Source organism: Peromyscus californicus, unplaced genomic scaffold, assembly GCF_007827085.1.
Source record: "Peromyscus californicus insignis strain IS unplaced genomic scaffold, ASM782708v3 Scaffold_12__1_contigs__length_115047231, whole genome shotgun sequence".
Lineage (NCBI taxonomy): Eukaryota > Metazoa > Chordata > Mammalia > Rodentia > Cricetidae > Peromyscus > Peromyscus californicus.
Window position 1 is genome coordinate 69,210,134 of NW_026294413.1, and position 69,206 is coordinate 69,279,339.

Below are 69,206 nucleotides of genomic sequence, written 5' to 3' on the forward strand. Positions count from 1 at the left end.
AATCTCTGTGAGTTCTAGGCCAGCCTGGTCTACAAAGAGAGTTCCAGACATCCAGGGCTGTTACACAGAGAAACCCTGTCTTGAAAAAAAAAAAAAAAAAAACCAAACAAACAAATTGGAGTTATTATTGTTGCCTCGCTGCTTTAACATGAATAGGAGGACAGTTCAGTCCAGAAACTATGCCAGCAGTGGGATAATAATTTATCATAGATATAACTGTAAACCACACAAGTACCCCTACTAAACCCAAATTAAGTGTATCCCAGCTCAGCCAATCTCAACATGCCTGGCATCCACTGCCACCTGACAGAGGGGAAGTGTGATGCAGGGGAAAGAAAGGAGGGAAACATCCATTTTTTTCTTTTGTTGTTTTTTGAGACAGGGTTTCTCTGTGTAGCCCTGGCTGTCCTGGAACTGTTTGTAGACCAGGCTGGCTTCGAACTCAGAGATCTGCCTGCCTCTGCCTCCTCAGTGCTGGGATCAAAGGTGTGAAACACCATGCCCGAGTGGGACACATCAATCTTAAGTTAACATTTCCACTATGGACATTTTCTGTTTATTTTTATTTTTCCCGGAGCTGAGGACTGAACCCAGGGCCTTATGCTTGCTAGGCAAGCGCTCTACCACTGAGCTAAATCCTCAATCCCTATTTTGTTTTTTGAGACAGGGTTTCTCTGTGTGGCCTTGGCTGTCCTGGAACTCAGCTCTGCCTGCTTCTGCCTCCTGAGTGCTGGGATTAAAGGCATGTGCCACCACCGCCCGGGGTGAGTCCCCAGTCTTAAGTACAAGTCCTGGAAGAGTTGAGGAGGATATCATCCTGCTAAAGGCAGGTTCTTTTTTATAATGTGACCCTGGATGACTGCTCATTAATTGGGTAATGTGTCTTCTAAACCTGAAGGTTAAAACCCATAAGCAAGCCTGTACTCCAGAACCAGTTTACGGGAGTTTCTTCTTTCTTTCCTCCCACCAGCCACCCTCTTGATTATTTTACTTTGAAATGTTTGAGTGTTTGGCACCACGTATGTCCATGTACCACACGCATGCGGTGCCCATGAAGAGGGCATTCCCCTGGAACTGGAGTTACAGATGGTTGTGAACCATGTGATTGCTGGGACTCAAACCCTAGTCCTCAGGAAGATCATCAAGTGCTCTTAACCAGCAAGCCATCTTCAGCCCTCTAACTCTGGGGAGTGAATGTTCGAAAAGCTCAATGTGACTCGGTTGTTATCTTTTACAATTCTAAGCTGATAATCCATGGTGCCCAAAGTAATTTACCAAACTCTCCAGTCAGGTGCTTAGTTCCCACAGACAGCCCCTCCTGTTGTTTCAGCCAAACAAGCACAGATTCTTCCCAAGCAGCCCAGTCCAATAGTTATGAGGGGATGCTGCCTTCACCCCGACCCCTGGTAACTGAGGGCTGCCCACCCACAATGCTCCATTTCCCCTTTCTTCATCACAGACCAACCAATGGGACACTGTACTGTTATCCAGAAGAATGTCTTGTAAATATCGACAGCTATGGCTCAAAGCCGGACACATCAAAGGTGTCTAACTTTAAAAAGGAAGCTGTTTTTCTTGTTTGACCACACGATGTTTTTATCGGGTGTTTAAGGACATAGATGGCTTTTAATATGGAGATTGAGTTACTAAGTGTAGTGAGGAAGGGGGATTGGAGGCAGATCACGGACTAGCCACAGAAAATACAGCTCAGCATCGAAGCAGACACATTTAAAATGTCTGTCAGCCTGCATGGAGTGCAGCCCTGAAGAACGAAGGGAGTTTTGTGCCTGGTTTCTTTCTTTCTTCCTTTTTCTTACTGATTTTTGTTTGTGTACTTTACATACCAACCAGTTTCCCCTCCCTCCTCTCCTCCTGGTACCTGGTTTCTTAGAGAGGACTTGTGGAATGCAATGCTATCCTTAGGGAATGTCCCCTTCCTGTCCCCTCCTGAATTCAAGTACATCTGTGGCTACCTGCAGGAGATCCACACAAGACTGAGCCCATTAACACTCTGTCATGGAGGGTGCTCCTGAGGTCCCACTCACACCTTACAGAAATCCCGAGTTGCTGGGGGGAGTTCACAGGTTCCGTCCATTCCCTGAGGATATATAAACTGTTAACAGTTGTTAGGAAGAGAGAGACACTTTATTGGGGCGTGGGGAGGCACAACCACTGATAAGTTGCTCCTGTTTCTGTAAATAACTCCAATTAAAGTCCGATTCACCAAGCTATACTTGGGTGGAGTCATCTCTTTGGTCTGTCTTTGGTGCCATATTTGGGGTGAGCAGGCATTTTTTTTTAATATTTATTTTTTAAAATGGGGGGCGGCGACGACACGGGGACATAAGCATGTCAGTGCAGGTGCTCACAAGGTCCTGAAGAGGGCTTCAGATCCCTCAGAATTTGTTACAGGTGGTTGTGATGTAGGTGCTGGTAACCTAACTCAGGTCCTCTGGAAGAGCAGCATGTGCTCTCTTCATCTCCGAGTCATTTTTTTTTTTCAGCCCCCATTTGTTCTTTTCAAGAAAAATCCATGCAGCAGTAGGTAAGGAAGAGTAGTGACCTAAATAGTTAAGATTGGGCCTTTTCAAACGTCCACAACAGAAGTCACTTCGGAAGTGTTGTTCCCAGGTAAGATGGGAAATCGTAAATATTCCCAATTTGGTCGGGAACTTTGTACCATAGGGGAAAATGGTTTAGTGAACAGCACATTTAGTCACACCCCAACAGCGAAAACCAGAGTATTAAATCATTGGAAACACCTGTCTGTGGCCACGTAGCCCTCAGAAGTGGCCGAAGTCTCCGGGTTCTTAAGATGCTCGTCTTTCTGGAGGCCAAAACCTCTGATCCCCGTTGAGCATGTTCTCGGCGGGTTTAAAAACGCGTTTCGTTACGCGGCCGCAACTGGCGGCGGCTGGGTTGCGGTTTAAGACCTGTGTTGGGGGTATTTTAAAAGGGCTTCCCTGTGGCGGGGGCAGGCAGATCAGAACTTAGCAGGGTGCAGAGACGCGCTGAACGCGCTGGGGCCTGGGAGACATCTTCCCTGCCCTACGCGCACACAGTGACCCGCTTAGGCCCGCGGAGCCAATCGCGGACTTGGGCCAAGGCCCGGGCAGCCAATGGCCGGTCCGGTGCGTTGTGCCGGTGCCCGCCCACCAATCCGGACCTCGGCCCCTCCTCCGCCCCCGAGCCGGGCGAGCAAGGGGCGGAGCGCCTCGCTTCGGGGGCGGGGGCAGCGGCGGTCCAGGGCTCCGCGCGGCTTGCGTGCCGGGAGGGAGCCCGTGGTCCCGCAGCCCCTCTCCCTCTTGGATACCCTGCCCTCTCCTCTTCCCCTTTCCCGCCCCGGCCCACGGTGCGAGGCTGGGAGCCGCCGCCCGGGCCGCGCCGCGGTGAGTGACCGACCCCCCAGCCCCTGGGCCTGCCTCCCGGCTGGTGCGACACCTCAACCCTCAGAGCCCCATCCTCCAGGGGGGAGGAGAATCCTCCGTTGGAAGTCGTCGGGTTCTGTCCCCTTCTCCCCTCCCTCCCCTGGACTTTCGAGTCTGTTGTAACCCGGGGAGGCTAAGGAGTGTGTGTAGGGGGATGGGAAAGAAGGGGTTGGGACGTCCTCCCCGAGGATGCAGGTTCGCCTGCCTCCTGGGGCTCACCGCTCCAGCTGCAGCAACTTTTTTGTTCTCCGACCCAGTTCCGGGCCCTTCCGACTGCCTCCCAGGTCTTCCCCATGCCCATGACTACCTCCTGGCGACCTCAACACGCATATGCAACCGGACCTTACTTCTGGGGAGCAATGCCATTTGGGAATGAAAGATTTAAAGGAAACCGGTCCCTGACTCTCGTGCCCCTCCATACTGAGACAGCCAACCAGGAAACGAAAAGTCCTCGCAGGTTCCCGGTGTTGCGCCCCCATCTCAGACTTGTAAACTGGAAGAAAACTCAAACTTGCTTGAAAATCAGTGTGGGCCTAGGTCGATGTTGTGTCCGAGCCTTTTCGTCATGTGTTTGAAGTCCATTTATAGCTATAGTTAAGCCAGAAATCTAAAAATTAATTACATGCAATAACCTAAACTTTACCATTGGAAGCAGATTTCACCAATCTTTGGTGTGTTGTTTAACTTCTTTTCTAGTATTAACTGCACCTTGAGAACTTTATAAAACTGTGAATGCCTGCGTTCCAGTCCACTAATCAGATGGGAATGGGGAGGAGGGTGGCCTTGTAAGTTTCCCAGGTAACTCTACTATGCCACTCTACATGAGAGCTACTCACTCTGATCATGGGTATGTGTTCCAGTGTGGCATTCTTCAGAGTGAATCGAGATTGGACACTGGGAACCCACCTGAACGGAGCACACTCAGTTCAGTCTACAGTTGCCCTAACTGGGCAGGGTTTGATGCATAGTCTTGAATTAGTCTCTCCAAAGCATTTAATTTTTCTGTTTATCTAGTTTTACTCTGTAACTCAGGCTGGCCTCGAATTTGTTCTTCCTGAGTTGGCTTGGCCCTTGAGGTGACTTAGTTTTCATATTTTAATAGGTTTTCATGATGTTTAATTGATAGTATACAAATACCCAGAAATGGGCAGCCACACACGGGAATAAACAGTTGAAGAAGCACACTGTTGCAAGCACCCAGACAACTGAATAAAGCCAGACTGTTGCACTAGAGAGTAGCTAACCTTGGGTACCCAGGACACAGTGGGTATTAGTCATGTCATCTGTGAACCATTTAGCACCATTACCACCCCAACTGGTGCCGCAGATACCCCCTTCCAGACAGCCTTAATTCTTGACTCCTACGCTTACATTTGTTCACATTAACTGATGGTTCATTTTTACGTAAGATACTACACTGCCTTCATTAAATTAGGAAGCCTTATAATAAGGCAGAGATTCTGAAGCTGGCCTCTTGGCAATGACCTCTGAGTGCAAATGTGAATGTTATTAGAGATATTTTAATTTTTAAGTCATAATTTTCTGAATCTGCCACTTTTAACAAAAGATTGATTTATGTGTATGTGTGTGTGTTTGTGTGCACCCTGTATGATCAGGAGCCCATGGAAGTTAGAGGGCCCTAGATCCCCTGAAACTGGAGTTAAAGATGGACAGGTGGTTATGAATCATGTCAATATGGGTGCTAGGAACTGAACCTGTGCTGAGCCATATCTCCAGCCCAAGGGTTCTGTAATTTTTATCTGATTCCCATAGAAGTTCATAATCTTAAAAAGTTCAGAAGCACGTAAGCTAAACATCACAAAAGTCCTTAAGGCCCTTAACCTTGTACTACCCAGGCACACCTTAGGCAGTACTTGAGATCTTATGTGAATAAAGACTTAGGGAAGAGCAGGATCATATCTAGTTTTCTACTTTGTCTTCTATTTTAGTACAAGCCTATGTTCAAGCAGAACATTCTAAAGTCCTGTTTTTCCCTACCAGTGAATGGGCATCTAAACTGCAAGTTTAGGCTGCTCGTCCTTTCCATCTGGCTGGGGATGTTAGAAGTCAAAGGGGGGAAGAGTGTTGAATATAGTTTTTTGTTTTTGTTTTCGAGATCAGGGTTTCTCTGTGTAGTTTTGGTGCCTTTCCTGGATCTTGCTCTGTAGACCAGGCTAGTCTCGAACTCAGAGATCTGCCTGGCTCTACCTCCCGAGTGCTGGGATTAAAGGCGTGTGCCACCATCGCCTGGCTGAGTACAGTTTTTAAATAAATGACTAAGCAGAATACTACATTTGGCATCTGTAATAAGGGTGCAGGTGTGATTATGCATAATAGATAGACCACCACCACCACCATCTCTGCCCCAGGTAGAAACCCTCTAGTTTTGATTCGCTTTCTCTGCCCAATCCAAAATGGAGGCACAAGAATATTGACAGTTGTAGTTGTGGAGTCCATCCTACTTGTCATTTTTGTTGTTGAGATGGGGTCTCTCTACATAGCCCTCGATGTCCTGGAATTCACTTTGTAGACCAGGCTGGCCACAAACTCAAGAGATCCGCCTGCCTCCCCCTTCAGTGTTGGGACTAAAGGTGTGCGCCATGCCTGGCCCCCTACTTGCCATTCTTATGAGCCATCCTGGTTACAGTATGCTCCTAATTACAAAACAGATTCTTCCAGAGGATTACCAGCTATGCAGCTATGTCTTGATATAAAACAACATTCTAGTCAGCCACAGTGATGCGTGCCTTTAATCCCAGCACTCCGGAGGCAGAGGCCAGCTTGGTCTACTACAGAAGGAGTACCAGGACAGTCAGAGCTACACAGAGAAACCCTGTCTCAAAATAATAATAATAATAATAATAAGTAAAAGCCAACATTCTATTTCAGGAATTCTACAACCTGTGTATTATGAAAACCAGATATAGACTATACAATAAGATACTGTATTAGTGTGCATTGTACTGCAGTAATCCAGTTTGTGCTGTGAGAAGCTGAAGGATAGCAGACCTCATGAATAGGATTCTGCTTGAGACATGTAGCTGCACATACCTCATAGTCTTCTGTCAGTTCTCTTCACACTGACTAGACAATTCCTTGGCTACAGCTTGTGGGAGTTGGTTCTCTCTTTCCACCATGTGTCCTAGGAATCAAACTCAGGTTGTAGGCTCTGCTGAAAGTGCCTTTATCCCTATAAGACTTGTCTGTGGCCCTGATTTTTATTTTTTTTTATTTCACATGTATGAGTATTGTCTGTACACCACATGCATGCAATGCCCACAAAAGCCAGAAGAGGGCATCAGGTCCTCTGGGACTGGCATTACAGATGGCAATAAGGTGCCCTGTGGCTGCTCGAACTGAACCTGGGTTCTCTGGAAGAGCAGCAAGGTGCTCTTAAGCATCGAGTCTTCTCTCCAGCCCCCCCTTTTTTTTCCAAAGCAGCAAAATTCATTCTGAAATTGTATCCAAATCCCAAAATGTAGAATATAAAATCATGAGGGCTAGTGCTGTATAGCTCAGTGGTAAAGCGCTTGCCTACCAGAAGACCTTGGCTTCTACCCAGTATAGACTTCCTGGGTAGGTACCACTTTTTTCTGATAAGAAACTAAGCCTTGGGTGAAATAACTTGGCTAAGGACAAACAGCGTTCTGGAGACAGGAAAGCTGCAGTAGATCTCAAGTCTGGGGTCCCCAAACCTCCCATCTCTAAAGGCTGCTGTTTCTGAGTGCATTCTGCCTGGCATACAGTAGATGTTCGGTGACAATATGTAACTTTTCTATACATGCAGCATTCTTTGCATAGGAGGCAAATGGGATGGAGGGTTATTAGGGTTTCAGTGACTTACCCAATTTCTCAGAGCTAGCCGCAAAGTAGCAGGAGCTAAGAATTCATAAGCTGCTTCCACGTAGACCTGCCTCATCTCTTGTAAAGCACCCTTCAAGTATATTGCTTTAGGGTCTGCATGGACTCGGGTCTCTTAGATTTGAATGTTAAAAGCTATGGCAAACAAGCTGGGTGGTGACGGCGGCGTACGCCTTTAATCCCAGCACTTAGGAGGCAGAGCCAGGCGGATCTCTGTGAGTTCAAGGCCAGCCTGGGCTACAGAGCAAGATCCAGGAAAGGTGCCAACACTACACAGAGAAACCGTGTCTGGGAAAACCAAACCAAACCAAACAAACAAACAAACAAAAAAGCTATGTCAAACAAACACGAAGATTGTGAAGTTTTGTAATCCTAAAGCCTCTAGGGGGTGCTGGCTCAGCAGTGAAGAGCACTTGTTGCTCTTCCAGAGGACCTGGATTCCATTCCCAGCACCCACATGGCAGCTCACAACCAACTGTAACTCCAGTTCCAGGGGAACTGATGCTTTCTTCTGACCTTTGTGGGCACCAAACCCACACGTGATACATACACACATACATACATACATACATACATACATTCAGATAAAACATTCATAAAGTAAAATCTAATTTAAATTTTTTTTAGCGATTAAAGCAAATAAACCCCTAGGTTTTGACCTTTTAGTGTTACAGCACTAGCCTGGCCTGGAGGTCCCCAAAGAAGTGAAAACAGCAACCCCTGACACACTGCCCTTTGTTTTTTTTTTTGTTTTTTTTTTTTTTTTTTTTTTAAGATTTATTTATTATGTATACAGTGTTCTGTCTGCATATACACCTGCAGGTCAGAAGAGGGCGCCAGATCTCATTATGGATAGTTGTGAGCCACCATGTGGTTGCTGGGAATTGAACTCATGACCTCTGGAAGAACAGCCAGTGCTCTTAACCTCTGAGCCATCTCTCCAGCCCACACTGCCCTTTGTGGACCTGAAATTTGTTTTCTCAATCAGTAGTAGCATTCACACGGGAATCTTTTTTTTTTTTTTAGGTTTATTTATTTATTACGTATACAGCATGTATGCCTGCAGGCCAGAAGAGGGCATCAGATCTCGCTACAGATGGTTGTGAGCCACCATGTGGTTGCTGGGAATTGAACTCAGGACCTCTGGAAGAGCAGTCAGTGCTCTTAACCTCTGAGCCATCTCTCCAGCCCAACACGGGAATCCTATCCTATCCTGAACAAACCAGAAGTAATATAAACACGAATGGGACTCTTCCAGGAATAAAGCATGATGTGTTAAAACACCTCTAATGCCTAAGGACTGAGTGGAATGAAAATGTTTACAGAATATTCTGGGAACTAGCTTCACAGGCATTGAGGAATGAATAGGTCCCCTTGTTCACAACCCCGGGAGCAGTGCTGCTGCTGGGGAGCCGCAGGAGCTAGCCTTAGTGTTTAATGAACCTGTCCACCTGGTTTTGAGGAGCAAGCTGAACTGTGCAGTGGGCTGTTAATGGGGGGCAGGGTTCATCTCTGGGCTCCCTAGAGTCTGAGATGTAAGAGGAGACTCCGAGAAGGGAAAACTTTTGTTAAGTTGACTTGAGGGAGGAAACTTCCCCCTCACAGGGGGAAGACCCAACACAGGGGGAGTAAGCTCTTTTTATCAGAAGATCCTGGCCTCAAAGTCTTCCTACTTGGGTAGGGGAGAAAATCCATCTGAGTTCAGGGCTTTAAAGTACTCTGAATGCAGCTTCCTGTTCACAGAACTCACTCCCATTTCCAAGAAAGGAGGCAAGTGAGGGTTGGGGGGGGGGCATGAGGCTAGGCACAGTACTCCCACTCTATTTCCTTGTTGGCTTTTTGTTTGTATGCTTTGAGACAGGGTTAAGTAGTTTAGGCTGGCCTTGAACTCCTGGACTCCTAGTCTTGGCTAATCTCCAAGTGCCAGTTGTAAATATACATTCCCATGCCTGACCAGCCTCCAGGTGCCAGGTTGAAGGTCTACACTTCCATGCCGACTTGATGGCTTGGTTTCCTGTCTCTGTGTTCTGGGAGTAATCCAAGATCGTTAGGCACTAAAGAGAAATCATTCTGAGATTACTGCATTACTGCATTCTGGTTTTTGTGGTTTAGTATTCAGTCTGTGAGTACTGTTCCATGAACTTCAAGGGGAGAGTGAGTGATAGCTTTCAGAAGCAAATTGAAATTGGAAAGGTAAAGGCTTTGGTGGGGGGGGGGGGGATAACGTTTTTTCCTTAGCCTCTAAAGACAGAATTACTTGGGGTCATTTTTATCCCAACTTCTGTGGACTCTGTGTTTCATATAAAGAACCAGGAATTATGGCAGGTTCTGATGACAGGATTGTGAAAATCGAGAAATGATTGAAGCATTTTAGGAGCAGTACAACATGATTCAAATAGAAAATTGTTTGGTGTCTAGCAATTTGGTAAAAATTAAAAGATGGGCCAGAAGAGCCTCGGTGATGGAGCTGTTTTTCTTCTCCTTACAGCTGTCTCTGAAGGGCACACGCCGGAGCACACCATGCCTCCTAGTAAAGATGCCGGCAGTCTTAACAGCTCGGCAGCAGGGCTCATCTGCCTCCCTCCGATCTCTGAGGAACTACAGCTTGTGTGGACTCAAGCAGCACAGACCAGTGAGCTGGATGGAAATGAACACCTGCTACAGACCTTCAGCTACTTCCCCTACCCAAGCCTGGCAGACATTGCACTCCTCTGCCTGCGGTATGGGCTGCAGATGGAGAAGGTAAAGACCTGGTTTATGGCCCAACGCCTCCGCTGTGGCATTAGCTGGTCATCTGAAGAGATAGAAGAGACTCGAGCCCGAGTGGTGTACCACCGAGATCAGCTCCATTTCAAGTCTCTTCTCTCTTTCACGCATCATACAGTGTGGCCCCCACAGGAGACACCTCCAGTGCCCTCTCCAGAGCAGGTTGCTCTTGAACTGTGTCCTCCGGCTCTTAGTGAGCCCACCCAGATGAAAGGATTGAAGGTTGAGCCTGAGGAACCCTCTCAGGTACCACAGCTGCCACAGAGTCACCAGAAAGTGAAGGAACTTCTGATGACAGGCAGCAGAGCATTCCCCCACCAATCAGACTTTTGTCAGGATCTTCAGACCAGTGGACTCTCTAAGGAGCATGCAGAAAGGGGGTCCGACCAGTCATGTGGAAGGACTGCTTCCTGGAATCAGCCCACAGCTGTCCATCAGCCACGTGCTGGGGATAAGCCGCCATCGATCTCATTACTTGTCAGTGGTTGTAAGGAGGAATCAGCACCTAGTGGGACACCTCCATCTCCCTCTTTCCAGGTACTGGCTAATGGAACCACTGCCACCCCTCAACCCCTCCAGCCTTTGGGCTATAGACCACAGTCATTCTCGCCCAGTGAGCGGGCACTGTCCCCACACGTAGAACCACCCTGGCCCCAAAGGCTACGGAATAACTCAGTAGCAGGCAGGGTTGGCCCCACAGAGTACCTTTCACCAGACATGCAGCACCAGCGAAAGACTAAGCGCAAAACCAAAGAACAGCTGGCCATCCTCAAATCCTTTTTCCTGCAGTGCCAGTGGGCACGACGGGAAGATTACCATAAACTAGAACAGATCACTGGTTTACCTCGCCCTGAGATCATTCAGTGGTTTGGTGATACCCGATATGCCTTGAAGCATGGACAACTGAAATGGTTTCGGGACAATGCAGGACTTGGTACGTCTGCTTTTCAAGATCCAGCTATTCCTATACCATCTACTCATTCCTTGAAAGAATGGGCCAAGACACCACCTCTGCCAGCCCCACCACCCCCACCAGACATACGACCTTTAGAGAGGTACTGGGCGGCCCACCAGCAGCTGCAGGAAGCCGACATCCTTAAACTGAGTCAGGCATCAAGACTTAGCACTCAGCAAGTGTTGGACTGGTTTGACTCTCGATTGCCTCAGCCAGCGGAGGTGGTAGTTTGTCTAGATGAAGAGGCTGAGGATGAAGATGAGGATGAAGAACTGCCAGAAGATGGTGAGGAAGAGGAGGAGGAAGATGATGTTGATGATGATGATGCCATACAAGACTGAGGGGGGTTGAGGAAGAAAAGGGGGGGTCTATTACTGAAAGATAAACCACCTTATTGACCGTTTAAACCTTTTTGAAACACTCGGTCTCAAAGAACTAAAAAGTTTTGTGTTCATAGTGGGCAAGACAGGATAGTAATTTGACAATAGACTGGGGAGGTGACCAGGATACAAACTAAGGAATTGGATCAACAGAAACCCAATTCTCTAGCCTCATGTGGAGAGGGCCAGGGATCTGGGCAAACAATGGCTGGAAAGGGCCCTTGCTCTCCTCTTGTTCTTTCTCGTTAGTACACTTAAGCCTTGTCTCAGCCCCACACCTCTGTGGGACCTGGAATGGAGAGTATTGTGACCAGCTTAGGATCTCAGTGTACCCCAAATCCCACCATCTGTCAGAGCATACAAGGCTGCTTTGTGCCCGTCCCTGTCTTTCTGAGCACATGGCCATGCACACTGCAGCTGGGATCTGCACTGTCCCAGCTTTGTCAGACCCTCCCTCATACCAGTCGGGTGTTTCCACTCCTTTTGTTGCTCACTCACACAAGCAGAATGCTCTTGCTTCTGATACTGGACCAATCTGCCTTCTACCATTTTATTTCTATTGTCTCAGGGTAACTCCTTACAGAATTTGTGAAAAATTTTAATAATCAGGTTGTGAATATTTGTATATTTATTGGAAGGGGGAATTAGGGGACTCGCCCTTTACAGCATGATGAGCCAGGCATGGTGCCTGTGACTACAGCACTTGGCAGGTGTGGCAGGAAATCTAGGAGTTCAAGGCCAGCCTGGACTACATATCAAGTTAAAAGCCAACCTGGACTATGTAAGAGCCTGTCTTGAAACATAACGTCACAGTGTGACAGAGGAGAAGGGTGGTGGGGATGTTACAGGTTTGGATTTACAAACTTGATACCACTTTCTGTCCAGATTGGTAAGAGACTGTTGGTTTTTTGTTTTGTTTTCTCCTTTTTTGCTACTGGTTCAATTTGTATCTAACAAGAAATGTTTCCCTCTTTATAGGATCTGTCTTGGGGACAGAAGGACCATGGTCTTCTAACTCAATGATGTTCTAGAATAAATGTCAACACTGGGGATCACTGGTAACAATGGGTTAGTTACCTGAAAATAGAGCAAAGCCCCAAATTGCTAAAATAATTAAGGCCAACAATAAAATCGTTTTTCTTCTAATTGCTTCTCTTCTCCATTTAGCCACTCCTATGGTTTAAAGATCTATATGTATATATTCACACATGTATATATATAAAGGCTTGCCTTGAACTCATGGTGAAGCCATGGCTGTTGTTGAACTTCTGATCTTCCTGCTTCCACCTCCCAAGCGGTTATTATAAGTATATGCGGGCTGGGCGGTAGTGGCGCACGCCTGTAATCCCAGCACTCGGGAGGCAGAGGCAGGTGGATCTCTGTGAGTTCAAGGCCAGCCTGGTCTACAGAGGTAGTCCAGGACAGGCTCCAAAGCTACAGAGAAACCCTGTCTCGGGGAAAAAAAAAAAAAAGTATGTGCCATCATGCCCAGTTTATGCATTATTAGGGATCAAACCCAGGCCTTTGTGTATGATAGGCACTCTGCCAATGGGCTACATCTATACCCAGCCTGAGTCTAGGGATTCAATGTAGTCAAGTCCATTAACGTCTGATTTAAGGGCTGGGTGTGTGGCTCAGTGACAGACCTCTTGCCTAGCATGTATGACACCCTAATTTCAAGCGCCAGCACACTTAAATTATTTCTGATTTAGTCTATTTTTATTCTTTAAAGATTCAGGACACATTTCGGTAAAGTAAATAAAAATAGAAAACTAGAGGACAGTCAGCATCTGTCAGCACACACTTGGTTCCCAGCAGTCAGACGACAAGATTTATTGATGCTTCAGTAGTACAGCAGGCTGTAACTCCACTTGTTCATCCCACTGTTCTGGAACCTGTAATAACAAGAGTTGCAGTGGCCATAAAAGGGTATCTCTTTTATGATTGTTTTCCTCTTTATTAATCTATATACTTTAGTAAGATGGAAATCTATTCTACCTATTGTTCTGACAAAGGAAAATCAAAATATTTCACAGCAACTGGATGTAGAATAAACAATGAGTAAAAGCATAAGCTGGGCGGTGGTGGTGCACACCTTTAATCCCAGCACTCGGGAGGCAGAGCCAGGCAGATTTCTGTGAGTTTGAGGCCAGCGTGGTCTACAGAGTGAGATCCAGGACAGGCACCAAAACTACACAGAGAAACCCTGTCTCAAAAAACAAAAAAAAAAGTATAATAAATTAGGGTTGGGGTTGAGGATTTAGTTCAGTGGTAGAGTGCTTGCCTAACAAGTGCAAGTCCCTGGGTTTGGTCCTCAGCTCTGGAAAAAAAAAAAAAAAAAAAGACAAAAATAAATAAATAAATAAATTAAGGTGTTGCTTATTAACATTGGCAACAGGAAAGCAATGTCCAAAGCTAAAAAGTGAGATTCAGAAATGAACCAGGATAAGTATATTATCCAGTCTCTCTGCCCCCATAAGGCCAAGGATTTCTGCAACTTTAGTTTCAAACTAGGTAATGAAAGGCAGTATATGAGGGAGAGAGAATGATCTTCCTGAAGCCCAGTATAAGACCTAAAAGCTTTCTTGAGCATTGCTGTAAGATAGAGCCAGTGACCTGAGTTGGGTCCTCAGGACAGACATGGTAGAAAGAACTGACTCCCACAAGTTGTCCTCTGACCCCTAACAGGTACATATACAAAATACATTTAGTAAACAATTCAAGGGTCTGAGAGATGATGGCTCAGCAGGTAAGCATGCTTTGTGCTTGTCAAGAAGGCCCAGCTGGGTTCCCCAGCACCCATGTCCGTCAGCTCACCAACTGCTGTGAAACGGGCTCTAGGGATCACACCCTCTTTTGTCCTCCAAGGGCACAGGCACCACACGCACCCATATGCAAGTGGAATACCCTCATTCACACATACACAATATTTTAAAAAGTCTTTAATGTTTTGAAGAGAAAAAGGAATATAAAGTTGTTCAAGAGAACAAGCTGCAGAATGAAACCACGAAACAGCAGGTACACATTTTGCAAGCCTATGTCCCCTAGGGTACTGCCCACTGAAGTCCATCCTTGAGCATTATGCACAGTTCAAACCTGGAAGATGGATGTCTATCTGGAAATGCTCCATCCTTCTCTCCTGGCTAGTCCCATCTGCCTCTGTTGGGAGAATGTCTGTGGCAGAGAACAGATTTGCATGTTATGACATGGAACAGAACCAACCAACCGTCATTGCTTCCCCATGACGTCTCCTCATGTGATGACTAACTTCCAAATTTGATCTTTGAGATAGGGTCTCACTGCTCCTGTTTTCCTAGAGCTTGTCTATGACTTTTCCTGTGAGCTTTCCCAGGCTGGCCTTGAACTCACAGAGATCTGCCTGCACGGTTCCCAAGTGCAGATATTAAAAGTGTGTGCCACTATACCCAGCCCAAACTAAGATTTGATACATCCTGTATGATGAGGGCTTTGTTGTTACTTAAGAAACTCTAGAATATGTCAGTACTTTGTGATAATGTCAAGTATATGAGAAACTTTGGGAAGACAGGAATATTTGACTGTCTTATCAAAAGGCAATTACCAGGAAGGTAGAGATCTTACACCTCTGGGAATGAGGCACTTTTTCAATAATTATTTTCAATTTCTTAGTGTTTTCTTTTTTAAATTTTATGTTTAAGGGTGTTTTGCTGCATGTATGTCTGTGTACCTCTGCACACAAAAGAGGGCATCAGAGATCCCTGGAGGCCGGAATTACAGAGGGTTGTGATCCACCACGTGGGTACTAGGAATCCAACCCAGATCCTTTGAAAGAGCAGCCAGTACTTTTAAATGCTGAGTCATCTCTCTCTCTCTCTCTCTCTCTCTCTCTTTTTAAATTTACTTATTTTTATTTTATGTGCATTGATGTTTTGCCATGGGTGTAAGGTCCTTTGAAACTGGAGTTACAGACAGCTGTGAGCTGCCATGTGGGTGCTGGGAATTGAACCCAGGTCCTCTGTCAGAGCAGTCAGTGCTCCTACCACTGAGCCATCTCTCCAGCCCCTGAGTCATTTCTTTAGTCCTAAAAGGTTTTGTTTTAAAGGATAGACTAGAATAAGGAACCCATCATCCAACATTAAAAAAAAAAAAAGACCAAAACAAAACAAACAACAAAAACAAAAAAACCCCAATTCATGGCCAATATTTTATTTATATATTCTATTGCCTCTTTCTACTAAACTATACTAAAGCAAAATCTAGATACCATTTAATGTGCTGTCTTAGGGTTCCTATTGCTGTGAAGAGACATGCCCATTGCAACTCTTATAAGGAAAACATTTAATTGGAGTAGCTCACTTACAGTTTTAGAATTTCAGTCCATTTTTGTCAGGGTGGGGAGCACGGAAGCATGCACACAGATGTCATGCTGGCTACATTTTTGGCTTTCAGGGAACAGGAAGTCAACTGACTGTCACACTGAGGGAAGCTTGAACAAAAGAGACCATCAAAGATCACCTCCACAGTGACATTTCCTCCAACAAGGCCACACCACCTAACAATGCCACTCCCTTTGGGGGTCATTTCCTTTCAGACTACCACATTCTACTCCCTGACCATATCACAGTTAAAAAAAAAACAAAAACCGTATTCAGTCCAACTTCAAAAGTCCCCATAGTCTGTAATACTCTCAAATTTGTCTTAAAGTCCAAAGTCTCTTCTGAGATTTATGTAATCTCTTAACTGTGATATCCCTATAAATAATCAAAATAAAAAAGATCACATACTTCCAACATATTATGACACAGGATATACGTTACCATTCCAAAATGCAGGGAATGGAGCATAGTGAGGAAATACTGGACCAAAGCAAGACCGAAAACCAACTGGGCAAACTCCAAACTCTGCAGCTCTGTGTCTGATGTCAAAATGTTCTTCATATCTCCAACTCTGTTCAGCTTTGTTGACTACAACACACTTCTTTCTCGTGGGCTTGTTCTACTCCCTATTAGCAACTCTCCTTGGCAGGTATCCCAAGACTCTGGCATCTCTAACAACTTGGGTTCTCCAACACAATCCAGGCTTCATTTTCACAGCTTCATACAACAGCCTCTTTACTAGGTCTCTATTCAGGGACTCCTCCAACACATGCCTGGCCTCAGTAGCATTATTCCATAACTCCTTTCTTCTGTCCTGAACTCTCTGCTGCTTCCTGGGGCTGGAACATGGCCTCCTTGTTCAATTACATCTTCACCAGCTTTCTGTCATTTACTGCCTAACCTTGGCTGTCCTAAAACTTGCCCTGTAGACCAGGCTGGCCTCAGACTCAGATCTGGCAGCTTCTGCCTTCCCAGTGTTGGGATTAAAGGTGTATCCCACCATGCCCAGCTCTTAAGCTTTTCTTTAGTGTCTTTCCACAAGTTGGAAACTTAGCTGGGTGGGATCTTGCCCTGAGGTCACCACTCCCTTTATTACATTTCTTAACCCATTTATCTCCTTGAACACAGGATTTAGCTCCATTCCACTTCCTGGTGCTCTTTTTCTCCTCAAAATTTACTTTTTGTAATTTACCCTGTTCAGCTTGCTTCTTTTCACTATAAATTTTCATTAGAGTTACCACTAATATCCACACAATAGTGTCTATACTAGACAGTTTTGAGATTTCTTCCAATGGAATTAATCTAAAACTCTTCACTTTAGCCTCAGGTAGACTCTTTGGACAAGGGTAAAAGGCAGCCACTTTCTTCACCAAAATATCACAAAAATGATCTCCAAGCAACATACTAAAATTCTTCTCCTCTGAAACCTCTTGAGTGAGCCCCCCCCCCCACTCTTAGCACCTTGTCTTCCATGCTCCTACTAGTTTGCCCCATTAAGCCGTGCTTACAGCATTCCACTTCTTTCATAACCCAAATTACCAAAGTCCAAATTCCTCCAAACAAATACATGGTCAGGCCTATCACAGCAATACCCCAGTCCCTGGTACCAACTTGTTTTAGTTAGGGTTTTTATTGCTGTGAAGAGACACCATGTCTACTGTTAACTCTTAGAAGGAAAACATTTAATTGGAGGGGCTTGATTACAGTTTTAGAGGTTAAATCCGTTATAATCATGGTGGGGAGTATGGTGGCATGCATGCATATGTCATGCTGGCTACATTTTGGCTTGCAAGGAATAGGAAGTCAACTGTCACACTGAGGGAAGCTTGAACAAAAAGGACCTCAAAGCCTACCCCTACAGTGATATACTTCCTCCAACAAGGCCACACCTTCTAATAGTGCCAATCCCTTTGGGGGGATCATTTCCTTTCAGACCACCACACTTCCTATCCATAAATTTTTATATTTACATATATATGTGTATGTACTTGCTCTTATATGTGGGTAAATATAGACTCATCAGACCTAAAATACTACTCGGTGTTTAAAGTTTGGGGCATAGTGTTGCACACCTTTAATTTCAGCACTCAGGAAGCAGAAGCAGGCAGATCTCTTTGAGTTTGAGGCCAGCCTGGTCTACATAGTGAGTTCTAGAACAGTCAGGGCTACAAGTGAGACCCTGTCCCAGAAAAAAATCTTTAATAGTGCCCAACAGAATAAGATTCCTCAAGTATCTCATAGATGCAGGGTTTTTTATTTTTGAGATAGGGTTTCACATAGCTCAGGTTAGCCTCCAAACTTGTTATGTAGCCTAGGATGATCTTGAACTCCTGATCCTCCAGCCTTGACCTCTCAAGTGCTCAGATGATAGGTGTGTACCACTACACCCAGTTATAAATGTGTTTCTAACAGGATTCAACTTGGGGCCACATATTTGTAGGTCTCTTGTATTTCTTTGTAGGTTAATCTCTGTTTGTAAGGTTCTATGAGAGGGATGCTGTTTCTTCAGTGTTGCTTCTTACAGCTCAAACCTCAGGTTTTTTGGGTGTTTTTTGTTGTTGTTGTTGTTGGTGGTGGTGGTTTTGAGACAGTTTCAGGTATCTCAGTCTGGCCTTGAGCTCCTAATCTTCCTACTTCTACCTCCTAAATGCTGGGATCACAGGTGTGCTGTCACTATGCTGGGCTCCTAATATCTAAAAAAGAAAAGAAAAACAGCAGCAGCAATAAAAAACTTCTTTTCCTGTCCCTTCTTCTTCTCTCCATTGAGACATGAGCCTTGAGCTTGATATGTGGGCAAGGATGCCTTTGATTTTTCTGGTCCATCTCCTGAGTGCATGCACCTAGTTTTATGAAGAGCAGGGCATTGAACCAGGGCTTTGTGTATGTTGGGCATGCACTCTATCAACAGAGCTACATGCCTAGACTTTTTTTTTTTTTTGGTTTTTCAAGACAGGGGTTTCTCTGTGTGGTTTTGGAGCCTGTCCTGGATCTCGATCTGTAAACCAGGCTGGCCTTGAACTCACAGAGATCCACCTGGCTCTGCCTCTCGAGTGCTGGGATTAAAGGCATGTGCCAGCGCAGCCTGCAGCCTGGCCTGACCTTTTTTTTTTAAACTTAAAAAACATTTCATTTACATACAAAGAAACTGGTTTCATTATTAGACCTTAATTTCTTTTTATTCTCTTGTTTGTTTTTTTATTTTATAATTTAACTTAATTTTACATATCAGCCACGGATTCCCTTGCTCTTTCCCCAACCCTTCCCCCCTTCCCCCCAGCCCACCCCCCATTGCCATCTCCTCCAGGGCAAAGACTTCCCTGAGGATCGAGTTCAACCTGGTAGATTCAGTCCATTTATTCTCTTGTTTTTTTTTTTAAAAACACCAGTTTTTTTTTTTTAAAGATTTATTTATTTATTATGTATACAGTGTTCTGTCTGCATATACACCTGCAGGTCAGAAGAGGGCGCCAGATCTCATTATGGATGGTTGTGAGCCACCATGTGGTTGCTGGGAATTGAACTCATGACCTCTGGAAGAACAGCCAGTGCTCTTAACCTCTGAGCCATCTCTCCAGCCCTATTCTCTTGTTTTAAGGATATCATCTAAGGCCTTGTATATGCCAAGCAAGCACACTTATCATTGACCTATATCTCTAGTTTGTCTATTCTTTTTATCTAAGACAGGTCTCTGGCCAACCTGACCTGGAACTTCCTGTGTAACTCAAGATGGCCTCAAACTTGTGATCTTCCTATTTCACCTGGAAACCTAGGATTGTAAGTACCTGGCTAATTTTCATTTTTCAGATGGGGTTTTACTAAGGCCTGAAACTCATACTATAGCACAGGCTTAGCTTTGAACTTGTGGTCCTCCTTTGCCCCAGTTTCTGAGTAGCTGAGATTTCTGAGTAGCTGAGGGCTTTAGCCACTAAGCCCTACTTAAATTTTGATTTTTTACTGATAAAATAAAGGGCATCCACGCAACCTAAGTCAGAAGCTCATTTTTTAGTAAAAGGGGGACCTGTAGGGTCCTGGCCCCCGTTTTAGGTAACTGTTGCCTTGCTTGCTGACCTTGACCTTGATATCTTCCCTATGCTAATTCCCTGCCGGGTTCCACCCTCCTGAATGCTTAAGGAAAAATCCTTGTCTGTGTATCCTGCATAATGGGCGTTTACAGCTTAGATGCAAGATTGTAAAACATCGATAGCGAACTTCTGCCCTCCGGGGTTCTCCCATTGTGCTGTAAGCCTGTATTTAAGACCTCTTCCCTCCTTCAGTAAACAGCATTTGGCATTAAAATAAATAAATAAATAAATAAATAAATAAATAAATGTTCTTTCTTTTCCAAAATAAAGTATTCCTCAACAAAAAAACAAACAAAAAAAATAAAGGGCATCTTAGGGGCACTGGAGAGATGGCTCAGTGATTAAGAGCACTGGCTGCTCTTCCAGAGGTCCTGAGTTCAATTCCCAGCAACCACATGGTGGTTCACAACCATCTATAGTGGATCTGATGCCCTCTTCTGGTATAAAGACATACATGCAGATAGAGTACTTATATACATAAATAAATTTTAAAAAATTAATTTTTTAAAAGGGTATCTTGGATTATGGAAATAAATATATCCCAATTTTACTATGCAGGAACTGTTTCTTGGTTCCTGAGAAACTTTCAGTGAAAATAGCCTCAAAAAAAATCTCGCCGGGCGGTGGTGGCGCACGCCTTTAATCCCAGCACTTGGGAGGCAGAGCCAGGCGGATCTCTGTGAGTTCGAGGCCAGCCTGGTCTCCAAAGCGAGTTCCAGGAAAGGCGCAAAGCTACACAGAGAAACCCTGTCTCGAAAAAACCAAAAAAAAAAAAAAAAAAAAAAAAAAAAAAAATCTCAAAACTCAAGACACAAAATTGGAATTAAAAGGCAAGACTGAAATTTTCACTTACTGGATCTCCTTACAGACTTCCACTACACCTTTTCCTTTTGTTGTTTGAATTAGAATTAGTCCCATAAATTCACCTCGAGAAATAAATGCTCTTCCTTGTTCATCCAAAAGATACATTCCATTGAAAAGGACTTTTCATTGCCTGGCTGATAGTGCAGGCCTGTAATCACAGCTGTCTGGGAGACTGATGCATGGCTAGCCTGGTCAACTCACGAAGATCTGACTTAAAAATGGAAAATGGGGCTGGAGAGATGGCTCAGCAGTTAAGAGCACTGACTACTCTTCGGGAGGTCCTGAGTTCAATTCCCAGCAACCACATGGTGGCTCACAACCATCTGTAATGAGATCTGGTGCCCTCTTCTGGCCTGCAGGGACACATGCAGGCAGAACACTGTATACACAATAAATAAATCTTAAAAAAAAAAAATGGAAAATGTCTGGGGATACAGACGACTGGGAGAGTACTTACTTACCATGCACAAGGTACCCAGTACCCAAGACAAAACAAAAACTTTGTTGTGGAACTACTGGAAATGTCTGTGTGCTTTTGGCCAAGACTAATTACTGTTATGTGACTTAATTTTAGAAAACACCAAACCAGCAAACTAGTCTGTCAGTAAGACAGACTCATGAAACTGCGAGCATCCGAAAGCACTTGTGTGTCACGGTGACACCTGTGTCACTTGCCACTGGTTACCTTTTACCACCCTAGGCCTCAGCCTTTAGTGTGAAGACCTAACTTCAACAGTTCTACACACATACAAGTTAGGCCTCCAGACATCACCTGTAGGACTGGAAGTTGGAAACCAGGAAGATTCTCTGGTGTGGCTCTGCTCTCCCTCTGACCTGAAGGATAGGACAGAATTGTGACAGATAATGTACTTGGGCAGTTTCTCAGTCATGTTACTAGATATCGTGGGCCACGATATCTAGTGAGCTCTTAAATAAAGAATACTACTTGGAAAGGGAAAGACTATTAAGTAGCTTGGCACAGTGGTATATGCCTGTAATTTCAGTATCTGTAAAATCAAGGCAAAAGAATCATGAGTTTGAGACCAACATGGCCACAGACAGTTCAAGGCCAGCCTGGACTACATGGGAAGACATGTATGTATGTATGTATGTATGTATGTATATATATATATGTATGTGTAATATGTATATATTTTTTAAAGTACATACCTGTAATCCTGTAATCCCAGCCCTTGGGAGACTAGCCTCAGTTACAATGGGAATTCCAGGCCAGCCTGGGCTAATAAAAGAAACCATGTCTGAAAACAATTAGCTAAGCACTTTGAGAAATGGGCCATCATATCAATTTTCTTTCTCATGCCAACACAGCTCTCTACGGTGGCATGTGGACAGAACAGTCTGAGGCTAGAGTTTAACTGGAGTGGAAAGAGGCAGTGTAAAAATGTGGAGCAAGGCTGGGAACATCAGGTCTTTAAAAACAGACACTGGATTTTACAGCCTTTGGAAATGAACTCCCAACATGTTCAATTGGGATCTAAAAATCCAGAGTTCAGTTTTTTACATTTATTATGTATGTGTGTACACATGCACCAGCACACACACACACAGGAGCCATGATGCACAGATGGATGTCAGAGGACAACTTTGAGGAATTGGTTTTCTTGCCTTCCATCATACAATTTCCACACCCATGGGTCCTAGGGATCAAACTCATATCACCAGACTTGGCAGAAAGCCTTTACCTGATGAGCCCTCTTACCAAACCTCAACTGGGATGTAAAAAAGCCAAACCTGGTGGTCTGTGCCCATAGTTAAAACACTTGGGAGGCAGATGCAGGGCAATCACAGTTTTGATAAACCTGGACCTCACTGATGGTCGAGGCTATCTGACCTGCACAAGACCCTGTCTCAGGAAGTCTAATTTGTAATTAGGACACATAGGAAGGCCCTAGTCCTGGGTTTCATCCCTAGTTTGAGGACAACATGAAAGAAGGATCCAGCCTAATCCTCCAAACTGTACATAATAGAATTCAACTGGTGACAGGTTTGAACTATTCAGGCAAAATTCAGACCTTCCCCTCACTGTAAAGGAAACTTGAGAACATTAACTTACCAGAATTGTTGGGAGTAAGGACTCTTGTGTGGCCTGAGTCCCCACTGAGGAATGGTCTAAAAGAAACCCCCTGTCCAGAGGAGGCAGATGAAGGTCTAAGGAATGGAAATAAAAGCATCAATAAAGCTAGAATTGCACCATCCCAACTTTAATCCCAGGGGTCTGGATCCACAGAGGCAGGAGGATTGAAACAAGTTCAAGTCCAGGCAGGTCCACATAGTGAGTTCCAGGATAGCCAGGGTTATAGACCAAGACACTGTCTCAAAAACTAATCAACTAACAACAATAACAAAGGTAAACTCAATGGAGGAAAGAGAAAGGTAGAAGTGTATATAAAAAGTGAGCTTTTAGGCCAGAGAGGAGAGAAAACCCTGCCTACAACTGAGAAGACAATTACTTGAATGAATATTATACACAGTACTCTTCATCTTCTCATAAACTACAGATTATGAATGCCAGTAGAATAAGCCAATAAGGAACTCTAGGAATGCTGGCAGAATCACTGTGAACACATCCCTAGAAAAGGAAACAAGGCAACTATGTATGGTTGTGCTTGCCTGTGATCCCAGAACTTGGAGGCAGAGGCAGGAGGATCAGGAGTTCAAGGGCAGTCTCAGCTACATAGTGAGTTTGAGGCCAGCCTGAACTACATGAGACCCTGCCTCAAAAACAAACACACACAAAAAAGGAAGTGCAATATTACTTACCTGTAAGAGAGGCTACGAGTTGACGCTGGTGAAGGGGTTTCTGGAAAGCATAAATACGAGCCAGTGAGATCATCCAGAAGGGATTTGGGGTCAGTGTGAAGGAAATGACATCAAAGGTTTTTGTATATATTTTAGGGTTGGGCTAATGGTAAGTGAAAAAGCTCCTAAGTCACTTAGCAGCACCTCATAAAGGTACTCTTTTCCCTTTCTTGAGTGTGGAGGTCAGGGGCCATCTCTGCCTTGAAGTGCTTTAATGTGGATGTGCTTTCTTTGGCTTTCCCTTTAAGATGGCACTGAAAGTGTAGTTAGAGACAAGAGTCATGAAACTGTCTAGGAGAGACATCAGTTAAAAGAGAGTGACACAGAGCTCCAAAAATGATCCCCAACATCCAAGACAAGGAGAAAGTTTGCAAAACCAGTCAGAATATCATTTCAGAACTCCTTAAATTTTAAAGATTTGGTGGCAATCTGGAAAATGTACATTAATAAAAACAAAAAACTGTGAATGTGAGTAAAAGCAGTTAACATTGTAACCTTTCAACTGTATTCATGTCTCATCAAGCTCCATGGATATCTTTGAAAACCAACAGGCCATAATCATGATGAAAAACAGGTTTGATAGTCACTAAAGTGAAGGAATGGGACTGGAGTTTTTCCAAGCTACCACCTCTATTTATGTGTTATATAGCACAGGTGTGCATATGTGCATGTATATGCACATGTGTGTGGGGGCCAGAGGTTGATATCAGGTGCCTTTTTTATTTTTTCACTATTTTATTTTATTTCGGTTTTTTTGAAACAGGGTTTCTCTGTGCAGCCTGGAACTCTATGAGTTCCTGGCACTCTCTCTGTAGACCAGGCTGGCCTCGAACTCAGAGATCTGCCCGCCTCTGCCTCGTGACACTTTTTTTTTTTTTTTAAGTTTTTGAGACAGGGTTTTCCTGTGTAGCCTGGATGATCTAGTGCTCATGGGGATCCACCTCTTCTGCCTGCCAAGTGCTGGTATTAAAAGTATATGCCACCACACCTAGCCATTACCTTTTTTTTTTTAAGGTCTATTTTAAATTATGTATATATGTGCATGTGAGTACAGTTGCCCAAGGCATAAGATCTCCCAGAGCTGGAGTTATAGGCAGTTGTAAGCTGCCCAGTGTGGGTGCTAGGAATAGAACTCAGGTCCTCTGCAAGAGCAATATGAGCTTTTAACCATTGAGCCACCTTTCCAGCCCTAGTACCTTATTTTTTGAGATCAGTCTCTCCTACAGAATCTGAGCTCATTAGTTCTGTTTGTCTGGATAGCCAACCAGCACTCCAGGAAATCCCCTTGTCTCCACCTCCCCAGTACTAAGGTTATAGACATGCCACCGTACCTGGATTCTACATGGGTGCTGGAGATTCAAAGTCAAGTACTCATGCTTGCCCAGCAGGCAACTGAGCCATCTCCTCAGGCCCTCAAAGTGCATTTTAGACAGCTGTCATTATGTGAACTGTTTGGTTCCCTGGAAGACCTCACACATGGGACTGTGGTTTGATGCGACTTAGAACTAAAGGTCATCATGGTTTTGAGATCAGAGCTCACCACACACCAGCCTGTGTTCCTTGAAAACAATAAGGCACTTGCTTTGGCTGCTTGAGAAGATAATTGTTAGTTGGGGCAAATAACAGACTTAAAGACATAAAGGAAAATGGAGGAATGTGACGTCTGTGGGGACTCTGAGACGTTCCAACACATGCCCAGTGTCTAGGCCCAGGACTCTGCACAATGCAGGAAGCATCTGGAAAGGCCTAAACTCTTACCTTGAACTAACCTCAAGGGTATAAAAAAGGAAGGTCTCAAGGAACAGTTGTCAGTTAGATGACTGAATGCTGAACGTGTGCAAACTATGTGACATACAAAGAAAAGATTATGGCCTGTATAAAGAAAAGTAAATAGCTGGGCAGTTGTGGCACACACCTTTAATCCCAGCACTTGGGAGGCAGGTGGATCTCTGTGAGTTCAAGGCCAGTTTGGCCTATAGAGCGAGTTCCAGAACAGCAAGGGATACACAGAGAAAGCCTGTCTCGGAATTTTTTTTTTTTTTTTTTTTTATAATATTTGCTTTGCTACACAAACCTGAGGGCCTGAATGCCTGGTTTGATCCAGAGAACCCATGGGAGAAGGAGAGAACTGACTCCCAACACTGTCCTCTGGCTGCCACGTGTGTGTTCTAGAGCTCCTGACCCCCGCCCCTCCCTTATACAATAATAATAGTAACATGCTAAAAGAAAGGATGAGAATGGGGCTTCAGCAAATCAAGAAAGAAAACCATAATAAAAAAAACAGTAGGAGTGGGTGTGTGTGTGCGTTTGTGCGTGTGTGCGTTTGTGCGTGTGTGTGTTTGTGTGTGTGTGTGCGGATTGCTCAGGTGGTAAAGAACTTGCTGTGTAAACGTGAGGACCTACATCTGACCTGTAAAACTGGGTATGGCATTGCAGTGTGAGCCTGAAACACCAGCACTGGACGGGGTCAGAGAGAGTTGGATCCCTAGGATTCTGGAGCCAGCCAGTCTAGCAGAAATTGCAAGCTCAAGTGAGAGACCTTGTCTAACAAATTAAAATAATGGTCCTCACAAAGCTCAGGGGACACTAAGGAAGATGGGACGGTAAAATGTAAGAGCTGGGGAATGAGGAGGAACACTGTGAAATGCTGTCTTTTGGGCATGCCACGAGCCCCTGCACTCACGAATTCCCAACAGCTATGGTTTACCTGCACAAGATAAAGCCAGCAAACAATTCCACTATGGATAGGGGAGGGCTATGAAACTTCACCTCAGCTGAGGAGTTATTGGCAATTGAAGGGGTGTCATTTTTCTTTGGGGGTGTAGTTGGTACATTGTCTTATGTTCATGTAGGCAGAAACTGGTAGATTATTTAAAAAAAAGAGGGGAGCGGGGGTGGGAGGGAGGAGTGGGGTGATCTGGTGTGGGTATGGTAAAATTTTTTTTAAAAGCTGGGCATGGTAGTACATACTTTGATCACAGTACTGGGGAGGCAGAGGCAGGTGGATCTTTGGACTCTGAGGCCAGTCTGTTCTACAGAGTAAGTTCCAGAATATACAGTGAAACTGTGTCTCAGAAAAAAAAAAAGAAAAGAGAAAGAATAAAGAAAGACTGAAATTATGGAACTAAGGTGGATGGGTTGGGTTGGTGAGATGGCTCAGTGGATAAGGCATTTGGATGCCAACCCTGATGATTTAAGTTAGATCCCCAGAACCCACATGGGGGAAGGAGAGACCCTGTTTCAAAAGTAGTCCTCTGATCTATATGTACACTTTGGCACGTTTGTACCCACATACATATGCATACCCTAAATGAATTAGTAAATACAATCTAAACATTTTTCTTGGGAGGGGGTATTGAAACAGAGTCTCTCTATGTAGCCCTGGCTCTCCTGGAACTCTATGTAGACCAGGCTTACCTCAAACTCAGAGAGATCTGCCGGTCTCTGCTTCCCAAGTGCTGGGATAAAGATGTCCGCTAACACACCCAGCTAATAAAGCATGTTTTAAAATGAGGTGGGTAGTGATTGAGGAAGACACCTAAAGTCAACTTCTGGCCTAAATAAATAACAAAAACCCTGTTGTTCTTCATTTTAAAAATATCTCTAGGATGGAGGCCCTTTGTATGGAAGACCCAAACATTTGAGAGGTGCTGTTTTACACTTGGGTAGAGGAGGAACCAGCAAAGGAGAAGTCAGGGAAGTCAAAGAGAAATGTAAAGTTTAGAATAAGAAAGAAACAAAAAGTGAGAACGATCAACATTGGAAAACTGCCGAAAGTCTTGTGGAAGCAGACTGAAAACTTCTCAGTGAATCCCGTGGTTTGAAGTGAAGTAATGTTGAAGAATGAAGGACAAATGAACAAGTTAAATGATACTGGAAAATTTTAAGAAGAAGCTAGACATGGTGGCAAATGCCCAGAATTCTAGCACTTGGGAGGATGAGGCAGAATCATTTTGAATTCGAGGCCTGCCTGGTCCATATGGTGAGACCCTATCTCAAAAAAAAAAAAAAAAAAAAAGAAAGTGGCCAGTTGTGGTGGCATAAGCCTTCAATCCCAGCACTCAGGAGGCAGAGGCAGGTGGATCTGTGTGAGGACAGTACATTCCAGGATAGCCAGAGCTATGTAGAGAAATCCTGTCTCAAAAACAAACAAACAAACAAACAAACAAAAACAAAGACAAAACAAATAAACAAAACCCAAAAAGCTGGCAGGGTGTTCAATACTTACATTTAACTTAATACATTTAATTTAAAAAAAAAAAAGAGTATTCTCTGAGAGTTCCCTATATTTTGCTTCTTGTCGTAACACCCAATGATTAAATGAACTTGATTTTTTGAGACAGGGTCTCAAGTAGCACAGAATCCAGCCAAAGATGACCTTGAACTCCTAATCCTCCAGCCTCAGTTTCCAGTGCTGTAATTATAGGTATGTGCCACTACTTTAGACATGGCTAGGGATCAAGTCAGGGCTTCATGCATCCTATGCAAGCATTCTACCAACTGAACTACATGCCCTCTCTCTGGCAAAGGATCTTAAAATTAGCAAGAAGAAGCCACTCACCACAAATAATATTCAGCAAGATTAGCATTGACTTTGTCATCAGGCATACTACTGACCAGAGAGCACTCAAAGTTCCCAAAGATTATCAAAGAGAAATTTATATGCAATAATACTATCTTTCAAAACTGAAGGAGGAATTAAGATATTCCTACATAAACAAAAAATTTAGACTGTGAATTTATCACTCTCAAACTTGCCTTATAAGAAATACTAAATGGAGTCTTTCAGGCTGAAATGAAAGGACACTAATTAGTAACTCAAATGCAGAAAGATAATTATATAGGTAAATACAACAAAAGACAGTTTAAGTGCAATTTTCTTGCTAACCCCCCATCAGATTTAAAAGACAACTGTATAAGGCAATAATTAAAATTTTTTGTTGCTAGTATTTTAATTCATCAGAACTATGACATTTTAGTATAGTATCGATGTTAAATGTTGTATTAATTTAAACCAGATTTTAAAATTTGTTAGTTGTAATCTCAGAACAGTTTTGAATACAGTAAAAGAAATAACCAGGGAACTAAAGGGCTACACTAGAATTTATTAGTGCTATACTAGAATAAATTTAAGACAAGGGAAGGCAGTAACAAAGGAATTAACGACAAAAAAGGGTCTGACATATATAAAAGAAATAGCAAAATGGCAGTTCATGCTTATCAGCAATTACATTGAACATAAACGTATTAAAGTTTCCAATTAAAAGATAGAAAATCAGGACCAATGCTACTCAAGGCTGGCGACCTAAATTCAATCCCCAGAACCCACCTAAAGTGGAAGGAAAGAACCAACCCCACAAAGCTGTTTTCTGATATCCACACGTGTGTCATGGTTTGGTATGCATGCATATGTACATACACCAAGTTAAAAAAAATTTTACAGAAAATCAAAACAGGCTGGGATACAACTCAGTGGTAGAATATTTGTCTAGTATATATTTGATCTCCAGCACTGATTTAAAAGAAGGAAAGAAATGAAGGAAAGAAGGAAGCAAGCAAGGAAAGAAAGAAGGAAAAGAATGTGGATGTATCTCAGTGGGGTTTGCTTGAAGCCCCAGATTCAACCCCAGCACCACATACACGCAAGATGGTCCCTGCAGAAAGCAAACAAGAAAAGTGGGATGGCTGTACTCGTAACAGAAAACAGACTTTAAGAAAAATTGTTACTAGAAACAAAGCCCATATTTTTACCTTTAGCACACAGTGAAAAGCCAAAAAAACACCTTTCAGTTAGGAACTGATGGTTTCTGGGCTGGTGAGATGGCTGAGCAGATTAAGGGCTGGCTGCTCAAACTTAATGACCTGAGTTTGAGCTCTGGAATCCACACAGAGGTGGAAGGAGAGAACTGGCTCCACGCAACTTCCCCTCTGATATGTGTGCCATGGCAGCAAATGTAGAAATAAGGTGCCATCATTACAAAGAAATTGACAGTTGGTTAACTTTTCTTTTAGACTTAATTTCTACTGCCATCTTGTGGCAGTTTTGAAAACTCAAATCAGTTAAGTTATTCTGATCAGAGGTTTTCTTCTTTGTTTTTTAAGGGTGTGTGTGTGTGTGTGTGTGTGTGTTGTGTGCTATGGTACACAAGTGAAGGCCAGAAGACAATTTTTTGGTTGGTTTTCTTCTTTGTTTTTTAAGTGTGTGTGTGTGTGTGTGTGTGTGTGTGTGTGTGTGTGTGTGTGTGTGTTGTGTGCTATGGTACACAAGTGAAGGCCAGAAGACAATTTTTTGGTTGGTTCTCTCCTTCTACCTTTATGTGTATTTGGGGGATCAAACTCTGGTTAGAAGACTTTTACTTGTCCCCAGTCTTTGACCAGGTTTTCAATGACTATCTCTCAACTTTTTATTTTCTCATTATCTGTTTCAGAACAGAAATACCATTACTGGAAAAACTGTAGTACATGTTTCTATACTTGGAATCATTTTCCAGAAAAAAGCAAAACAGTGTATTAGGCATAGAACACTAGAAATTTCTAGTCTCTGGCCAGAATATGCGGGTTTCAGATACCTTCCCCCTACCCTCTCTCACCAGTGTAGGAGTCTCTGGGAGTGCTCCTTTCCTGCAGGCCTCTGCTTCCCTGACAGAAAAATAATGACCGTGAATTACTATACCCTGCTTCTCTACATCCCCAATGCCCCACTGTTTCTCTGTAACCATCCATCACACATACATTATTCTCCCAGGTTGTGCATGCCGTTCTTAAGAAGGACCTGTGCTCTATTACTTCCAAACTGAACATGACAGACACTGTGCACTCAGTTCTTGAATGCTTGCACTATAGTCACCCCTGTTGATGCTGTGTCATTTTCTAATAGTTAGTCTCCAAAATGGGCTCCGCATAGCTTGAAAAGATTTATGCCAAAATCAATATAAATTTAAGATTCTTGATTTACAGTCTTGCTTTCATTAAGCACTAGAAACCTCAATGTGGAAAAACAATGAGACTGTTACTTACCTGTTCTGTGTTACCAAAGCCAGCCACTGTATAAGGGATGGACTCCATAGAAGAAGAGCGACTATATAAAACGAGACAAAACAAGAATGCAAACAAAACAAACACAAAACACTGGTGTCACACTTGACACGGCAGTAATTTTCTTCAGTACCACACTGAGCCACCTCATTCATCTTCCAACTGTGTCAACGGTTTTATGTTGAATAACAGGCTTTCTACTCACCTGACCACTTGGCTGCTATGCTGGGAACTGGGTCGTGGAGTAACTGCAAGAGCACAAAGTGCAGGAAAAATTGCCATCAGTGGTGCACCAGATCTGCCCTGTCTGGCTCATTTGTTTTGGGTAGTTATCTGGCTATATCATGTTTTTTACACTACATGTAAGATTAGCAAAATCATATTATGGTCTCTGAGAAAAAAACCAACGACTTCCATATGAGGAAAAGATATTTATTCATCTCATACAAATAGCTGGAAAGAATTGTTTTTTCACCTGATTGTGATGGGGAAGTAATGCCCACTGGTCGAGGTGTGGTTAATCTACAAGGAAACAAAAAGGAAAGGCAGCTCTGATCTCATCAAGCAGAAGCAAAGCCACATTAGAGTCAGTCAGTCACTGATTATAGAAACAGTAGCTTTGAGGCTGGAGAAATGGCTCAGTGGTTAAGAGCAGGTACTGCTCTTGCAGAGGACTCCAGTTCATTTCTGAGCATCCATATCTGGCTGCTCACAACTACCTTTAACTCTAGCTCTAGGGCATCTGATGCTCTCTTCTGGCCTCTGCAGGCACACACACACACACATGCACACAATTAAAAATAAAATCTCTTTTAAAAGGCAGGGGAAGAAGGAAGGAAGGAAGGGAGGGAAGGAGGAAGGGAGGAAGAGAGAGAGAGAGAGAGAGAGAGAGAGAGAGAGAGAGAGAGAGAGAGAGAGAACAAGAACAAGACTCCCTGGTAGTAGAGGCATCATCTCAGCATACAGAATCAAAGTTTCCATTCTGAGGTCTCTTTACTCTCCAATTCCCTCTCATTCATAATGTAACTCTGGGGTCTTTTCTTTCTTTCTTCCTGTACCATCTTACCAAATACTCTCAGCCTTACATCTACTGATTCATTCATCCCTTCAGCCTTCCATTCAACAAACATTTATATGTCTATGTCCTATGCCTTGAGTTTAATACAATTAGCTATGAGAGATTCATAGGCTACTAAGAGAGAAGATAAGAATTAGGCCTGGATAGAATCAATGGTAGAGTGCTTGCTTAGCAAGCCTAGAGATTTGACATCTCAGCACCACAGAGAAACCCCAGCAAACAATGTTTATATATTATAATGGATATATAAAATACAGAATTTGAAAGAAGTCTTGAAAGAAGACTAAGCAGTAACTTCTGTGACTACAGCAGTGTTATGTCTTTTGAATACATTCACCATTAAAAATATGTAGTAGCACAGACATCATTAATCAGAAAGACTTGGTGTTGTACACCTAGTACTTAAATAGATAAGTAGTAGGTACTGAATGAGTATTTATTGAATGAACTCCATTGATGTAGTCATTATAGAAGTGATACGTGTTAGATTTTTGAAGGATTAGTAGGAATTCATAAGATAATAGCCAAAGGTGAGCATTACAATCAAGATTTCAAAACCAAGCCGGGCGGTGGTGGCGCACGCCTTTAATCCCAGCACTCGGGAGGCAGAGCCAGGCGGATCTCTGTGAGTTCGAGGCCAGCCTGGTCTACAAAGCGAGTTCCAGGAAAGTCGCAAAGCTACACAGAGAAACCCTGTCTCAAAAAACCAAAAAAAAAAAAAAAAAAAAAAAAAGATTTCAAAACCAGCCTATGTAACTCAATGAGACTGTTTCAAAATGATTAGTAAAAAGGGGACCAGAAGGGCTGGGTAAGGGGTCATGGTGACATACACCTTTAATCCCAGCACTCAGGAAGCAGTCAGATCTTTGTGAGTTCCAGGCCAGCCAGAGCTACACAGTGAGATCCTCCTTTCATTAACTGAAAAAAAGTGGGAAGGAGGAGCTCTTGAGCACATTAGCTCAGTGGTAAAGTACTCAGAAGACCCTAGTCCCAAGTACCACAAAAATAAAACAAAAAAGATTTCACTTCTGTCAGAGAATTAGAAAAGTAAAAGATAAAATCACCAACCATTTTATCCATTTTGGAGCCCACACAACTGGATGTCAAGAAAAACCAGCCAAAAGCTTCCCAACATAAGAAAATGGTTAAGAATTAAGAAGAGGGCTGGGCGGTGGTGGCGCACACCTGTCTTGAAAAACCAAAAATAAATAAATAAATTAATAAAATAAAAAAGAATTAGGAAGAGGGAAATTCTAGTTACCCTAAATTGATCACTACACACTGTACACATGTATCACACATCATTGTACATATATATACAATTGTACAACTGAAAATGTTTTGAAAAACAAATCAGAAAATGTCAAGGTAGAGGGCGAGTGTGGTAAAAACCGACCTGCTTCCGTAGTAGCAGCTTGGCGATCCCTGTAGGTGAGAACACAGAAGTGAGGGAAGCCACAGTTCAAGGCTCTAACAAATGGATATCAGTCTTATTGTTAGACAATTTACCTGCAAGCTCCCCTAGCTAAGGCTGCCAACAGAAGGACAAAAAAGTGTTTCCTTAAAAAATTATTAGCTTCGAGAGAACAAAAATTTAGTTTCTTTTCGTAAGAGTATACTGGGGAGCTAGGCATGTGGCACATACCTGTAATCTCAGCACTAAGGAAATAGAGGCAGGAGGCTTAGGAGTCCCAGGCTAGCCCTAAGTATATAAAAGAGTTCAAAGTCAGGTCATTGAGATGGCTCAGTGGGTAAAATGCTTGCTGTCTAACCCTGACCTGCATTTGATCCCTTATTCCCATGGTGGAAAGAGAAAACTGACTCCCTAAAGTTACCCTCTGACCACCACCTGCACTTACACACATGACATATCACACACACACCACACATCTTACACACATTGATGTACACACACTAACAATAATAGTAATAAATACAAGTGTTGGGTTTTTTTAAGAGTCCAAAGCCTGGGCTATTTTAGACTCAATCTCAAACAAAACAAAACAAAAATATCAAACAACAAGGGAAGGGTTCTGAGGCATCTTGGACTTCAAGAGAAATGTTAAGTTGAAATATGCTTTTTAATGAGAGCTTCCCATCAGTTATAGCATGACTCACTAACATTTCAGAGTGGGTCAAAAATAACGATGCTCTCACCCTTCCAAGGTCTTCTGTACCCTTATTCATTTACTACAATGTACCTATTGTACAAGCATTATGAGCTTGCTGGGAAGCACTGTCCTATATAGCCACCTAGAAAGATGGACAAGGTAGGGGTAAATTAATAGTAAAGAGGATTTACTTCAGCTGGGCACAGTGGCATGGGCAGTAGTCTTTGCACACAGGAGATTGGGACAGAAGGGCCCTGAGTTCAAAGCCAGCCTGGACTACAATGAATGGTAAGTTCAAGGCTAGCCTAAACTACATAGGGAGACCCCTGCGGATGCAGCTCAGTAATAGAGCATTTATCTAGCGTGTGCAAGGCTCTGAGTTTGATGCCTAGAAACACCAAACCAAAACAAGTAAATAAACAAAATCTATTTTATTCACCTTTAGGCTGGCTAGAAATTTCTTCAGTTCTCCATTCTCCTTTCTCAAGACTGATAGCTCTCTAGGCAAAAGATGGAAACAATCAGGTCCAGGTCACTAGGATAAAAATTATTACTATTATCAACATCTTAGTTAATGTTTGCTGAGTGGTGTTTGCAGACATACAAGGAACTTCCATCAGGGATCTGGTGGTTCAGGGAGAAGGTGGAAGGGGTTTTTGATGATGAAAACAAGTGAACAAAATAAGCAGTCACTTGGTATGACTTCGAAGGGTTTTTACATAGAATTCCCTTTCTTCTTGACTGTTGATGTCTAAAGTTTCCAACAAATGAGCCTTCAAGATGGCTCAGTGGGGAAAGGCCTTGCTATCACGTCTGATGACTTGAGTTCAATCCCCTGAACTCACACAGTGGAAAGAGAACACCAACTCTTTTAAATTGTCCTCTGACCTGGCATGCAGGTAGAGGTCAGACGACAACACACATGCATAAGTAAGCATGAAAAATTTTAAGTTTCCAACAAGGATTCTGTCTTTAGCTTCAGATTTCCAAAATACACTCCCTCCAAAGAAACATATTAAACGTTATATCTCAGTGTTATCAGTATGGGTCAGCTATATCTAACTTCACTGAAGAAATAATTTTTGATATAATTAAGTAGAAGAGAAAAGCTAAAAAGTGAAGAGGGTCCTTGGAGTGAAGAAAGAAAAAATTAAAAGAGACCAAGGGGAACAACCAAAAATCTTGTACCTGATTTTTTTTGTTTGTTCTGTTTTTTAATTAATTAAATTTTTATTTCATGTGCATTGGTGTTGGGTCTCCTGGAACTGGAATTACAGACAGTTGTGACCCATTATGTGGGTGCTGGGAATTGAACCCAGGTCCTCTGGAAGAGCAGTCAGCGCTCTTAACCACTGAACCACTCTCCAGTCCCCCCTTTATTTTGGTCTTTTGAAACAAGAGTTTCTTTGTCTGCCCTGGAACTAGCTCTATAGACCAGGCTGGCCTTGAACTCAAAGAGATCTGCCTGCTTCTGGCTCCTGAGTGCTGGGATTAAAGGCATTCGCCACCACCACCCAGCTCTTCCTGACTTTCTTAAGACAAACATGAGCACACAGAGGGCAACAGTCAGTCCTTACATCTGGAAATGACTACAGCTTTATTAAAGGAAGGAAGTGCTAGCTGGAGACCTGACTTGGCACTTACTTGTTCTGGCTAGCCACTGTTTCTTGGGCCTCCTTCACAGCTGCTTCTAATTTTGCAATTCTGTCCTTATAAAAGGCAATAAGAAGATCGGTTTGTTTCTTCTGGAAACACCACACCTACTAGGAAAAAAGAGGTCTTTGGCATATACTTTTATTAACTCCTTCCTGTTACTTTTGACAACAAAGTTTAGAACTGCTCTTCTTTTCCTAGACCCTCTAGCATACCTTGTGACTCCCCAAAACTACAGAGTTCAACACTAGGGAGAGCCAAAGCTTTCCATTTTAGGACATTGGCTTTCTCCTATCGCTTATCTTAGTAGCAATGTTCTAGCATTGTAGATATTTTATATATACATACACTTATCTTGAGCAAAAACAAACAAACAAAAAACCAAAATATTACTGGGCAAAAGCATTTTGCAAAATGCTAGTAGTTCCAAAGTGGGGAATAATTAAATATAGCATACATAATAAAAACAAGTACTTTTCAAGCTCCTAATTGGTTCTAACTTACCTACTTACTTGATTAATTTAGTTTCCACATTGTTAGCTATTACAATGTAGTTTCCATAATACACTTAAGACTATGCTACTGGAAGGATGTTTGTGCTGTTTCAGTAACAGGTGAAGATGTGACCAGGTATGATGCCACCCACCCATCCCAGCACTCGGGAGGTGAGGTGAAGGCGGAAGGATGAGGAGCTGGAGGCCAGCCTTGGCTGGCTACATCATGAATTTGAAGCTGGTCTGGGCTGTGACATCTTGTCTCAAGGAGGAAGGGCATAAAAGGTGAGTATTTACTTCTGAATTTTTAAAATTTTCTGGTTTATTTCTGGATATAGATACCTAACTATCTTTTGTGTTATTTTACCATTTGCTACACTAATGTACCTATCATAGGATTGTTGAATCAGATAAAGAGTTAATATTTACAAAGTGTTTTAGCTGTGTCAGGCTTTATTTTGAATACACAGCAGAATTTTATGTCTCATCTGTTTTCCACTGTTCAGACTAGAAACCCTTTATCAAGGGCTTCCCAAGGCATTAATACTCTTCTCATTTAATTTGTTGCTTATAAAACGTCAATTTTAGAAAAACTGAACAGAGCAGAAGCAGAAAAAAATCACTTAGACTCTTAGGAGTTATCTGAGATGGTGGGAGAAGGTGTTTGGAAGTAATAGTTACTATAAATAGATGTAATAAGGCACAATATCCTCAACATTCTAGTTCTAGCTGTGGGATCAACGTGGGATGAAATTAGTTATGACAAGGCATTGAAAATCTTAGCTGAATTTGGTAGCTCATGCCTACAATTTTAGCTCTTGTGAGGCTAAGGTAGGAGTTGTAAGTCTGAGGCCAGCCTGAGCTTCATTGGTAGACTGCAAAGCAAGGCCTGTGATAAAGAGGACAGGCAGACCAGACTGGTGAGATGGCTTCAGTGGGTGCTGAATGACTCACATGGTAGAAGGAAAAGAGACTCCTGCAAGTAGTCATCGTTGGTGGTATTGTGTTCCCCAAAATATTGTGTATCCTAATAAACTTATCTGGGGTCAGAGGACAGAAAAGCCACAATATTAAACATAGAGGTTAGGCAGTGGTAGCACACGCCTTTAATCCTAGCATTCCAGAGACAGAAATCCCTCTGGATCTCTGTGAGTTCAAGGCCGCATTGGAAACAGCCAGGCATGGTAACTCACGCCTTTAATCCCAGAAAGCAGCCTTTAATCCCAGGGAGTGGTGGTAGAAAGCAGAAAGGTTTATAAGGCGTGAGGACTAGAAACTAGAAGCATTTGGCTGGTTAAGCATTTGGCTGGTTAAGCATTTGGCCTGGTTAAGCATTTTGGCTGGTTAAGCATTCAGGCTTCTAGCAGCAGTTCAGCTGAGAGTCATTGGGATGAGGACACAGAAGCTTCCAGTCTGAGGAAACAGGACCAGCTGAGGAATTGGCAAGGTGAGATAGCTGTGGCTTGTTCTGGTACTCTGACCTTCCAGCATTTACCCCAACAACTGGCCCCAGGTTTGATTTTATTAATAGGAACAGTTAAGATTCATGCTACAGTCATCTGACCTCCACACATGTGGTATGGCATGTCCATACCTTTGTGGATGGACAGACAGACACAGACACACACACACAGACACACACACACACACACACACACACACACACACACACACACACACCCCTTAGTTACGGTTCTATCGCTGTGAAAAGACACCATGACCAAGGCAACTCATAAAAGGAAGAATTGGGGGCTTGCTTACAGTTTCAGAGGGTTAGTCCATGACCATCATGGCAGGGAGCATGGTGGCACACAGGCAGGCATGGTGCTGGAGAAGGAGCGGAGTATTTACATCCTGGTTCACAGGCAGCAGGCACAGAGAGAGAGACAGACAGACACTGGACTGGGCCTGGTGTGGGCTTTTGAGCCTCAAAGCCCACCCCTCTGTAACACATCTCTTCCAACAAGGACACATAGACTTTAACATGGCCTTACCTCCTAATCAATCCAACCAGCACACCAATGAGGACTAAGTATACAAATATATGAGCTTATGGGGGCTATTCTCATTCAAAACACCACAATAATTGCATTCACACAAAATTTTAAAATGTACAAAACTTTAGCTGGGTGATAATGGCGCACGCCTTTAAGCTCAACACTTGGAGGGCAGAGGCAGGTGGATCTGTGAGTTTAAGGCAAGCCTGGTCTACATAGCAAGTTCCAGACCAACCAGAGTTACATAGTGAGATCCTGTCTTAAAATAAAAAAATGTGTAAGCGGTGGTGGCGCAGTACTTGGGAGGCAGAGCCAGGCGGATCTCTGTGAGTTCGATCAAGGCCAGCCTGGGCTACCAAGCGAGTTCCAGAAAAGGCGCAAAGCTACACAGAGAAACCCTGTCTCGAAAAACCAAAATAAAAAAAAAGTGTAAAATTTAGCTTAAGGATACTAACAGGCTTTTTTTTTTTTTTTTTTTTTTTTTTTTTTTTTTTTTATTTTAAAATAGCACTTACTGAAGGCTTTACTTTTCTGGGGTTTCAGTTGCCCAGGGTGCAGTTTGGTTTAAAATATTTTCCAATCAATCCTTGTAGTCCTTATGTTTGAGTAACCCTTACTGTACTTAAAATGATGCTGGCAATTTGGATATACCAACAGGAAGCCATAAAGTGCTTCCTTTAAGTGAAAAGGTACAAGTTCTCAACTTAAGGGAGAGTGCAAAAAAATAATGAGTGGAAGTTGTTAAGATTTGGTAAGAACAGGGCTGGAGAGATGGCTCAGCAGTTAAGCAGTTTAGCAGTTAAGCAGTTAAGCAGCACTGGCTGCTCTTCCAGAGGTCCTAAGTTCAATTCCCAGCAACCACATGGTGGCTCACAACCATCTGTAATGAGATCTGGTGCTTTCTTCTGGCATGCAGGCCTATATGCAGATAGAATATGGTATATGTAATAAATAAATTAATAGGAGATTTTGGTAACAACAAATCTATATCTATGTCTTAGGGTTTCTATTGCTGTGATAAAACACCATGACCAAAAACACCTTGGGGATGTAAGGAACTTAGCTTCCATTTCCATATCACAGTTGATCATCAAATGAAGTTAGGGCAGGAACTTAAAACAAGGCAGGAACCTGGAGGCAGGAACTGATACAGAGGCCATGGAGGAGTGCTGCTTACTGGCTTGCTCCTCATGGCTTGCTCATCCTGCTTTCTTACAGCACCTAGGGCACCACCCCAGGGGGGCACGACCCACAGTGAGCTGGTCTCTCTCATCCACCATAAATCAAAAAAATGCACCACAGGTAAATCTGGTGAGGGCACTTTCTTAATTAAAGTTCCCTTTTCCCAGATGTCTGGCTTGTGTCAAGTTGACATAAAACAAGCCAGCACACCATGAAACTGTGAAGAAGGAAAAAGAAGCACTTCAATGTTTGCATTGTGAATCTCTTACTGTGCCTAATTTACAAGCTCAGCTTTATTATAGGTTTACATGTGCAGAGGAAAAGCACAGCACATATAAATTTTAGTACTATCCACAGCTTCATGAATCCATTGGGGATCATGGTATTCCCTATGGCTAAAGCAGGACTGTGTTGTTTATGATTCTTAAATTAGGCAGTATCTCTCTATAAAACAGATGGATCCTGAAGAACTGAGCAGAGTTGGCTTTAGAGGCTAAAAAGGGCTGAAGAAAATAGAAACAGAAAAAAGCAGACTAGTAAATTGTTTTAAAGACAAGATCTTTCTGTGTAGTCCAGCTGACCTTAGATTCATGATCTATTGCCTCAGTCTTCCAAGTCTTGGAGTCATAAGTATATAATACCATGCTCTCTTCATATTAGTAACTTCAAAGTAAATTTCCTTATAAAGATAAAAGCAGAAGGGGTCATGATAGAGAAAACTGGCACGTTCAGAGTTGGCTATTCTTCCTCTTTTCTTTTCCCTCTCCACCCTTCTCAGGCAGTCAGATAACTTAGTTTGGACTTGGTGGCATGGAACTTATGCATGACTAAGTCTATTTTGTTTGGTCTGTTGGGCCTACTGTGACAGCTCAGTCTAACCTATTTAGTCTATCTATACATTTTATTTAACACATAGAACATAATTCCTTTTGTTTTGAGACTAGGTCTTATTACATATCCCTGGCTATCCTGGAACTTGTTATATGCTAGGCTGGCCTTTAACCCACAGAGATCTACCTGTCTCTGCCTCCCCAGTGCTAGTATTAAAGGCGGGCACCACCACCACCTCACTTCAAGTTTCTTCTTTCTTTCTTTCATGAGAATGAACATGCGATAACTGAGGAAATGTGAATACTGAGTAATTATTTGATAATATTAGGAAATATTTAAGAAAAGAATCCTTACCTTAAGTGATAAACATGAAAATATTTACATTTAACATGATAAAACGTCTGACTTGGGATCATCTGGTTGGGATAGTAGAAGATAAGGGAAAAATTTGGCCATCAGTTTACAATTGTTGAAATATGATGATTAATACATGGAAATTCATTATATTATACATATCACTATATTTTCTGGGTTTTAATATATTTGAAGCTATCTATGACAACATTTTAAAGCTAGGCATGATCATGCACACTCATAATCTCAGGTATTCAGGAGGCTGAGGCAAGAGAATCACAAGTTTGAAGACTTGTCGAGGTAACTTAATGAGATTTTTCATCAAATAACATTTAAAAGGCTGGGGATGTAGCTGAGAGGTAGAGACTGTTTGCCTACCTCCTATGAAGCTCTGAATTCAATTCATTTCAGTGGTATAAAAAATAGTTTCAAGCCGGGCGGTGGTGGCGCACGCCTTTAATCCCAGCACTCCGGAGGCAGAGCCAGGCGGATCTCTGTGAGTTCAAGGCCAGCCTGGTCTACAGAGTGAGATCCAGGAAAGGCGCAAAGCTACACAGAGAAACCCTGTCTCAAAAAAAAAAAAAACAAAAAAAAACAAAAAAAAAAAAACAAAAAAAAATAGTTTCAAAACTTAAAAAATCATTTCTATTTATGTGTGTGTGTTTGTGGGTGGGGGGTTAGGGGTGCCCATGGAGGCCAGAAGAAGCTCTAGAGTTACAGATGTTTCTGGGCCTCCCAACATGGATGCTGGGAGGCAAACTCAGGTCTTCTGGAAGAGCAGAACTTGCTCTCTTAACCACTGAGCCACCTCTGCAGCCCTTCAAAACTACTGATTGATTGAGGGCTGTTGCACAATATGTAGAAGTATTTGTTTTGTCTTTATCTCTGATTTTAATATAGAGGTCCTGACATGGTTTGGATCCTAAATGTGCTTTAAAGGTTCTTATGTTGAAGACTTTGTCACCAACCTGTGGCATAATGGGAGATGGTAAAGTTTTAGGAAGTGAAGTCTACTGGAAAAAGTTATGTCACTGAAGGTAAACCCTTAAAGGAATATGGGGACCCTAACCCTTCTTTCTTTTTTTTTTTTAAGATTTATTTTTATCAGCCAGGCGGTGGTGGCGCACACCTTTAATCCCAGCACTCAGGAAGCAAGGGCAGGTGGATCTCTGTGAGTTCAAGGACAGCCTGGTCTACAGAGTAAGTTACAGGACAGCCAGGACTACACAGAGAAACACTGTCTTGAAAAACCAAGCCAAACCAAACCAAACCAAACCAAAAAAAGATTTATTTTATGTGAATGTGTTTTGTCTATGAACCATGTGCATTCAGTACCTGGGGAAACCAGACAGAAGAGGGTATCAGATCCCCTTGAACTAGAGTTACAGATGGCTGTGAGCCAGCATGTGGTACTAGGAATCAAATCCATATCCTCTGGAAGAGCAGTCAGTGCTCTTAACCACTGAGCCATCTCTGTAGCCCCCTATAATTCTTCTTAAAGATATTTATTAAATCCTTCTGTGTTGGTCATACTTTGTCAGGAGCTAATAAGTCATAAAATTAATAGCTCTGATAGTGTTATTGCCTTCAAGGGAGGATGGAGAAGAAAGCAAAAATTTATAATGCAATTCAGTGTAGGTATAGTGTATATATTTATCCATGTATATGTTTAATGACAAGAATGTTCTAGATAGATGGAACTGCATATACAAAGGCCCAAAGGCAAAAATTATTTATACAAATAATTCATAAGTCAGCAGTAGAGTACTTGTCAATAATACACCAAGCCCAGGATTTGATTCCCAGCACAATAAATAAATAAGCAAATACAATAACCATACTTCCATTTAGAAAGGTTCTTCTGGCTTCCATATGAAGAAAAGATAGAAAAAGAAAGATAATGGAGGCCAGAAGTTATAGGCATTATCTATGGCACTGATAAAAAGCAAGGAAAGACAGCATTTGGAAAAATATAACTATTTAAGAGATGCACAGATTAAGATGAACCCCAAAAGGGTACAGTAGAGGTGGTTAAGATAACCAAAGAACATTTCTAAGTAGAGAACTCAGACTTCAGATGTGGCTAAAAGATCAGTTAGAATAGAAATAAAAACTATCCACTGATTTTGATGAGAATGTTGCCCTTAGCAGACAGTTTTTAATGCAACAGTTAGAAACCAGACCACAGAAGGCTGTGAAAAGTTCAGGTGAAATAGATGTGATAGACAAATATCCAGCAATGAGGTCCAATACAGTGTTAAGGCATGACTCCATGTACTCTGTGAGAGATGACAATAATGTTCTCATTGCTAAAGCCAGCCAGCCTCCATTTTCACTCACGACTTCATCTCTCAGCAGATCATCTGACTTCATCTACCTTTGGAAACCCTTTTTTTCCTTGACACCACATATTTTTGTTTTACTTCTGACTGCAGTTTTCCTAATTTCTCTTCCTCCACCTAACTGCAAATATTGAAGGGACTCCTTTTCCATGATCTTATCTATTTGCTCTGTGTGTTTATGTTAGGGTCAGGGAAGTAGGATGGACACAGGGCCTTGAACATGGATGGGTACATGGCTCTGGAATTCTAACATTGAAGGGAGTATACATCTTACCACTGAACCACACCCCTCAATCACCCCTATAGGCTTTAAACATTATTTTCGGACAGGATATGAACTTACATCTCACTCCTTTCTTATGCCCTGAGCTCCAGAATGAGCTTAGTCTTCTTGACTTTTCCACTTGGATTTCTGAGAAGCATCTAAAATCTAATGTGCCCATATCTTCCTGGCAGATCAAGAAGAAAATCAGCCAGAAAGAAATGGTTGTAGATTTTTGAGGAAACAATCAAAACAAGGCAAAACTTTTTCTCACTTTGCACCAGCAGCATCACTTCTTCACTCTTTAAAAATTAAATTATTTTCCAGGGGTAGTGTTGCACACCTTTAGAAGGTGGACCTCTGTGAGCTGAAAGCTACCCTGGCCTACATATTGAGTTCTAGGACAGCCATAGCTAGGTAGAAAGAACCTGTCTTAATCAAAACAAAACAAAACCACACACACACACACACACACACACACACACACACACACACACACAACCCACAAAAACAAAAAACAAAAACCAACTTCTCTTCCCAACCCTCCCTCCCCCCAAAAAAGCAATCTTTCGGGCTTTCCTTAGCTCCCTAGCCTAATTCCATTCCTGGGAGTGCTTTCCCATTTATTTATTTGTTTAGTTACTATTTTTCAGTTTTATTTATTTATGCATTTTATGTATGAGTACTCTATCTGCATGTGCACCTGCATGGCAGAAGAATGAATTAGATCCCATTACAGATGGTTGTGAGCCACCCTGTAGGTGCTGAGAACTGAACTCAGGACCTCTGGAAGAGCAGCCAGTGCTCTTAACCACTGAGTCATCTCTCCAACCCTTCCTATTTATTTATTTATTTATTTACTCATTTATTATTTGTGTATAAATGTTTTGCCTGAATATATGTGTGCTATGTATATGCCTGTGAGGTCAAAAGAGTGGGTTTGAACCCCTGGAACTGGAGTTACAGATGGTTGTGAGCCACCGTGTGGGTGCTGGGAACTACACCTAGATCTTCTTCAAGAATAAGTGTTCTTAGTCACTGAGCCATCTCTCCAGCCCCTCCCCTTTTAAAAATAAGCTGTCTATTTCTAATGCCCAACTCAAAAACCATTACTTTTTCTCTACCTTCTCCTGGCAGCTGCTGGTATTTTTACCTAACCTGTACTATGTTTTTTCTTAAACATTAATAAAATTGTCCTTGAGCTTTCAGAACACAAAACAGAAATAATGACCTTCTCTCGTGTGGTGTGTGTGTGTGTATGTGTGTGTGTGTGTGTGTGTGTGTGTGTGTGTGTGTGTGTGTGTGTGGTGTGTGTATGTGTGTGTGTTGCCTGAGAATCAACCCCAGGCCTTTCTGCTTGCTGGGAAAGGCCTCTGTCATTGAGTTATAACCTCCATGCCTTTTTACCTTTCTGCTGCCACCACTGATTCTGTGCAAACAGTTTGCTTAGAATTTTCCCTCCTGATTGGTCTCCCTGCCTCTACTCTTATCCTATTTATGGCCTAGTCACTCAACAGCCACATTATCTTTAAAATTATGCAGCATAAAATGTCATTTCCTTGTGCAAAACACTCCAATGGTGTAACTTCACTTAAAAGAAAAGTAAATGTCGCCGGGCGGGGTGGTGCAAGCCTTTAATCCCAGCACTTGGGAGGCAGAACTAGGCGGATCTCTGTGAGTTCGAAGCCAGCCTGGTCTACAGAGTGAGATCCAGGACAGGCACCAAAGCTACACAGAGAAACCCTGTCTCGGGGAAAAAAAAAAACAAAAAAACAAAAAAAACACCACAACAAAAAGCAATGTAGGGTGCAAACGACAGGACAAAATTGTGGCCAGGCGGTGGTGGCGCACACCTTTAATCCCAGCACTCAGGAGGCAGAGCCAGGTGGCTCTCTGTGAGTTCGAGCCAGCCTGGGCTACCAAGCGAGTTCCAGGAAAGGTGCAAAGCTACACAGAGAAACCCTGTCTCGAAAAACCAAAAAAAAAAAAAAAAAAAAAAAAAAATTGTGCTACAGAAACCATGGAAGGCTTTACTAGAGAAGGAACAATACTGCATGCATTTGAAAGGTGCCTAGTTGTGGATAAAGGTGGGGGTCTATGGTCTAGGCACAGAAGTAAACTCACTGGTCCTTACAGACTCTTCAATTCCCTTGAAAGGTTTAGAGGAGAGTCAAGCATTCAAAACAGGCAGTTTTATCAACAACTAGCACAGAGCAGAAAAAATGTCCTTGTTGGGTCATTACAGAGAACAGAAATGGACATTTAGAGCAACAGTCCATTCGTTCATTTTTTTTTTCTTTTTTTTCCGAGACAGGGTTTCTCTGTGTAGCTTTGGTGCCTGTCCTGGATCTCACTTGGTAGCCCAGGCTGGCCTCGAACTCACAGAGATCCGCCTGCCTCTGCCTCCCGAGTGCTGGGATTAAAGGCGTGCGCCACCACCGCCCGGCCCATTCGTTCATTTAAGGACAATGTTTTGAATGTTCATTCCATATTAGAAACTCTTCAAAGAGAACAACAAACAAAACTGACCAAATGTCTGTACTCATAGAGCTATATTTCAGTGAAGGATTCAGATAATAAACAAATACACAAGACAATGGTACAGACAGGAGCTATGATGAGAAATAACACAAGAAACAGAGGGTGCTGGAGCTGCTTCTAAGATGCCGGGGTGGGGGGTTTGGGAGGTTTGGGGGAAAGGAGATGCCAGGGGAGATCCTTCTGGAGAAAGAAACTAAGCAGAAGCTTGAGTGACACAGTTATTCAACTTCACAGATGAGGAAAATACATTTCCAGACTGCTGACTTCACCAAACCAACCCTTCACTAAAGTGATGATTAACTGACCCTTTCTATTTATTTTACCTTGATTATTTGACCATGTATAATTGGTCCCATGATTAGGCAGGTTAAGATTCAGACTATACATAATTTCTTGACTGATTATTAACTACCTGCGGGTTTAAATATTAACCAAAGTTCTGCTCTTTCTCTTGTTCATGTGACCTCTTACATTTCTACTTAAGTCTCAGCTGGACTTCATCTACTCACAACATTAAATGTAGTATCTCAAATATAATGGCTTATCCAAGTGACTAAGACAGCACACAGCCAAAGCTTTAGTTCTGTTTACTCTATTTCCAGAGTTAACACTGGGGACTGGGCAAACACTGATGATAACTTCCATGTTTAGAAAAGGTATACTCAAGCTGGTTGTGGTGGGCCTTGCCTGTGATCCTAACACTTTGGAAATGGAGGAAGAATAATCATGAGTTCAAGTCATCCTTGGCTATCTAGGAAGTTCAAAGCTAGCCTGGGCTATGATGAGGCCTGTCTCAAAAAAAAAAAAAAAACCGTATTCTCTTAAGAATAAGAACTGATACTGGTAGAGAGCATTGCCTGGTATATGTGGGACTCTGGGTTCAACTCCCAACAACACACCACACAAAAGAATAAGGAAAAGAATATCAAAGCCAAGTGTGGTTTTTGGTACATGCTTGTAATCCCAGCACTCAGGAGGTAGAGGCAAGAGGATCATGCATTCAAGGCTAGTAGCCTACAAAGTGAGGTTCTTTCTTTAAAAAAAAAAGGTGTGGGGGGTTATGCTGGGGCTGGAGCTCAGTCGGTAGAGGGTATAAGACCCTGGGTTCTACCCCCAGCACATGAACATCTAGAGTGATAACATGTTACTGTATTCTCGGCATTCAGGTAGGGAAGGAGGGGCAGAAATATAAGGTCATCCTCATACATACGTAGTGAGTTCTGGAACACAAAGAGACCTTGCCTTCAGGCTAGAGAGATGACTCAGTAGGAAAAGGCACTGACCATTAAACCTGACGACAGGAATTTGATCCCCAGCACCCAAGTAGTAGAAAGAGTGGAGAAACGACACCTGCAAGTTGTCCCACATTCTTGTTGTGGTATGAAATGACCCCCTCCACTAATACACACACACACACACACAGAGACAGAGAGACAGAGAGACAGAGGCTACTCATTGAGGACAACAGTCAAATAAAAGAAGACAATAGTGGCAGAGCACTTGCCAAGCGTGCAGAGGGCCTGGGGTCTAATAACCAGCACAATAACAATAAAGAAGTGATAAAATCTTTTTAATTACATATTTATTGTGTGTGCACAAGCACGCACGCATGCATGCATGCATGCATGCACACAAAGGTAAGGGAACAACTTTTGTGAGGCAGTATAATCCTTCCATCATGTGTGTTCCAGAGATTGAACTCAGGCTGTCTTCTTGGCCATCTCTACAGCCTGATAAAGTCTAAAGAAGCATGCCAAGAGAAGTATCCCATAATGCTAAAAAAAATCATCTCAGCAAAGAACTAGAGAGTGGAATCTTAAAAAAGCCAAGTCTTCATAACTTGTGAACTCTCTCAAATAATTACACTGCCTTTTTTCTAACTTCTGCTATATTCAACTATTCCTGATCATGTCAATCAATCATTTACCAACATATAAAGCATCAGGAAAAGACAAATATTTCCTAACATTCAAGCAATTAGTTGTTAACTCCAAATAAAGTTAAATATTATTGCAAAGGTTACTGAAAAATGAAAAGGAAAAGACATCTATAAGCAAAGGTCATAAGTGAAATTATCAAGTCAGTCTTTGCAGGCCTACATATGCAATTTTTAAGAAAATGTAACGGGGTTGGGAATTTAGTTCAGTGATAGAGTGCTTACCTAGCAAGCGCAAGGCCCTGGGTTCAGTCCCCAGCTCCAGAAAAAAAAATAAATAAAAATAAAAAAAATAAAGTCATGTACCACCATGCCCACCCACCTCCTTAAAAAAAAAAAAAAAAAAAAAAAAGAAAGAAAAGAAAATGTATCTGCAGAGAAAGATGATAAGAACCTTAGGGCACTTTTTAGTCCCAGGAACTGGTTATTAGAAGTAGGAACTACAAAGCCAGTTTCAACTCGATTGTGGTTTTTGACAGCATACCATAGATTCTTGGTTAGTAAAAAGTTAACTGGTAGAGATTTGTATCAGGGAAGAAAATAAAGACAGCAATTTCTTTCCACTGTGTACAAAGACATTTTAAAGAGTAACGCCTTGCCAGGTGGTGGTGGTGGTGGTGGTGGTGGTGGTGGTGGTGGTGGTGGTGGTGGTGGTGGTGGTGGTGGTGGTGGCACACACCTTTAATCCCAACAGAGGCAGATAGATCTCTAAGTTCAAGGCCAGCCTGGTCTACAAAATGAGTTCCAGGACAGCCAGGACTACATAGAGAAAACAACAGGAATTCTCCGTACCCAGTTGCACTCACTACATGGCCTAGGTGGCCTTGAGCTTACAGCAGGAAGAACTTTTCTTCATTTTGGTTCTCATACCTGAGAGATGTGACTAAAACACTGCAAAGCTGTCTCTACAGGACTTTTGAAGAACTTCTTCTCTTGAGGCTTTAACTATGAAGAGAGTAAGACACACAGTGAGAATATTCACAACAAAAATGAAAGAAGATACTGACAACAGAATAAAATAACTCTATTTTTTTACAACTGCTATCTTCAAATTTGTTTCTCATCTGTGTATATACTTCCTACTTACTGTCCAGGGACTGGATGAGGCAGTTTGTGACGAGGGTAAAAACTTACATTATCAGAAAGAGCCAGGTGCTTGCAATGACTTCCACACACAGCACACTTTTCTGAGAGAAAAGGGGAAAAATATTTGTTCTCAAAGGCAGGAGGTAAGATTTTTCCTAAAGTATGTGATAACTGTCAAGTAAGCTAGCAAGAAAAGAAATAGGTTCTTAACTAAATTTTGATTATCATTAAGAGATTAACTTAACCTCTGTTCTCTAAATCAGTATTTCAACAAACAAATATGCTGAAGTATGAGTCTTTGCACTGTGCTTATCTCTCTCTCTTCTTTCCTTTCTTTTTTTTTTTTTTTTAAAGATTTATTATATGTAGTGTTCTGCCTGCATATATCCTTGCCTGCCAGAAGAGGGTACCAGATCTCATTATAAATGGTTGTGAGCTACCATGTGGTTGCTGGGAATTGAACTCAGGACCTCTGGAAGAGCAGCCAATGCTTTTAACCTCTGAGTCACCTCTCCAGCCCCCTTTCTTTGTTTTTGAGACAAGGTCTTGTAAATGTAGCCCAGGCTGGCCTGGAACTTATAGCAACCCTCCTGTCTCAGCTTCTGAATATTGGGACTAGTGGCATTTACTGGTAGGATCTATGTGCCAACAGAAGTACTGGAACACATTTGCAAGTGTTCTGGGATGAATACAAGAGTACCAATGATTTTCACTCTAGGTGACTTTCTAAAAAAGATTTACTTATGAATGTTTTGCCTTCATGTATGCCTGTGTACTGTGTGCATGTATGGTGCCTGAGGAAACCAGCAGAGGTGTCAGATCCTCTGGAACTGGAGTTACAGACAGTTGTGAGTCTCCATGTGGGTGCTGGGAATTGGACCTGGGTCCTCTAGAAGAGCAGCCAGTGCTCTTAACCACTGGGCCACCTTTCCAGCGCATGGCTTGTTAAGCCTCTCTGCCTGACAGTAGGCACACCTTGGGCACTGTAAGAGGCTGGCTCCTGAGTTACCCCACCCAGCTGTCACCTTGCTAATATTCCTAGATCTTGCTTTGATGGTCTTCTACTTTTCAATTAATGAATCTGAAAGAAGCAAAGTGTAAAATTTCTAAGCTTTCTTTATAAAAAGCAGTATTAGTAGTGGTGCCGATGATTAAACACCATAGGGCTGGGGATGAGGCTCAGTGACAGAGTACTTGTTTACCATGCATAAGACCCTGGGTTCACCCATTAAAAAAAAAAAAGATACGGGCGGTGGTGGCGCACGCCTTTAATCCCAGCACTCGGGAGGCAGAGCCAGGCGGATCTCTGTGAGTTCGAGGCCAGCCTGGGCTACCAAGTGAGTTCCAGGAAAAGGCGCAAAGCTACACAGAGAAACCCTGCCTCGAAAAACCAAAAAAAAAAAAAAAGATAAATGCCATGTCAGGAAAAAGCATTACATGGCTTTATGCTTCAGAGACAATCACTCCAAAGTGAGCTGCTGTCACCATAGTGAAAAGTCTCATTGCATCAGCAGATAACTCAAAAGGGTCATGAGAGTCACACGGGCAACAGTTCTCCAGATACTATTTAATCTGACTAGTCTTTCCTTGGGGAATAAAGTTTCTTTCCCAGTCTGTCCTCCATGTCGTTCTCAGTATAAGTTAGCAAGTGAAAAACATTCTACTTAAAAGAAAAACAAACTTCTACAGCTCTCTAGAACCAGCAGGGTAAGTTCAGGATCTTTATCCTGGTGGACAGAAATTTCTATCATTTTCTACTGCCTACCTCTTTAGCTTCATCTTTCACCATTTTTGCCTTTCTCTGTATAATCTCAACTCTGTGGAAGCATCTGCACTGCAGTTTAATGACATCATTACACATGTTACTGTTGCAATTTTTTTTATAAGATGTGTTTTTATTTTACATACATGAGTGTTTGCCTGCATGTATCTATGTGTGCCACATGAGGTGTGTAGAGGCCACAAGAGGGCATCAGATCCCCTAGAATTAGACTTACAGATGGTTGTGTGGCACCATGTGGGTACTGAAAACCAAACCCAGGTCCTCTGCAAGAGCAGCAAGTGCTCTTAACCACTGAGCCATCTATCCAGACCCCACTGTTTTAAATTTGAATGATCTTTGTGAAACTCAGCAAACTCCAGTTTGTTGTCCAAAACCTACTGCAGCAGCATGTCTTCTGTTTTCCTTGATCAAAGCACCCTGTCCTAAGTAGGGTAAATTCTCTCTTCTGGGATTTAGATAATTTACAGAGTTTTTGTCTCCATAATTAGTCTTAGATAGGATCTGTATGTTGCCCAGACTGGCCTTTCGCTCCTGTGTTCAAGTAACCAACCCTCTTGACTGAGCCTCCCCAGTAGCTATAGTGATATACTACCATGTGAGCTCACCCAGACCTCCTAAGTGTTTTCACATTAATAAAACAAATAGTTAGGATTGGTGGTGTAGCTCAGTGATTTTTACAGGTTATTTGTCTAGCATTCCAGAGGCCCTGGGTTAATTTCCCAACACTCCAAAACAAGTTTCTTTTCTTTAACACAGGGTCTTCCTTTGTAGCTCTGGCTGGTCTGGAACTCCTCACTAAATCAGGCTGGCCTCAAACTCAAAGATCTGCCTGAGTTTGCCTCCCAAGTGCTGGGATTAAAAGGCATGTGCCACCATGCTCCACATGGTCTTCAAGTTTCCTTTCTAAAACTTGCATTGCAAGAAGTTGGCAATCATTTATTCTCTGAGATAATTTCCTCATTTGTAAAACAGTGCTACTAGTAATTACTACCAAGGACTGTGGTGAACATTACATAAAACTGGTACTGGTGGCTGGGTATGATGATATATATCTGAAATCCCAGAACTTGGGAGGCTGAGGCAGGAAGATTGTGAATTCAAGGACAGTCAAGGCTATATAGTAAGATTTTTGCCTCAAAAACAACAGGAAGGGGCTGGAGAGATGGCTCAGAGTTAAGAGCACTGACTGCTATTCCAGAGCAGCAACCACATGGTGGCTCACAACCATCTGTAATGAGATCTGGTGCCCTCTTCTGGCCTGCAGTCATACGTACAGACAGAACACTGTATACATAATAAATCAATAAATCTTTTTTAAAAAAAAAAAACAGGAAAAACAAAAACTATTTTAAAAATTTGTTTATTGAAAATAGACATTGTAATTTAATTTTTTAAATTGTATAGGGCCTGGAATGTAGCTCCCTAGTAGAGCATTTGCCTAGCATGTGCAAAGCCCTAGGTTCTATACTCAGCACTGCCAAATAAAGAAATGAATAGGAAATTGCTTATTAAACTCTAAGATATTAACATAATTCTTCATTCATTATGGCTTTTCCTTACACAACTCAAAACATTGAAGAGTAACACATCTGCTAAATTGCTTAGCTTCACTCTTTTACCAATGGATTTTTTTAATTTCCAAAATGGGCAGCTGCCTATAGTATCCACATTATCACTGATGCCTACCAAGTGATTTTTATTCTACATCACACAGAGAAATGGCTACCTATTATATCTAAGTTAAAAAATCTTGGGATAAATTGAAGCCACTCACCCAGAGTCATACACTTTTTACAGAAAATATGGCCACAACTGGTGACAAAGAAATGGGCCCCATCCTTTCGGAAACACTGGTTGCAATGAAACCAATCCATTCTGGAGCAGAGAAAGAATACGAAGAATGTAGAGCATAATATAATTATAGCTGTTCCAAAATTGATATAACACTGTTTGCTTAACTTTTGATAGTTTAATGGATGTGGGAACAAGTTTGTGGGCATTCTATTTGTCTGTGGGGTATACATATAACACAAGGAAAAAAGTCAGCAAACTACATTCACTAGACGTCACCAAACATTCACGTGCATGCATGTGTGTTTATGTGTGTAAAAATAGAAAGACATAGGAAGACAGAAACCAGGCTTTTCTTTTCGTGGAGTGGTAAGGTTGTATTTGTATTTATGGGTCTGCCTTTATTCTCATTTTTGTTTTCTACATTTTCTAGCTTAACTCATATTCCAATTTGTAACTAGAAAAACAATCTTTAAAAATGAAAACATGCCACCATATTTGTGTGGGGCTGTGAATCAAACCTGGAGCCTCGTAAACATTAAACAAGTACTTTACCACTGAGCCCCAGGCCCAGACCACATCAGTATTAGGTTTCCTGTAATAGGGCAGAGAAAGGAGCCAGCAGAGAGTAGTGGATCAGAAGAACACACGTTAGTTACCCTTTATACAAGGGAAACAATCAGTTGAGTGATAATAGTCTCAGTTTATACACACCTTCTACTCCCCAGAAACCCAGCCACAGGTCTGGAAGGTGTAAAGTCATATTTTGACCAGATTCATCTTTTTTTTTTTCTTTTTCAGAAGACATACATTGAATATAACTCTAACTAGCCAACTTGTCCAAAGTTCCATCTTTACTGGCAATCCTGGGATTAGAACCCAAGTCTCCTGATTCTGTGGAAAACTCATGTTCCTACATTATAGAAACCTTGGGTTCACATGGTAATCATACCATAATTTGTATGGTATGATTCTGGTTTTTTTTTTTTTTCCTGACAACAGCAATTTTTGTTTTGTTTTTCAAAACAGGGTTTCTCTGTGTAGTTCTGGCTGTCCTAGAACACTATAGACCAGGCTGGCCTCAAACTCAGATCTGCCTGTCTCTGTCTCCTGAGCACTAGGATTAAAGGCCCAGCAGCGACAGCTATTTTTATATAACTTAAGTATATAAGCAAATGAATGACTATGTGGGATTTCAAAAAAGAATATTTGGTGGGTGGAGCAAACATGTGCCACAGGCATGTGTGGAGGTTCTAGGACAGCTTTTGGGAGTTGGTTCTCTCCTTCTACCAAGTTGATTCTGGGGATCGTGAGTTCCACAGAAGTGGCAACCACCTTTACCCCCTGAGCATCGTGTTAGCCCACTTTGTGGGCTGTATTTGTTTTTCAAGATAGTGTTTCTCTTGTGTAGCCCTGGCTGTTCTGGAACTCACTTTACAGACTAGGCTGTAGGATTTTTTTAAATGAAGAAACTGACATTTGAAAAATAAAGCAGTGAACTATAAACAACACAACAAAATATGTTGACTATGAATATGCTATTTAATAAGATTCATTAATTTAATCCTTTTTTTTTCCAGAGCTGAGGACCGAACCCAGGGCCTTGCGCTTGCTAGGCAAGCGCTCTACCACTGAGCTAAATCCCCAACCCCATTTAATTTAATCCTTTTTTTTTTTTTGGTTTTTCGAGACAAGGTTTCTCTGTGTAGCTTTGCGCCTTTCCTGGATCTCGCTCTGTAGACCAGGCTGGCCTCGAACTCACGAAGATCCGCCTGCCTCTGCCTCCCAAGTGCTGGGATTAAAGGCGTGCGCCACCACCGCCCGGCTAATTTAATCCTTTAAATTGGAAAAATAAAACAAGTTACTATTTCCCTACCACAACCCTTTTCTCTCAACAGTTCTTCATTTTTAGAGTTCCAGGTTACGTAGAAGCTTACTAAGTGAATGGGGGATACTACGCACCTTAAAAATTCTGTCAGTTACCCAGCGAGGTGACACACACCTTTAGTCCCAGAACTCAGGGGGCAGAAGCAAGCGGACCTCTGTGGGTTCACGGCCAGCTACATAGTGAGACCCTGTCTCAGTTAAAAAAAAAACCAAAATCCGCCACTTAAGATTTATGATAGAAAAAATTTAAAAACTACTGAGGGCAGGCGGGCAATGGTGCTTCGTGTTAATCCTGGTCACGTGAGTGTGATGCCTGGGACCCACAGGCTGAACAGACTCCCACAGGCTGCCTTCTGTCCTCCCCTCGTTATTCACATGGGCACGGCCCCCACGCCACCTCACCAATAAATGTAAAACTTTCTTTAATTGACTAAATAGTAGGGTGAGATGGCACATGCCTGAACCCCAGGATTCAAGGGGCAGAGGCAGGCAGGGTCGCTGTGAATTCGGGGCCAGCCTGGTCTATACAGCGAGGTCCTGGACAGCCGGGGCTAGGTAGTGAGAACCTGTCTTAGACAAAAAAAATTAATGAATAACAACAATAATAAACCCGACTAAACCGTTCGCACAGCACCAGGGCTCGGGTTCCAGTCGCGCCTTCACCAGAGTCCTGGGCGGCCCCGACTGGCTGGGGCAGAGGCCCGAGGGAGGCCGCGGCCTCCAGCTCGCCTGTCTCGCTCGCGTCCCTACCAGCTCGGGATCCCGCGCTTCAGAGCTCAGACCATCCGGTTCTCTCACGAGGTCCTGGAAACGGCGGGAAAGCAAACAGCCGCCTTCCGGCACGGCCTCCAGGCGCGAAGCCGCCAGCCAAGCTGGCGCACGCCAGACCGAACCAGCGCGCTGCGTGGGCGGGGCCAGCCGCGAGGGCGGGGCCAGCCGCGAGGGTGGGGGCCAGCCGTGAGGGCGGGGCCAGCCGTGAGGGCGGGGCCAGCCGTGAGGGCGGGGCCAGCCGCGAGGGTGGGGGCCAGCCGTGAGGGCGGGGCCAGCCGTGAGGGCGGGGCCAGCCGCGAGGGCGGGGCCAGCCTGAGGGCGGGGCCGCTGATCCTCCTGCGCAGCCGCAGAAGCACCCAGGCCGGCTCCCTAGCAAGGGGCTTCCTACTGTGGCCTGAAGTAGTCCTGTGGACTGGACGCTCGCGGAGGTGAAAATGAGCCCTTGAATGTCCCAACAAACGACCCCAAAACAAGAGAAAATGCGGTCGCAAAGCCATGGAAGCTTTGACATGATCTAAAATGAAATTAAAATAGTGGGCGCTTTAAAAGTACAGCAAACGTCAGAAATAGAAAAACTAAGAAGTTACATGGATAGAGGCGGATTGGCTATAAACTCCGAACAACCGGCTCTTCAGAAAAAAGTTTACCTTTCTTCGGTTGAATAATTGAACTCAGCCTCGTGGCTGCGTGGCTGTGATTTCTGCACCTGGGAGGGTGAGGCAGGAAGATCAAGAGCTCAGGGTTATCCTCAGCTACATGTCTAGTTCCAGCCTGAGACACTCGAGGCCCTACCCCAGAAAGAAAAAGAGAGTGGGGGACAGACGGAGATAGGAAAAGAAGAAAAAAACTGAAAAAAGAGGGAAAGAATAGACTTCTACTGCACTGGCTTTCAATTTTTTGTTTTGTTTTAGATCAGTGTACTCTAGATAGCAAGTTTCAGGATATCCTGGGCTACAGCAAAACCATGTCTCCAAAAAAATTAAAGGAAAAAAACCTAAGCAAACAAGAATATCCTAGAAAAAGCTTTCAGTGTCCTACGTGGTGGGAAACTAGCCTCACTTAAATGTTAAAATATAAAGCACTGCCAGGCGGTGGTGGCGCACGCCTTTACTCCCAGCACGCGGGACCCTGGGCAGTCGTTTGTAAATACTTTAAATTGGGCCTGTTGGGTGTGGTGGTTCACACCTGGCGATGTCAGCACTGGGGAGGCTGAGAGGATTGTTGTGAGTTTGAGGCTAGTCTGGGACACATGGTAAGTTTCAGTCTATCCTGGACTGTAGTGTAAAATCCTGTGCCAAAACAAACAAACAAACAAAAAACAGGTACATTTCTAACTTATTTTTATTTTCTTTCTTCTTCTTTTTCTTTTTTTTTTTTCAAATAAGGTCTCCATACATGGCCCTGGCTGTCCTGGAACTCATTATGTAGACCAGGATAAAGATCCATCTGCCTCTGCCTCCCAAGTGCTGGGATTAAAGGCTGTGCCACCAAGCCCGGCTTAAGTTAAGTATATTTCTTACATTGTTTATCCAGATAAATTTTAAATTGTTCAGAAATGTAAGTGTGAAAAATGAAACATAATTATAACCTATATTCATATTAAATAAAAGTCTAAAGGAAATAAAAGATTGATGAATTTGACTATCAAAACTTCTTTTAGAGTTGGGGATAGAGCTGGATAGATTTGCTTAGCATGCATGAGACCCTCAGTTCAATGTCTGATCTCCAGCACTCTCCAAAAATTTTTTAAATGTTATTTTCTTTTATTTATGTGTATTTGTTTCTGCATGTGTGCTGGTATCCCTGAAGGCCAGAAGAGGGTGCTGGATCCCCTACAGCTGGAATTTCAGGTGGCTGTGAGCTGCCACCAAATGTGGGTGCTGGGAACTGAGTCATCTCTTTAGTCTCCCGTTAAAAAATTAAAAAAAAAATCTTCTACTTGAAGAAGCACACATAAACATGGAGGGGGTTGGGGGGATAACACACATCGCCATAGGTAAAATTTACTACGAAGTGACAAATTGTGACATCAACTTATATAACATAGGGCTAATGCCTTTAAAATACAAAGAGCTTTTTAAAAAATGTCAACAACGTCATCAAACTTGAATAAAATAGATGAATGGTTAGTTCCTAGAAGAAATAAAATGACCTATAAGGGCTGGGAATACAGCTCAGTGTTAGAGCATTTGCTTAGCAACCAGGAACTCTGGGTTCAAGTTCCAGAGCTGCAAAAACAAAACAACACACCCTTTGAATGGTTTGAATTATTTTATTTATTGTGACCATTATTAGTGTGTGTGCATGTGGGGGGTGTAGGGGGTCAAAGACGACTTTTTGGAGTTGCTCCTGTCCTCCCACCATGGGTCTAGGGATCGAATTTAGGCTTCTATGGCAAGCTCTTTTGCCCACCCAGCCATCTTACCAACCCCCGTTCAACGTTTTAGAAAAGTTATAACCTCACTTTTAGTAAGAAGCATACAAATGAAAATGCCTTCAAAGCACAACTTTCCATCTGTCAGGTTCAGAGAAATTCTGTTGACCAGGTATTAAGTCTCAAACCCCGGGACAAATGGCTGAGGTGCCTATTTAACATATCAAAGCGGGCCTGGCCACCAGGTTCTCCCAGCATCCCTCAGCCCCTACCTGTTTCAGGGTATGGCTGGCACACTCTACTCTCCACCCTGGCCTCTCCAGCCCAGAGGCTGGGCTGCCCTTCCCTCAGAGGCTCTTCCCTGTATACTCCAGCCATTTTGGTTACCCACCCTTTCGTACCTTTGCCCTCCTGGCTGCTGCACCTGGTTCCTCTCTCTTCCCTCTCCCTCCCCTACCCACCTCTCCTCACATGGCTCGGGCCACGCCCACTGTGGACTCTCCTGGATGTCCCTGCCTCTGGCTATGCCCTCCCTTTCTTTTCCACCATCCCTAGGAACAGTCATGTCCTTTCCTTTTTATTTCTTTTTTTCATTCAATAGGACAATGGAGTCATATGTTATAGGCTGAGCATATCAAATGGTGATGGCTAAGAGGATGATCTGAGCTCTGCAGTGGCAGCCAGGGCCTAAGGAACCTGCACCTTGTGCGAAATGGTAGTAGACTGTCTTCTGACAGCCACCGTGGTGATTTCAGGGCCCCAGGAAGAAAAATGGTGATTGTCACAGCCCCTGGGAGCAGAAGAAAGGCCCAGAAGCCAAAAGGAAGCTCAAATTCCCAGGCACAACAGACTACCTTTGCCGAATTGCAATTGGGACCGATGGGAGTTACAGGCAGCTGTGAGCTGCTTGCTATGGGTGCTGGGAACTGAACTCAGGTCCTTTGGAGCCGCAAGCACTCTTAACCACCGAGTCTTCTTTCCCACCCTTAAATTTGTTACTGTCTTTACTTGTGTATTCTTGTGTATGTGTGATGTGATGACCAAGAAGATACACCCATGGGAAGTAGTCAGGCTGCAAGGCACTCAGTGTCATTAGTCATCAAGGACACAGAACAAAGCCACAAACCATGCCACACTTCTAGAATGGCTATCATTCTTTAAATGAAAATAACAAATGTCAGGCAGGCTGTAGAGAACCCCGTCATGGCTGGTGGAAATGTAAAATGGTATGCCTGTTGTGGAACACAGTACGTGGCTTCTTGCAAAGTTAAGTACCCATCTAACCACTTTCCCATGTTATCCAGCAATTGCAGTGCCAGGAATCTGTCCCAGAGAATTGAAACTCAAACAGATAATACCTACCCTAATTCAAAGCAGCGGTTGCCACGATAGCCCAGATGTGGAAACAACCTAAAGGTTAACTGACTGATGAATAGGTGGGCAGTGTGATCAGCTCCGACAGTGAAACAGCATTCCACCAGAAAGAGGGCTGTCATCTGGCTTCGCCTGCCAAGTGCTGAGATGACGGGCATGTGCCACCACACTCAACAGGAATGAACTTAGGATACTTGCCACCACATGCATAAACCTTGAGAACATCAGGCTAATCAAAATAAGCTGAGCACAAGAAAGAAAAAAAAAATACAAGATTCCATTTATGGGAAATATCTAGAGTATTCGAATTCATAAACACAGAAGTGGTTTGAGGTTGGTCGGGACGGGGAGGAGATGAGAAATAAGTTATTGCTTAGTGGGCACACAGTTTCCAATTGAGGTGATTTTAAAAAATTGAAAATAGGGCTGGAGAGATGGCTCAGAGGTTAAGAGCACTGACTGTTCTTCCAGAGGTCCTGAGTTCAATTCCCAGCAACCACATGTTGGCTCACAACCATCTGTAATGAGATCTGGTGCCCTCTTCTGGCCTATAGTCATACATGCTGTATACATAATAAATAAATAAATCTAAAAAAAAATTGAAAATAAAGCTGACGGCTTTACAACATCATGAATGTGGATAATAACACTGAATTGTATATTTGGAAGAGGATAGAATGACAATTTTTATGCATATTTTACAAAATAAAAATCAATTGTTCATACATCAGCAGGCCCATTTCTTGGACTTTATTCTGCTCCATCCATTGACTTGTCTGTCTTGATGACGATATCTACCTGTCTGGACACCTTCCCTGACTTACTATAGCTTTATACGTGATCTTGAAATCTGGTGATCTTTGAGCTGTCACACGTGAGCTTTTTGAGGGATACTTTATATCTAAGTGATTATTGAGGGACTATTTAAATCCTTTTTAAGATTCCATTGAAAATATTTTAATTATTATTTTATGTGTTTAAATGTTTTGCCTACATGTATGTGTGTGGACCATGTGTATGCTGGTAACCAGGGAGGCCAGAAGAGGGCATCAGGTCCCCTGTAACTGGAGTTACAGATGATCAGGAGTCACCCATGTGGGCGCTGGTAATTTAATCTCTGATCTCTGCAGAGCAGAGAGGACTCTTAACCGATGAGTTACCTCTCCATCCCCCAGGATTCCATTTTTATTTGTTTATTTCCAATGTATCTTTTTGTGTAGCTATCTTAGTTGTGGCTCTAGGTGCTACATTTCACCTATGTAAAATCACTTATACATAATTTAATTTACCGGTGCCCCATAATTTGTTGTGATATCTAATCAGAAAACTCAAAAAAAAAAAAAAAAACCCTAGCATTTTAGCTTCTTAGGCATCGCTGTGACAACATCCCGAAGGAACAACTTGAAGAAGAAAAGTTTTATTTTAGCTTCTGATTTCAGCTGGGTCCCACACAGTTGGGCAGAATGTCACAGATGGTACTGTGGTTTGGATGAAAACAACCCCATAGGCTCGTGTGGGTGAATGCTGGGTGCTGGGTTGGTGGAACTGTTTGGGAAGGATTAGGAGAAGTGGCCTTGTTGGAGGAGGTGTGTTAAGGGCAGGCTTTGAGGTTGCAAAAGCCTCCTATCATTCCCTGTGTACTCTCTGCCTCCTACTCGTGGATCAAGATGTGAGCTCTCACTTGCTCTTTCAGCCAAGCCTTTGCTCTGTCATCATGGGCTCTAATCCTCTGAGACCATAGCCCCAATTAAACTCTTTTATATAAGGTCATGGTATCTTATCATAGCAATATAGGGTAACTAAGTCACAGGGAGAACATGGGGCAGAGGATGGCCTTCATCTTAGGAGGCCAGAAGCAGAGGAAGAGAATACAAAAGCAAGACAGGGCAAGATACAGATCTCATCAGGGCATGGTAGTGCACACCTTTAATCCCCATACTTGAGAGGCAGAGGCAGCCATCCTGATATACATAGCATGTTCCAGGCCAGCCAGGAATATGCAGTGAGACTTTGTCTCAAAAAAAGAAAAGAAAAGAGAAGGGAAGAAAAAAGATATGCTGCCACACTTTCTCAACCTCACTTCTTACTTCCACTGCCTACTAATAATGTCATCATGTACATCCATCACAGGATTACTCCATTGATCATGTCAGAGCTGTTGGGATTCAGTCATATCACAAAAGCTCACAAGCTGGTAACCATGTCCCAGCACATGACTCTGACTTAACAGCCCACCCCTAACCACCAAAATCTCATGTGCATTTCAAAATATAAACCCCCATCCAGCCCATCTTCAAGAGTACTTACAGTACTAATGGTTCTAACATTGTTCAAAAGTCTGTTAAAAGTCTCTTTGGAGACTCCAGGAAAACTCATAACTATGAATTCCTGTAAAACCAAAAAAGAAATTATATACTTCCAATATACAATGGTGCCGAGTAAGCATCCCTATCCCAAAAAGGCAAATTATATACTTCCAATATACAATGGTGCCGAGTAAGCATCCCTATCCCAAAAAGGCAAATAGAGGACTAGAAAGTCTTGAATTAAAGCAAGCCCAAACAGACATTAAATCCTGTAACTTCATGGGTAGCATTTGAGACCTGTAGCATGGCACACGGACCCCAGAGGTCCTAAGCGATCCTTCCCCTGTGGCTCTCTATCGCGGGCCACGTGAAGTCTCTCTTGAACTTGCTGCCTGCATCCTTCCTCAGCAGACGTTCTTACATTCCCGGCATCTCCACCTCCTCAGGTTCCCATTGCGTCTTCGGCTTCACCTTCACAGCTTCACATGTCACACTCTCAGAGGCTGCCTCAGTGGTTTCTGATTCTGTGACCGACCGCCTGGCCCTCCTTTGAAATCTAGGTGGAAGCCTCCATGACCCCACCGTTCTCTAATTCTGTACACTGGGAGCACTAGCATCGTGTGGACTGTACTGAGGCCTGCCACAGCTGGAGCAGTGCCCAGGACTCCTTCGTACGGTCTTTCTGGTTTCTTCAGTGATCCATTCCTCGCTCAATAGTCTATTGTTTAAACTCCTTGAGTTTGTGAGTTTTCTTTCATTGTTTTTGCTGTGGGTTTCTGACTTTGTTCCAGTCTGGTCAGTTTTAGTTTATTATGTTACTGTTCATCATAACCAAAAGGAATGTGGGAGGGAAGAGTTTATTTGGCTTACATGTCCCACTCACAGCCCATCACTGAAGGACTGGAACCTGGAAGCAATAACTGAAGCAGAGACCATGGAGGAATAGTCTTTCCTGGCTTGCTTTCCATGGCTTAGTCAGCTTTCTTTTTCATTCAACACAAGACCACCTTCCCAGGAGCATCATCACCCACATTAATCATTAATCAAGAAAGTGCCCCACAGATTTGTCTCCAGGCCAATCTGATGGAAGCATTTTCTCAATTGAGGTTCCCTCTTCCCAGATGACTCTCACTGTGTCAAGTAGACAAAAAACTAACTAGCACAGTCATATAGAATACAAGAAGTTATTTTAGGGGGGCTGGAGAGATGACTCAGAAATTAAGAGCACTGGCTGCTGTTCCAGAGGTCCTGAGTTCAATTCCCAGCAACCACATGATGGCTCACAACCATCTGTAATGAGATCTGGTGCCCTCTTCTGGCATGCAGGCATACATGCAGGCAGAACACAGTATACATGATAAATATTTTTTTTTAAAGTTATTTTAATTTTCCTGTACATGCTGAAGCTTTCTTTGTGTCATAATATATGATGTTCTAGCTGCACTCAGGAGGCAGAGGCAGACAGATCTCTGTGAGTTCCAGGTCAGCTTGGTCTACAAAGGGAGTTCCAGGACAGCTAAGGTTGTTACACAGAGAAACTCTGTCTCAAAAACATACATACATACATACATATATTTTTTCTCTAAAACATCATATATATGTTTTATATGTGTGCATATATTCACACACACATATATATACTTTCTCTAAAAGATCATATATATGATAAAACATATGTGTATATATATGATGTTTTAGAAAAAGTTCCACAGAGTACTGAAAAGAATGTGTATTCTTCAGTGTTTGAGTGAAATATTCTGTAGATGTCTGTTAAGTTAATTTGATCTATGACATTGTTAAGCTTAACCAGATGATCTGTCTATTGCTGAGAATGGGGTATTAAAGTCACCCACCATACCGGGGCTAACTGTGACTTTACACCTAGTAGTATTTATGATATTGAGTGAATCTATGTTTGCTATTCTATGATTGTTCCATTAATTGATGTGAAATGCTCTCCCTTTTTTAATCTCCTCTGAATAATCTGGTTTGATGTCTATTCTGTCTGATATCAGAATAGTGATGGCTGTTTGTTTCCTAGATCTATTTGCTTGTATCCTTTCCTGTCCTGATACCTAGGATAGTGTCTACCTTTGGCAATGAGGTGTGTTTCTTCAAGGCAACCAATATATGTATCCTGTTTTTAAGCCACTCTGCTAGACTATGTCTTTTAAGAAAAAAATGTATGTGTATGAGTTTTGCCTGCATTTATGTATGTGTACCATGTGTGTGCCTGGTGCCCACGGTGGTCAGAAAAGGGCATCAAATCCTCTGGAACTGGACTTGTGGATGGTTGTGAGCTGCCATGTGGGAGGCGGGAATCAAATCCAGGTCCTCTGCAAAAGTCACAAGTACTCTCAACCAGTGTGCCATCTCCCCGGGTCTCTAGTCTGTTTTCTGGGGAAATTGAGACCATGAGTAGAAATACTATTTAAAAGATGTACATTAATTCCTGTTATTTTTTAGTGTTTGGTGTTTTCCTACCCCTCATTTGCTTAAACACTGTTCTAACATCCTTTTTTTTCCCCCTGTAGCCTCATGGGTGTGTTTATTATTCCCCTTATTTTTAAAACTTCCTTCCAGTATGCTCTGTGGAGCTAGCTTAGAGACCATAGATTCCTTTAGCCCACTTTTATCAAGGAATGCTCTACTTTGTCCATTAATCATGATACATGGTTTTGCTGGGTCTAGCAGTCTGGGTTACGGTGTGTGGTCTTTCAGAACTTGAAATGCAGCATTCCATATCTTTCTGGCTTTTAAAGTTTACGTTGAGAAATCAACTGTTATTTTGATGGACCAACCTTGTTGATTTAATTTCTCTCTTTCAGTACACTTTATTTGTTCTGTATAATTAACTATAATATGACACAGGGATTTTTTTTATGGTCTTAACTAGTTGATATCCTGCATACATTTATATGCTTGGCATCTGTGTGAAAGTTCCAGTGTATCCTTCGGTTCCAGCCAGCTTTTCAGCTCACGGAATGCTGTGCAGATCTGAGTTAACGCTGCTGTTCTGTGGTCTTGCAGGTTTCCATCTGCCAGCTTTCAGCATTTGGTCTATCCTGTGATACTTGCTTTTGAGTTTCCGGAGATAAGTTTGTAAAGGATTTCAGGCTGCTGAGCCAGCCCAGCACAGACGTGTCTTTGAAACCTCTGCTCTGTGTGATGCAGGTGCCAAGCAGCTAGCACTGGGGGAAGGGTTTTCCTGGCTTCGCTGCTGCTGTTGCTGCTGCCCCGGGTTTGGTCTCTTTTCAAGGTTTTTAGCCTATCTGTTACGTTTCTGATAGCTGTTTTCAACTTGTCCTAGATCGTTCCCTGGATACTCTGATAGACTCTGCCTGAGCGCCACCTGCCACCTTGTTTCTTGGGAGCTTTTATATTGTATTCTGTATATTTTTGGTCTTACATTGTAAAATTCTGAATCACTTTCTCCTGCTCTCTCAGCCACCTATTTGGCAAGAATTGACTTTTTTGAAAATTCAGTCTTCCATCTCGTGAACAAAGTATATTTTCCCACGGATTTAGGTTTTCTTCAATTTCTACAACTGTGTGCAAAGCCCATGCTGGTTCCAAGACTTCTTTTTGCAGAAACATTTGCTTTTCTACCCAGGTGACAATGACATCTATAAATAAAACACATTTCTCTTTTGCCTTTCCTGTCTGGCAGCTTCATACTCTTGACTTTTTGTTTTGTTTTTTTTGAGACAGGGTTTCTCTGTGTAGCTTTGCACCTTTCCTGGAACTCGATTTGGAGACCAGGCTGGACTTGAACTCACAGAGATTCGCCTGCCTCTGCCTCCTGAGTGCTGGGATTAAAGGCGTGCGCCACCACTGCCCGGCTAAAATGCCTTTTTAAATGTCTGTTGATGTGTTGATTTTTTTCAATGTGTCACTGCATGAACAACAATGCTTTTTAATGTTAAACCAACAATATATTCTTAGAGAAAATTTGCTCATGTTTATTAGCTCTTTTATATATTATTGGATTTGATTTGTTGAAATTAACTTTATGAATTTTTGCATGTATATTTATGACAGGGAGTAAACAAACTGGTTTTACCTTTCTTTTTCATTTTTTGTTACACTTTATTTCTTGATTTGTGTGGGTATTTTTTTGATTGTGTGTGTGTGTGTGTGTGTGTGTGTGTGCGTGTTCTCAAGTGCGTGGGCCATGTGCTCGTGGTCACAGGGCAACTTGTAGGAGTCGGTTCTTTCCTTTTACTCTGTGGGTCTCAGGGCTCAGACTCTGGTGGTCAGACTTGACAGCAGGCATCTTCACCATCAAAGCCATCTCACTGGCCCACTTCTTGTAAGGTCTCTGATTTTGGTATCTGGGTAAAGTTAGCCAAAGAATCATTTGGGACTATTTTCTTTTTCTTCAGTTTTGTGGGAGTAGTTGTTAAAGAACTGGCATGCTCGCTCTCCAAACGCTTGGAAAAGCTCATCTGTGAAGCCGTCTGGGCCTGGGGTTTTCTTTGTGGGAGGCTGGTTAGCTGGATAGATGTGGGAATAGTCAGGATATCTTTGCATCTTGCATGAATTTTGATAGTTTTTGTCTTTCAAGGTATTTGTACATTTTTATCTGTGTCCAATTCACTGGTATAAAATTTCCCTGTCTTTTTTTTAAGTAAAAACTTAAATTTGAATAATGGTAGACTTAAAGTTGTAAATAGTACAGAGACCTCATCCATCATCTGTAGTGCATATGTTAAGAAAGCAAGCCCTCAAGACCCAGCCATACCACTCTTGGCCATATACCCAAGGAATGTTCAATCATACCACAAAGATACATGCTCAACTATATTCATAGCAGCCCTATTCATAATAGCCAGAACCTGGAAACAACCTAGATGCCCGTCAACTGAAGAATGGATTAAGAAAATGTGGTACATAGACACAATGGAATACTACTCAGCAGAGAAAAACAATAACAGCATGAAATTTGCAGGCAAATGGATGGAACTAGAAAATATCATCCTGAGTGAGGTAACCCAAACCCAGAAGGACAAACATGGTTTATGTACTCACTCATAAGAAGATTCTAGATATAAAGCAAAGAACAATCAGACTGCAACCCACAGAACCAGGGAGGCTATATAGCAGGGGGGACCCTAGGATGACTGTGGCTTATAATAAGTTTTGGTTTGACTCAATTACTAGGCAAGCTTCAGTGAAACATTTCACTATTAAGGTAAGAATTTATACTGTATCAAGCTGATAATAGAAAAATAAATTAATTAATTAAAAAAAGAGAAAAAATGCTATCCTCCCACTTAAATACATGGTTGATTTTATATATATATATAGATAGATAGATAGATAGATAGATAGATGGATGGATAGATAGATAGATAGATAGATAGATAGAGATAGAGATATATAAAGAAAGAGAGCAAGCACTGGTGTGTTGCTATGAACTAAATACCAGACCCTATTCAGGCTCTTTTGCTTTTTCTGTATACGTGATTTCTGTTGATCTAGTCTGGCATACCACACTACAACTTGTTGGCATGTCCCATTAGTGTTCTCTGGTCAGCAACAGTTATTAAGTCTTCATTTGTCATAACCTTGACAATTTTAAGGAAAATTAGCCGGGTATTTCATTTGTTTGTTTGTTTGTTTTTTGGTTTTTCGAGACAGGGTTTCTCTGTGTAGCTTTGGAGCCTGTCCTGGAACTCACTCTGTAGCCCAGGCTGGCCTCGAACTCACAAAGATCCGCCTGCTTCTCCCTCCCAAGTGCTGGGATTAAAGGCATGGGCCACCACCACCCAGCTTAAAATAATAAATCTTAAAAAAACAAACAAACCCAGAGCCTATGGATTTAAGACAAGTATTGTATTATAAGCTATATCCTTGCCTCAAATTTTATTATTTTAAAACAATATCTTTCAAATTACATTTTATTTAGAGTGTGTGTATGATCATAGTCTGTTAGTTTATTAATTTCTATTTATCTCTCCAGACCTGGCTAAGTTGCTATCAATGTAGAAACACAGCTCTCACCTCAAAAAGAAGAGATAGTTTATTCTGGAGTTAAATTTCGGTGACCATAGCCCAGAACACATGGAGCTGGGTTATTCCAGTGTGGTGGTTTGAATGAGCATGGCCCCCATGGGTTCATATATTTGAATGCTTGGTCCCCGGTCAAACTGTTTGAAAAGATCAGGAGGTGTGGCCTTGGAGTGGGTGTGGCCTTGGAGTGGGTGTGGCCTTGGAGTGGGTGTGGCCTTGTTGGAGGAAGTGTGTCACTGAGAATGAATGGGTTTTGAGGTTTCAGAATCCCATGCCTGTCCCCTCAACCTCACCTCTCTCTTTCCCATCTGCCTGCTGCCTGAGGATCAGAGCGTAAACCTCTCAGCTACTCCTTCAGCACCATGCCTGTCTGCTTCCCACCATGATCACCGACTAACACCCTGAAATTGAAAGCAAGCCCCGCAGTTAAATGCTTCATTTTATAAGTTGCCTCGGTCATGGTGTCTCTCCACAGCCATAGAACAGTGACCAAGACACCCAGCTTCCATGTTCCCATCTGGAAGGATTTGGTGAGGTTTTGTAGCAGCAGAACCAAGAAAGTCATAATTCAAGTCAATTTTAAAACGCATTGGTGGGTCCATCAGAGAGGTGATCGCAGCAGGGTGGAGTCTCTCCTCCAGGCCTCAGATGCTGTCTGGTGATATCCCTAGCTCTTCTATTGGTGGAGAACAGGGTTTTGTGAAGTTAAGAGATTCCAAAGGTTTTTAATCAGTTGATCAGGATGTTAGGTCTGCTATAGAAGTGGGCAAAGGGCTGGGCGGTGGTGGCTCTTGCCTTTAATCCCAGCACTCGGGAGGCAGAGGCAGGCGGATCTTTGTGAGTTCGAGGCCAGCCTGGAACAGAGTGAGTTCCAGGAAAGGCACAAAGCTACACAGAGAAACCCTCTCTTGAAAAACAAAACAAAACAAAAACAAACAATCTAACAAACAAAAGAAGTGGGCAAGGAATAGCTAGTTCTCTAGGATGCTAAGGGCAGCCCAAAAGAAGCAGTCATTTGGCTGTGGGATAAGCAACATTCCAAACTCTGCAGTGTCGTAGGCCTAGCAGGATTCTAACAACCAAGGGTTCCTGGAAGTAATAAAACAGGGGTGCTCATGAGCTTCATGTTCTCCTGGGATTCTATTGGTGAAGTTTATCTATGGCATTTTTAAACTTATTCTGCACAGGTTTGCGTTCATGCCATGGTGCTAGAGGCCGGAGGACAAGTTGTAGGAGTGGAATTCCTTCTCAACTTGTAGAATTCGGTCCTCTCCTTTCACCATGTAGGTTCCGGGGCTCAAACTCAGGCCATCAGCCTTGGCAGCGTCCATAAATGCCATCCATAAAATCTCCAGTGGTGATTTTAACCTAAACTTCCACATCCTAAGTGGAGATGAAAAATGTTATCCAAATACGTGGAAGATACCATGTTTGCTTCCAAAAAGCCCCTGACCTATGAGGGATGTAAATGTATGTATGGACATTCAACACATGAGGCAGAGTCTATAGTGACTTCATAAATATTAATTCATCCAGTCTATAACTGCTGCAAAGCATCTACTTTATGTGCCAACTACATGTAGTAACCAATACAACTCTTGTCTCAGAAGCATCCCAATGAATCAAGAAAGGAGGGGTTGAAAATATTTCTGTCTTAGAAATAAAAATGTGCCCCTTAAGTATGGTCATAAAAGACAAAAACATCAGGAACTATAAACGTGTATATTTGGGAAGGCTTCCCTGAAGAAGGTCAGATTGCCTTGAGAGCAGGGAGAAAAGACAGATCGGATCGTTTGGGTGGCTTTCCCAGAGGAGCATGATTTGGGTAGAAGTGTTATTGGGGTTTTTTGTTTTGTTTTTATGAGTGTGTGTCAGGCGGTGAAGATCACAGAGCGAGCTGCCAAAGTTAATTCTCTGCTTCCGCTCTGTGGGTTCTGGGATGGAACTCAGGTTGCCAGGCTCAGTGGCCCTATTTTATGATTTTTGTTTGTTCCTTTTCTAAATTAAAGTTATTATTTTATTTTTCTCATATTCGTATGTTTTGTGGAGCGAGTTGCAGACACGCCCCTCCTGAGGGGGTCGGTTTGCTCCGTCCACCGTGTGTGTTCCGAAAGTCTAACTCAGATCTTCCAGCTTGAGGAAGTGCTCTTGCTGGATGAGCCATTTAGAGCCTTTAAATCTTCACTCGTGTGTGTGTGTGTGTGTGTGTGTGTGTGTGTGTGTGTGTGTGCACATAAAGGGGAGGACCCGTGTCAGGAGCAAATGTGGAGGTTGGAGGACAGGTTTGTGGAGCCAGTGTCCCCCTTTACACAGGTGTGGGGTCTTGAACTAAGGTCACCAAGCTGGTGCAGCAATTGCTCTTAGGAGCTAAGCAACTTCACCGGTCCTTGTTTGTTTATTCTGAGACAAGATCTTGCTCTGTAACCCAGGTGGCCTTGAACTTATAACCCTGCTGCCTCAACTTCCCAAGTCCTGGGATTCAAGCATGCCCA

The 69,206-nt window shown here is 42.7% G+C and overlaps 2 protein-coding genes across 8 annotated transcripts; one reads left to right on the forward strand and one right to left on the reverse strand.

The window, feature by feature from the left end:
- The first annotated feature begins 3,146 nt into the window (after window positions 1-3,146).
- Homez (homeobox and leucine zipper encoding) lies at window positions 3,147-12,536 on the forward strand. The gene is made up of 2 exons (XM_052733230.1): window positions 3,147-3,389; window positions 9,778-12,536. The coding sequence occupies exon 2, from the start codon at window positions 9,810-9,812 to the stop codon at window positions 11,349-11,351; it is 1,542 nt and encodes a 513-aa protein (XP_052589190.1). The 5' UTR covers window positions 3,147-3,389; window positions 9,778-9,809; the 3' UTR covers window positions 11,352-12,536.
- A 551-nt stretch (window positions 12,537-13,087) lies between these two features.
- Rnf212b (ring finger protein 212B) lies at window positions 13,088-54,779 on the reverse strand. 7 transcript variants are annotated; one of them, XM_052733234.1, is made up of 16 exons: window positions 54,625-54,779; window positions 51,971-52,071; window positions 48,462-48,514; window positions 48,198-48,272; window positions 35,380-35,444; window positions 34,175-34,235; window positions 33,021-33,049; window positions 31,022-31,068; window positions 30,752-30,794; window positions 30,529-30,589; window positions 30,102-30,150; window positions 23,473-23,512; window positions 22,766-22,860; window positions 21,464-21,525; window positions 14,487-14,564; window positions 13,088-13,285 (listed from the first exon to the last, which is right to left on the reverse strand). In XM_052733234.1, the coding sequence occupies exons 2-15, from the start codon at window positions 52,068-52,070 to the stop codon at window positions 14,502-14,504; spliced, it is 843 nt and encodes a 280-aa protein (XP_052589194.1). In that variant the 5' UTR covers window position 52,071; window positions 54,625-54,779; the 3' UTR covers window positions 13,088-13,285; window positions 14,487-14,501. The 7 variants fall into 7 exon arrangements, 5 of the variants coding, with proteins under 5 accessions (XP_052589194.1, XP_052589192.1, XP_052589195.1 ...); XM_052733232.1 differs by having other exon boundaries at window positions 35,380-35,495; XR_008217081.1 differs by lacking the exon at window positions 13,088-13,285 and adding an exon at window positions 21,862-21,931 and having other exon boundaries at window positions 14,515-14,564; window positions 35,380-35,495.
- Window positions 54,780-69,206: the final 14,427 nt, after the last annotated feature.

Excerpts from the sequence above, each read along its gene's own strand:
- Homez (XM_052733230.1), top strand. The coding sequence starts at position 9,810 with ATGCCTCCTAGTAAAGATGCCGGCAGTCTTAACAGCTCGGCAGCAGGG.
- Rnf212b (XM_052733232.1), bottom strand. The coding sequence starts at position 52,070 with ATGGATTGGTTTCATTGCAACCAGTGTTTCCGAAAGGATGGGGCCCAT. Across the intron at positions 34,236-35,379 it reads ACAGTGGCTAGCCAGAACAA|AGAGCTATCAGTCTTGAGAA; the intron begins GTAAGTGCCAAG and ends TCTTTTGCCTAG. Across the intron at positions 33,050-34,174 it reads AATTTCTAGCCAGCCTAAAG|GGATCGCCAAGCTGCTACTA; the intron begins GTGAATAAAATA and ends TCTCACCTACAG.